This window comes from Sciurus vulgaris (genome assembly GCF_902686455.1).
Source record: "Sciurus vulgaris genome assembly, chromosome: 16".
Lineage (NCBI taxonomy): Eukaryota > Metazoa > Chordata > Mammalia > Rodentia > Sciuridae > Sciurus > Sciurus vulgaris.
In genome coordinates this window covers 20,395,982-20,460,945 of record NC_136477.1, presented here as the reverse complement: position 1 = coordinate 20,460,945, position 64,964 = coordinate 20,395,982, and the positions used below count along the sequence as shown (strand labels likewise).

Sequence of the window (64,964 nt, the reverse complement as noted above, 5' to 3'; positions counted from 1 at the left end):
TCATAAGGGCCTTGGCCTAAGGCCAGGCAGGACCCAGGGCAGTCACCCAGGCTGAAGACCAAAACTAAGATGGGTCACACTTTAATTTTATTAAAGGAAATATTTTAAAACGAGGATGCTAAGTAGTGTGTTTATTACTCTTTTTTTAAACTTTGTTCATAAAAGAAACATTTCTTCTACATATAAACATTTATGATATAATAACATTGGACCAGTGTCTATTCATACCAACCTGAATCTGTGAAAACTGGAGAGAAGACTCTTCAGCTAGAAGAAGAGGCAAAGGAAAAACTGAAAGAGCGAGGCTGGGAGCCCCAGTTTTTCTCTGACCCTCCTCTTCACTCTCCCATGACAATGGGTGAGGGATCAACCAAATGACCAAGTGAAGCAATGGCATGTGACTGTGTTGGGCCTGTGTCTTCCTCCTCTGGTGTGCACGAGCCCTGTGGGTTCCACAGTCTTGTGACACTCTGACTTTGGAAATTTTGGTTCCCATTTCTTGTTATTCAGGGTAGTAGAGATTTGCAGGAAATTCAGAACCCTCCATCTATACAGAGGATGCTGGGACCCTGCCCAGATACCCTCTTGACCACTGCACCTCCCGCCATGGTTGCTGTGCACAGAGCTGCTGGGACTCACAACTGTGCCCTCACTGGCCACCAGCCACCTTCCCAGCCAGACCCTTCCCAGGAGATGACTGGGGAGAAAAATGGCTGGTGTGTGCAGAGGCCTGGTCACTCTCCAAAAGCCAGGGCAACCCTGGAGGGCCATTTCAGTTCCAGGGCTCCTCCTGAGGGCAGAGGACTCAGTTTTACCACCTTGAGGCCACTCTTCCCTGTGCCTGACCCTCATGCCACCCCAGACAGGTATGTCTGCCGGAAGTCCTGCCCAGCAAGTTCCCATACACACCTGTCCCTCTCAGAGCCAGGGATTCCCAAGAACCCAATCCAAAATAATCTATTCTTTGTTTCAGTTTTCTTTTACACCAAAAATCAGTCACAGATGTCAAAAAGCAGTAAAATGTCACCACCTTGAGTTCTATAATGTTCCCTTCCCTTGTCCCATCTCTAAGAGACAAGCAAATGGTCCCTCAAAAATCTAAAAAGAAAAGTCATTAGGAGGAAAGAGGCCCCCACGCCTGACCTGGCTAAAACCCATTCAAGCTTCCAGCCAGGATGATACCCACCCTGGGAAACCAGGTGCCCTGTTGGCTGAACCCATGACTCCTGCATGCTTCCCCAACTTTGCTCATGTCTCCATGAGATAGAACCAGCTATGTTCCTGACCACATCCCCCCAGGACGCAATGCACCTGGGAGATGTGTCCTTCAGGATCCTAGCAGACCCAAGTGGCATATGCAAGCAGGTCAACTGAGGAAAGCTTAATGAGAGGACATCTTACAAAGATGTGGATGGGGTACAGGGAACCGCAGTGCAGGTGGGATACCCAGGGCTAATGAGAGCAAGTCGCTAGTCCCACTGTGAGCCTGGAAGAGGCAAGAGGAGGACCCTTCTGAAACTCTTCCCTTAAGTTCAGGGACACATCAGCTTCTGAGAGCACACCAGGAGGGAGTCAGGGGCCAAGTCCCCTGACTTCCCCTTCTGCCTAAATCTCCTCACTGACCAAGCCCAACTAAACAACTAAAGACAGAGGAACCTGTCCTCAACAAGGCGAGTGTCCCTGGACATAGAGCAGGGTGGACAAGAGTGGAGGGTGGATACAGAAGGACAAAAGAAAGATTAAAAGACAGGAAGCACTAAATACCTGTGACATGAATCAATTATTTTCTCCAACAAATAGTCATGGAAACATTGTTCATGGATATTTACCATTTTGGTCACTGTCTGATGTGGACAAACCAAAGACCACACACATGTTTTTTTTAAAAAAGGACTACTAAATATAACAGCAACCTCGAGACAGAGAGCAAAGTCTTGGACTCTGTGAGAAAGAAGCTGAAACTGACAGATGCCGGCACACAGCTAGCACTTGGGAAAAGGTGAACTGCAAGGAACTCATCACATGCAGAGGAAGACAACCAGGAAGCTGGTCCCTTCTTGTCTAGTCTCTAAGTGGTCAGGGGAAAACTTCCTCTGAGAATCAAAGCCTGACCCTTGTGCAAATATGAGGTTCAAATTTATAACATCGAGACTTTGGGATGCAGCAAAAGCAGTCCTGAGAGGGAAATTTATAGCAATAAACACCTTCATCAGAACAGAAGAGAGACTTCAAATAAACAATCTAATATACCTCAAGGAACTTTCTAGAAAAAGACCAACAAAGTAAGACCAAGCTTGGCAGAAGACGGAAATAGCAAAGAGCAAAGGAGAAATTAACAAAAGAGAGAAAAGATCAGCAAAACTAAAGGTTGGGTTTTTGAAAGATAAACAAAATTGGCAAAATTTTAGCTAAACAAACCTTTGTCTAACAAATAAAAAAGAGGGAGAAGACTCAAATGCTATTTTTAAAATATTTTAGATGTTGATAGATCTTTATTTTATTCATTTATTTATATGTGGTGCCGAGAATCAAACCCAGTGCCTCACACATGCTAGGCAAGACTCTACCACTGAGCAACAACTCCAGTCCCTCAATGACATTAGAAATGAAAGGGGATGAATCATATCTCAGAAATATGAGAGACTGCTATGAACAGCTATACACACACAAAAAAAATTATACAACCTAAAAGAAATGGATAAATCCCTAGGAGCATGCAATCTACCAAGACTGAATCAGGGAGAAATAGAAAGTCTGGACAGACCAGTAACAAGTAAAAAGATTGAATTAATAACAAAAAGTCACATCAAAGGAAATCCCAGGACCCGATGACCTCACTGTTATATTTAACAAAACATTTAAAGAACTCATACCAATCCTTTTCAAACTCTTCCAAAATATTGAAGGGGATGGAATACTTCCAAACTCATTTTACGAGACCAACATTACCCTGATATCAAAGTCAGACCAGGACATTATAAGAAAACTACAGGTCAATATCCCTGATAAATATAGATGCAAAAATCCTCAGTCAACTGAATTCAACAACACATTAAATATGTCATTCACTATAAAGCAGAATTTATCCCAGGGATAAAAGAATGGTTCACAGATGTGAATCAATGTGATAAACCACATTAGCAAAAATAAGACCCAAAACCACATGGTGGGACGGTCTTCTTCCTGTTTTTAACTTTTTTTATTTGTTCTAATTCATTATATACCACAGCAGAATGCATTTAGACACATTGTACACAAATGGAGCGTAACTTCTCATTCTTCTGGCTGCACATGGAGCCAAGTCACACGTGTACTCATACATGTATATAGGGTAATAATGTCTGTCTCAATCTGCCATCCTTCCCATCCCTACCCACCCCACCCATCCCCTCACTCCCCTCTGTATGATCCAAAGTTCCTTCATTCTTCCCTACCCACCCCCGACTATGGATTGGCACCCACTTATCAGAGAAAACATTCATCCATTTTTGAGATTGGCTTATTTCATTTAGCATGATATTCTTTAGTTCCATCCATCTACCTGCAAATGCCATAATTTCATTCTTCCTTAAGCCTGAGTAATATTCCACTGTGTATATTTGTGTGTGTGTTGAAGGGCATCTCGGTTGGTTCCATAGTTCAGCTATTGTGAATTGAGCTGCTGTAAACATTGATGTGTCTACATCACTGTAATATGCTGATTTTAAGTCCTTTGGGTAAAAATGGAGGAGTGGAATAGCTGGATCAAATGATGGTTCCATTCCAAGTTTTCTGAGGCATCTCCATACTGCTCTCTAGAGTGGTTGCACCAATCTGCAGTGCCACCAGCAATGTATGCATGCACCTTTTTCCCCACATCCTCTCCAACACTTATTATTGCTTGTATTCTTGATAATTGCCATTCTGACTGGAGTGAGATGAAATCTTAAGAGTAGTTTTGATTTGCATTTCTCTAATTACTAGAGATGATGAACTTTTTTATGTGTTTGTTGATCAATTGTATTTCTTCTGTAAAGTGTCTATTTGGTTCCTTAGCTCATTTATTGATTAGGTTATTTGCTTTTTGGTGTTAAGTTTTTGAGTTCTTTATATCTTCTGGAGATTAGAGCTCTATCTGAGGTGCGTGTGTAAAGATTTTCTCCCATTCTGTAGGTTCTTTCTTAATGTTATTGATTGTTTTCTTTGCTGAGAAGTTTTTTGGCTTGAATCCATCCCATTTATTGATTCTTAATTTTATTTCTTGCACTTTAGGAGTCTTGTTAAGGAAGTGAAGTCCTAAGCCAACATGATGAATATTTGGGCCGACTTTTTCTTCGAGGCATAGGGTCTCTGCTCTAGTGCCAAAGTCTTTGATCCAATTCGAGTTGATTTTTGTGCAAGGTGAGAGATAGAGGTTTAATTTCATTTTGTTACATATGAGTTTCCAGTTTTCCTAGCACCATTTGTCCAATAGGCTATCTTTTCTCCAACGTATGTTTTGGGCCCTTTGTCTAGTACGAGATTACTATATTTATGTGGGTGGGACACTGTCTTCTGATGGAGGAACAGTGACACAGAACTAGCTAATTCACAATAAGCGGGGAGGCTAGGGAAGAATAGAGTTACTTTATGTTAGGTAGAGGAGAGTGAAGGGAGGGGACGGGTATGGGGGAAGGAATGAGAGTGGAGTGAAGCAGACATCACTTCAGGTCCATGTGTGACTGCATGACCGATGTGATCCTGCAATATGTATAATCAGAAAAATGAAAGATTACACTCTATGAATGACCTAAAAAAGATGTATAAATGCATTCTACTGTCATGTGCAACTAAACAGAACAAATACAATGAAAAAAATTAAAATAAATAAATAAGCAAATAAAAATGGGGGGGGGGGTGTTGGGAAATGGCATTGGGAAAACTGGAAAACCACATGACGAATGAAATTAGACCTTTCTGTCATGCCACATACAAAAGTCAACTCAAATGGACTAAGGTCTTCAACATCAGACCTGAAACTCTAAGGCTAAACAGGGGCACAGCTCCCCACCTTAGTCTGGCAATGACCTCTAAAACTCCAAAAGCACAGGTAACAAAAGCAAAAACAGACAAACGTGATGGTACCACACTGAAAAGCTTCTGCCTCACTAGGGGGACGGTGAACAGAGGGAAGGACTCATGGGTTGGGAGTGAAGATGGGCACATCACACACTAGATAAGGGACTCAGATCCAGAATATGAGGAACTCAAGCAACTCAACAGTAGAAAACAACGAACCTAATTCAAAAATGGGCAAAGGACCAGAGCAACTGTTTTCTCAAAAGAAGATGTAAATGGCCCATCGATACAGGAATAACTGTTCAATATCTCTAATCATCAGGGAAATGCAAGTTAACACCAGAGTGAGACATGACCTCGCCCCTGTTAGCTCTTAACAAGTGATAGCAAGTGTTGGCAAGGAGATGGTGAGAATGTAAATTAGAACAGCCACATTAGAAAATAGTATGGCGGGTCCTCAGAAAACCAAAAATAGCTTGACCCTATGCCCCAGAAATCCCTCTTCAAATCAGTACATTAAGAGGTAGCTGAGCTCCTCTGCTCAATACCACACAGCATTAACAAAGGAGGGAATTCTGTCACACACAACAGGGATGGGACTACAGGACACCAGGATAAGCGGGGACAGGGAGCCAGGCACAGAAATACAAACACTGTATGATCTCACTTCCCGGTGGCATCTGAAAAAGTCAATCTCATACTGAACAGTCGAAAAATGCCTACCAGGGCCTGAGCAGGGGGGAAGGTGGGGAAAGGGAAGAAGATCAAATGGTACAAAATCTCAGAGAGGCTGGACCAGGAAGTTGGAATGATCCGCTGCGCTGCATGTTCATCACATAACATATTGCATATTTCAGAATTGCTCAAAGAATACACTTTTAAGATCCTCGCCACAAAAAAGTGTTAAGTTGGTGAGGCGAAGGATATGTTAATTAGTTCGATTGTTTCTATAATGTTAACACAGATCTCAGCATCACGTGGTACCTCATAAACCTACACAATTATTGTTCGTCCATTAAAAATAAGTAAAGAGAAGAAAAAAGCGGGGTGGTGCTTCATGATTCAGGCTGGGAAACGCTGCTCCTTCTCCTTCTTCAGGGAGCATCAGAATACCCATCAGCATAGTGAGAGCTTTGAGAAGTCCTGTAATAAAGAAATGTGCTTAATTTGTTTAAAACAGTTATTTTTAAAACATATCTCAGGCAAGTCCCCTGCACACATCTTTTAGCATACTGCAGAATAAATTCAATTTGCATCGCAAAAAAATCTGTTTTAGGGGATAGTTAAAAATTTCTCTCCCCATAAGTACATATAAAATCTGTATTTCCAGGGTCGAATATTGATATTATTCTATTTTAGAAGCATCATCTCCCTTTTGCTGCCCTCCCAGGAATCCCAGCTACTACGAGATTTAAATACCAAGGTGGAATTTTAGGCATCAGCCAGAATGTGGGAGAAAATCTGAAGGCAGGATGAGTTATACTCAGAATTCCTAAAATTGAAACTCATGGGCATTTACTCCTTCAATCTAATACTCAATAACCACTAATCCAGTAGAAAATTAGTGGTCTCCTAAAAGTAGTCTTCACACATTTTCAATTCAAAAAGCAAAGATATTGGGGCTGGGGTTGTGGCTCAGTGTAGAGCACTTGCCTAGCACACTTGAGGCACTGGGTTCGAGCCTCAGCACCACATAAAAATAAAATAAAAAAACAAAGGTACTGTGTCCACCTACAACTAAAAAAAAAAAAAAATCAGCTGGGCCCGGTGGCACATACCTCTAATCCCAGAGGTTTGGGAGGCTAAGGCAGGAGGATTGGGGGTTCAAAGCCAGCCTCATCAAAAGCGAGGTGCTAAGCAACTCAGTGAGACCCTGTCTCTAAATAAAATACAAAAAATGAGTCGGGGCATGGCTCAGTGGTTGAGTGCCCCTGAGTTCAATCCTTAGTATCAAAAAAAAAAAAAAAAAAAGCAAAAGCAAAGATATTTTAAAATTATAATAGCTGTTGTTTGGAAATATCCCTATCATAGATTCTTTCCCCAATACTTTCCTAATTTTCTGCAATGTTGTAATATTTGCTAATGAAAATTAAATAGAGATCATCTGAGAGGACTGATATCAGAAGAAGCCGTTGTAAGGAATAGATTAAATTATCAGAATTTTAAACAATTCATTTCTCATATCCATTTCTCAGTGTCAAGCTAGATCTCTGGAAAATAACATTCTGCTAGCATTAGTCACCCTAGCCTTCTCCCATCCTGCTATTGAACTGAATTTAATATTATATGTGTCAATTAAACAGACAGAAAACACACCAGTAATTTGAACAATGGACATTAAATGTAATGAGCGGATAAATCACTAAAAGAGTAAGGAGAACCCTAAGGAACAAGGAGTTGCAGATGTAGGGAGCAGCCACCACCTCTAGGCAGAGGTGGGGCACATAGGAAGGAAGAGCTTGGAAGATGCTGTCCCTCCCCAGGTTGATGCAGACCTTGTTGGAGAGGGTACAGCTGTGAGCCACTGTGTGATCAAGAAATTTGCTGAGGTGCTGCAGGTTGGTGCTGGTAAGCAGGAAACTGCCTGAAGGGTTCCAGTGAGATTCACAAGAAAGTGGGCACTCTGGGTTCCCAGCCTGCCTCTGTCAAGAAAGCTATTCTCAGAGGCCAGCGAAACTCAGTAGAAGACTATCCACTAGGTGCCAGTGAAATTCAACAGCAAGTCACCTCTTGTGGTGTATTCGTCTGTTTTGTGTTGCTATAACAAAAAACCTAAAGTCAGATACTCTGTGAAGAAAAGAGTTTAATACAGCTCACAGTTTTGGAGTTCAAGGTCATGACATCAGTGTGGGAGAGGGAGAGAGCACATGGCTGGACAGGAAGCCAGAAATCTGGGAGAGGCCAATCTTGTTCTTTTACATCAACTCACTTTTACCTCTTAAAAGTTCCACCACCACTTAACATCACCACTCTGAGGACGGAGCTTCCAACACATGAACCCTTAGGAAACACACTCCAACTATATCCAAATCACAGCATGTGGTGTCTGCAAAATTCACTGTAGGGTGGGTACCACCGGGTCTCCACACAGCACAGGCAAATCATCTTGAGGGGCAAAAATAAAACAGAAACAAATCCTGGAGTCAGAAACTGAAGACCCTGCCTCTTCCTGTAACCTTCCCATGTCTCGTGAGCAGCAGGCAAAGGAGATGAGCTCACAGGGTCCGGCTCTGTAATCACAGCAAGACCAAGATGGGGAGCTGCAAAGCAGCACATTGACAACTCGTGGGTCTTATCCTCTGCTTTTTAAATTTATTTATTGGGGGTCAATACGATATGGAGAACATTTCTGCCTCTTCCATAAGATTATTCCTAAGATTATCACCCAGTGTGTTTTCAGCTTCCCTGCTGTAAGAACTCGGTAGCAAGAAAGGATGAGGTAACAAACTGTAACCATTGGGTCTGATGGTCCCATGCCCACCTTCTCAGCAAGGCTGCCTGGACTACCCAACCACCAGCCCTTCTCATTCTCCTTCCTCGCATCCTCTTCCCAGGGCGCTTCTTTCCTACCAACCTACGATTGACTTACTTCTTTGGTTTTTGTCTGTTGAGCGCATGCCAGTGAAGGTCGGGATTTGGGGCTGTGATCTTCACTGATGGATCTCCAGCACCTAGAACAGAGCTGGCACCTGCAAGACCCTCTTAAATATTTGTTGCACGAATGGGTGAAATTCAAGAAGCCGGGAGCCAGAGTATGAAGGGATGGATTCTTAGGCCAAAACTGGGATTGAAGGCCATGATAAGGAGGAACCCAGACCCTCGAGGATAAGGTCTGTGAGTCACAGGCCAAAGCCACAGAATGTGCTGGAGTTTCATCAGCAAGGATGGCTGCTATGCCTGGGTGACCTCCCCTGCAAAGGCCACACACATGTGGAAGGTTTGGTCCACAGCCTGTGGTTCTATGGCAAAGTGGAAGAACTTTTAAGAGGCGGAGCTGAGTGGAAGGGAACCTGTCTCTCTTTTTCACTTTCCAGCTATCTCAGTCTTGTTTTCCTACCAGGATGAGCTACCTCACCACAGCCCCAAAGGCCCCAGGGGCAAGTGACCATGGACTGAAACCTCTAAATCCGTAAGCCAACTTTTCTCGTTTTTAAGTTGATTATCTCGGGTATTTTGTCACAGTGACAGAGAACTGACTAACACAATAGCTTGATTTGGTTCCAGATATTGGAATGATAAATGGAACTGTCCTTGTGCCTTCGCTTTAGATCTCTGAGCTTCTCCTTCCTACCAATTTAGAAGAAGCTTCAGGAATCCCAGGGCTTGAGTGTGAGTAAGCAGAACGCTGGGAATCAAGCCAAAACAAAACAATACTGAAAGTGAAAGCCATACTAATTGGGAAGTTAGGGTGGGAAAGTTTGGAAAATTTCAAATCTCATGTGATTCTGTGACATGTAGTGTATGAAGTGCCTGCCTGCTGTTTTTTCCCCGTCCACCATCTAATGAGCAATGTGTATACTCATGGGGTTGTTCAAGTTTCAAGTCTGACTTGACTCGCCCTCCCCTGCCTGTGACTGACCTCTGAGCCACCCTCACCTAGCCACCCACCTTCCAGGGTCCTGGTGTGGTTGGAAGTCACCTGCCGCAGGAGGCAGTGAGACCCCAGAAGGAGGGAATCCTCCTACCCTAGAGCCACAGCCACCACCAGCCGGAGGTCAGAGGTTCCCAGGTCCTGGCGACACCACTCACTCACTGGGAATGTCTCACAGCCAGTTTTCCTGCTGCTCCAACCTGTGTCTGCTGTGCCATCAGTATGCTTGACGCTTGATGTCCCATCACACATCTGTCTGGGCTCCATTTTTTGGTTTTTTTGGTTTTTTGTTTGTTTGTTTTTGGTGATAATATTTTCTCATGTTCTTGAAAATAATAATTACATTAATGATGATATTAAATAATGAGAGACAGTATTATGTACAAAAAAGAGGGAGGGAAAGAAAAACTTGCCAAGGAGTCAGAAGATCAGAATTTGTTGCTAACCTGTGCACTTAATTTTACTGTTTAAAATACGAGGCACTGAGTGGGAGACATAGCTCAGTTGGTAGAGTGCTTGCCTCGCACACACAAGGCCCTGGGTTCCAGGACCACACACAAAAAAAGTACCATGTACTTTTGTGTGTGTGTGTGTGTAGAGATGTGTACTTTATTTTTTATTAGTTCTAATTAGTTTATACATGACAGTAGAATGCACTTTGATACATCATATATAATGGAATATAATTTCTCATTCTTCTGGTCGTACATGATGTGGACTCCCACCGTCATATAGTTCTATATGTACATGGGGTAATAATGTCGATTCACTCTCCTATCCTTCCTACCCCCAGACCCCTCCCCTCCCTGTACTCCCTCTACCTAATCTAAGGTAACTCTATTCTTCCCTCGCCCCCTGCCCTGCTCTTTTTATGCTTATCTTTCTCTTAACCTGTTCCTATTTTGAAGGTACACTGTCCTGTACCACTGCTACTTCAGATGCATCTTTAGTGATATAAAGGATGTCACTGAACCAGAGACATCAATGCCAGGCTTACAGGTAGGACTGTTTCCCAAATCAGGTGGATCCCAGGTACCAAGAGTCATTGACCCAACAGAAGTGCATCCACATTTTTTCAGTTCTTGCAAGTTCCTCTTCTCAGCTCGCCCGCCTTCCATGCCATCCCCTGGCCCCTCCCACCACTCCAGGTCTGGCCCTTCGCTCCGTTTCCTTCCTCTTTCCTTTCTCCACCCGCAGCCTCAGTCTGAGGTGACGCTCATCCTCCTCACCGTCTTTCCCACCTAACTTGAAGTCACCTCCATGACCTCACATGGGATTTTCCTCCGCTGGGTTCTTCACAGAGCAGGGTCAGCTGCCCCAGATGACCCAGCACTGAGGGCTTCCGGTGCTTGCGGCACTCCTTGACGTCCTGGACACAAATGCCCAGGCAGCCCTGCACTTACAGGCTCTGACACCCCATCTCTGTCCCCAACCTCCTTCCCAACTGACTTCACTCTGTGGTTTCCATTTTCCCTCTTAGACCCTCAGCCAAAGCACACGGTGCCTCTCAAAAACAGCAAGAAAGATCCCAATGCACCCCACTGGTGGTGGCTCTCAGGGCAGGTTTGGCACTGATGTGGGGAGTGGACGCCTGCCAGAAGGGACAAGATGCTGTCTTGGAGGGTCAGGACCCTCAGGTCTCCACTCCTGGTGACTAAAGACATGCTCTTCCTCTGGTAGCTGCCACCTATTCAGAGTGCTAACATCAGAAGCCAGAGGGGTCTCGGTGCTTCTCAGCACCCTGACGTCACTGGCCAACTATCACTGGAAGCAGCAGTAGCTTAGTTCCCTTATCTACCGCTGCAGAAGGACAGCTGTCTAAAGGCCGCGGGGAAATCAAAGGCGGGGTGCAGGGGAAGAGGGGAGGAGGAAACAAGTTCCCAGTTCCTTTCAGAGGCTCTTAAGAGACACCCCAGGCCCGGGGAACATTCAATTGCTGCTGAACTCAGCTGCTCCCTGAGATCTGGGACTGAAGGGGCAGAGCCACCAAGGGAATAACAGCCTCTCCTCTTGCCCCTGAAGGTCACAACCAGCCTGCTCAGAAGGAAGCAGTCTTCCCTCTGCCCCAGGAATTCCCACGGCTCCCCGGATGGTGGGTCAAGAGCCGGCGCCCCTCCCCCCAGGAACTCAGTCAAGTGGTAAGTCATCTAAGTCCCCTCCATGGGGATGCGCAGGATGGTTTCACTTTTGCAAACATTTGTTTACCTCCTTCGAGAGAAATACATCTCAGCCTGCCACAGGAAGCTGTTTCAGGGGTGAGCAAACGTTTGGAACACATAGAAATTAAGACCTATGCCAATTAGGCAATTTCTTGCCATTAAGCTACCGTCTTGGGTTCTCTTTAATCGTGTGTTTTCTTAGCTATTGTTTCCAAGTAGGCTAGCCTTCTTGCTACCAGAAGAAATTAAGTGAAGATGATGTCATGCCTACTTTAATGCCCAGTGGCACCTAGCACACCACTAAGTACTTAAGGGACAGACGAGAACAGTCGCTGCCCCCGGGAGGTGGGCACGTGTTAAAGAAGTTTTTCATTCAGTCTTCTGGGTCGTAGACCTTCTCTGGCTAGAATAAAGCATCAGCAAGGGGATAGCGCGGCTGTGTGGGTGCCAGTCCTGGTTGTGGTTTCCTCTGGAATAATACAGAGGAAATAACCTCTCATTTCTCCACAGGGCTGCCTGAAAATGGATAATTACACAGCGGCCCCGGAGGATGACGAGTATGACGTCCTCATCGAGGGGGATCTGAAGAACGACGAGGTGGAAACATGTGACAGATTCGTGGCCCAGGTGCTCTCCGCCCAGCAAGTGCTGCAGCTCAGCTGCACCCTGTTTGTGGCCGGTCTCCTGGAAAATGCCTTGGTTGTGTTTGTCCTGGTCAAATATAAAGGACTGAAACAGGTGGAGAAGATCTATTTTCTGAACCTGGCCATTTCCAGTCTGGGTGTCTTGCTGTCCCTGCCCTTCTGGGCTCACACTGCTCTGCAGGGCGGAAGCGTGGATGATGCCCTGTGTCGGGTTTTCGCTGGACTCCGCTCGGCGAGTGTGTTCAGTGAGGCACTTTTCAACACCCTCCTGATGGTGCAAAGGTACGTGGTGACTTTCCACGTGAGATGTCCTGCCTCCAAGACAGTGCCGGGCACAGTGATGACAAGTGTCCTGATGTGGGTAGTGGCCATTCTGGTCACTTTGCCTGAATGTGTGTTTTATGAACCTCAGACAGAATTCCAGAAATACAAGTGGTGCTCCTTGAGCAGATCTTACTTTCTGCCAGCTGATGAGACCTTCTGGAAGCACTTTCTGACCCTGAAGATGAACATCTTGGTGCTCGTTTTCCCACTTTTTGTTTTTATATTTTGCTACGTGCGAATGGGAAGACCGCGAAGGTTCAGGGAGAGTCCGTCTGAGCTTTCTAGGCTGGCATTTGCTGTGACAGCCGTCTTCCTTCTGATGTGGGCGCCCTACAACATCGCGCTCTTCCTGTCTGCTTTCAAAGAACACCTCTCCCTACGTGACTGCAAGAGCAGCTACAAACTGGACACCAGCGTCCAGGTCACAGAGATCGTGGCCATCGCCCACTGCTGCGTCACCCCTCTTCTCTATGTGTTTCTGGACAGGGCATTTCGGAGATACCTCTGCAGCCTGTTCCCTTGGTGTAAGGACACCTCGCTTCAACCCAGCGAGGGGTCTGCCCCAGGTACACCAAGGCAAGATCAAGACTATTGCACTGAAATGTGAACCAGCTAACACCAACAGTGGAACAAATAAATGTGAACTTTCACTCTGCATTGTTTCGTGCAAATATTTTTTACACATCTGTATATTAAATAGAATACAGGAGAAAAGGGGTGGGTGAAGGAACCTTTCCTAAGCCTTGGATCTGTGCAGGCACTGTCCCGGCTCTTTCTGAACGTGCACTCCATCACTCGACTCCCTCACTCCCTTCTGGGTGGATGGGATTCATCTCGTTTCTCTGAGAAGGAAATCGAGGCTCAGAAATTTTTCTAAGTTTACACAATTGGAGAGCATCAGGGATGAGACACAAACCCAGGTTTCATTTGCCTCAGAGCCTATGTGCTTTATCCAAACAGGCCAAACTACCAAAAATCATCCAACAAAATGCATGAAATAAATCCTAGCTTTTAAAAACCAATTTGGGCACATTCCAAAATTTTTCAGGCACTTTTTCTTGCAGACGATTAGAAGGACTGGTTAGCTGGAGGTTACGGAGAGCAAGGTAGAGTGACCTGTTCTGTGGGAGTTCTCCAAGATCCCTTGGCTATTCGGCACCCCAACGCCCCCAGGTCTCCCAAACCCATGCGCCTTCAGGGTTCCAAATATTTCATCTAACTTTTTCGTAAAGGCAAGGGAAGCTTAAGGAAATGTAATAACAGTAAGTGCAAACTTGTGTTTAGAAAGGTCTAGCAAAATGAATGCTTTGACCTTTTAATTATAACCCACACCTCAGCCCTCACCAGCCCCTGTCTACAAAAGGTCCCACTTCCTTTTTACAGCTGAATTATAGAGCACAGGACAGGCCCCCACCTGCCACATCAGCAGGAAACTAGCTCTTCACACAGGGTTCCCTCCCCCAGGACCCTGAGTCCTGTAAGTGTGGCTCAACCTTGAGCATTTAGCTTGGAAGGCAGGATCCTTCCTGACCGATGTTCAGAGCCAGATTCCACACTCACTGGTCTCTTGCTAATCCCACCCCTGGTCCTTGAGGCCTGGGCAATGGCTGGGTCTGGCAGACAAGGGACCTGGGACAGGGCCTCATCCTGAAGATCCAGCATCCTCCTTGCGCGCTGGAGGCACATGACACTTGCTGAAGACATCGCCTGGTCGCCTGCTCCTGCTGCGATCGGCAGCAGCAGCCCACACAGCTCCCTTCTGGCAACAGGTCGTAGGTTCATACTGTGGAACCTCAGTGGAAAGCAGCAGATCCACATCCCTCCTTCACAGGAGACTCCTGCCTTCCAAGCACAATTGGTGGGTACAAATAGGAATCTCTAAACCATCGAAAGGCCAAATCTCTGGCCAACCAAAAAGCATTCTTTATTTTGTCTCAAAACAGTGAATGGATATTTACTTTGTATTGATACTGTAAGGTGAAGAAAATTTTATTTTCCAAGCATCAGAATTCTTTGTGTGTCACCCCTTAACTGAAGATCCCCCTATTTGCATTAGGTGAAGTATTTGAAAAGCCTATTGGGATAGTGGATGAGACTCTCAAGTGCCATACTTAGGTAATAATAAGTGGCCCCAGACTCATTCTATGGCAGTGGTCCCAGGCAGGAGCACACATCACAACCCCTGTGTTGAAGCATGGATTGCTGGGCCCCAGCTCCAAGTGTCTGATCCATTAGGTCTGAGAATGTACATTGACGATAAATTTCCAAGGGATGTGGATACTGCTGGTCTTGGTACCTCACTGAGAACCACTGATCTAGCGAAAACTCAGCTAAGGGGTTTGGTTTTGTCCCAAATATAGTATGGAACTTAGAGCTAAGGGCAAATTGTTTGGGAACATAATGGGGAATGAGGAGGCATTGGTGGGGACTACCATGGAGGGAGGGAGGAAAGACATGGCTGTCAGTTGCAGAGAAATTAGGGAAAGAAACAAAATGACTTATGTCAATTATTTCGGTTTTGCTCAGCCCACCAGCAAACGCCCTCTCTGGTACCTTGCATCACTCACTGAGGCTTTACAGCCATGTGTACCTTTTCATGGCTGTGATGGAGTACAGGTATGGTCGCCTCAAGATGAGCTGGCATTGGGCTGGGGAGCTGGGGCTGTGGTTCAGTGCTAAAGCTCTTGCCTAGCATGTATGAAGCCCTGGGTTCCATCCACAGCACTATGAAGGAAAAAGAAAAAGATGAGCTGGAGTGAGCACAGGTAACAGGTGTCACTGGGAGACGTCACCCAGGGTCCTTCCCAGAACAAAGGACCCTCCATTGCAAAAGTGAAAGTTAGTTGCCATGATAAAAGAAAAAAAAAAGAAAAGAAAAAGAAAGAAGGAAACCAATGGTGACATTCAAAATGGCACCAAATATTTCAAGAAGAACGTAGAGAAATTGGAACTCTCATTTACTACTGGTACAAATGTACAATGGTACAAGCACTTTAGAAAAATCTGGAAGGTTCTTAAAAAGTTAAACCATTCCACTAATGAATATTTGCCCAAGAGAAATGAAAACAAGTAGCCATACGTAGAACTGTTCATGAATGTTCATGACAGCTGCATTTAAACAGTCCAAACATCCACCAACAAACATCAGTAAGCAGTAGCGTATCTTTGTGATGTACTCTGCACCAGTAAGGAAGAATAAGCTAACGACTCGTACAACAACATGCATGAAATCTCAAAATGCCAAGTGAAGGAAGCCACCTATCTTTTTAAAGAGTTTTATTTTATGATTCCATTTGTATATGATTTTTAAAAATTCAAGCTAATCCATAGTGACCCCAAGTCAGCATTTGCCGAGGATGTTGGGGATACTGGGAGAGGAGAGGGATTGATTAGAAGGGAGTACAAGGAAATCTGGGGGATGGTGGATATGTTTGCCATCTGGGTTGTGCTGAGGGTCTCATGGCACACATATAGGTAAAAAACTAACCAAATGTACTGTGAATACATGGCTTACGTCTATGTACTGTAATATGGTTATTTTCAAAAAGCCTCTGGACCCTCCAGTCATGCCATTAAATTGTTGCGAGTTGTCTTGGAGTATCTGCCGAGGAGATCCAGGGCCTGGGTTTTTTGTTTGTTTGTTTGTTTGTTTTGTTTTGTTTTGTTTTTAACATTCTCAAGTCGTGCTGCTATGTGACACAGAGGATGCTCACGGACACCACCCTCCCACCTCTGCCACTGACCAGGGAGGGGCAATAACAAGGGAGACCCCCACAGGGAGCTGGTCTCCTCCCAGATGGCCTTAAATGAAGAACAAAAAAAGTCAAGAGAGAGAATGGGGAAGAAAGTACCCCAGCAGATATGAAAAGAGGGTTGGAAAAGTTCCGGATGAGAAGACAGCTAAGAAAGACAGAAATTCACAGATTTCAAGAAGTAGGCCTGGACTCTCATGGACTTCTCCTATTATACGTAGGAGAGAAATCTCAGAGGAAGTGACCTCACCTTCTGATACTTACAGACACAGTAACAAACTCAAAGAGCCAACATCTGAATGTTCAGAACGACAACTTGGAGCCCATAGAGAGTAAAGGTCTGAGGACTGGACGGTGGCCTCAGGTGAGACGCAACTGATGAGAAGCGAGGAGAGCGAGGCTTGAGCCAGAGACGGTGGCCTAACACTCACACGGTGTCTTTGGAGCATTAATGATCTGACTAGGCCTCCTCCCCTCTGTCAGTTCCCTAAAGATAAAAATAGCACAGGCTTTCCCACTTTGCCACAAACCCTGCCTCAAAAACCTAACCAACAGTGAAGAGGAGATGGCCAGTACAGTCAAGAAAACTCACAGGGCCTCGGTTTTGCCTGTGAATCATTTTCTAGTGCCAAAAAACAAAATCTTATTAGATCAAGGTAATTCTGGTTAGGGACATTTAAGAGAAAGACTGACACCTCCTGAACCATCCCCCAGTGTTATGGTTTGGATATGAAGTGTCCCCCAAAAGCTCACATGTGAGACAATGCAGGAAGGCTTAGAGGAAGAATGATGGGGTTGTAAGGGTCTTAACCCAATCAGTGAATTGATCTCTGATGGGATTAATTGAAGTGGTAGGGTGTGGCTGGAGGAGGTGGGAATTGGGGCGTGGCCATGGGTAGATATTTTGCATCTGGAGAGTGGAGTCTCTCTCTGCTTCCGGATCATGTGTTGAGAGCCGCTTCCCTCTGCCACCTTCTCCACCATGATGTTCAGTCTCACCTCCAGCCCTGAGGAATGGAACCAGCCTTCTAAGGACTAAAATCTCTGAAACTGTGAGCCCTCAAATAAATTTTTCCTTCTCTATAATTGTGCTGGTTGAGACTTGTAGTTACAGCAGCAAAATAGCTGACTAAAAGACCTAGTCATCTCAATTTGTTGTATTTGCAGATACAATTGGAACCAATTAAAAACTGGGAAACACAACAGATAGAGTGAATGGGAAAACAATACCATTCAAAGTTGTAAACTACTTTGGGATGTCCAGTTATATTCAGTTTTAGTTAAGTAACAAGTAATTTTTTAGTGTAAGTACATCCTATGAACAACAATTAGCATACTTACTGTTCATCTAAACTCCAAATTTAATTGTAATTTAAGTTTGCTTTGCTAAATCTGACAAACCTTATCCCAAGACATATGCTTATTTTTTTTAAATAAACCTTTTTTGCCAGTCTGGACTTCAGCAAAGATAAATGACCCTTGATTTCCTTTAAGAGGCGGTTAAGAAGTGCCACCACAAGACAGGTGACAGCCTGCCAAGACTTCCCTCTTCTCATTTTCCTAAACTGCCACAGGGTGATTGTCACACTGAGGAATCCCAGCCCCTTCAGAGTTTGGAGACCGGACCCTTAACCTTGACCCTCACATGGTGAGATCCAGAGTCCCTAGGCAAGTTTGAAATACAGGTTGTTTTTCACCTACATTTGTCTTGTTTTGATTCTGAAGACTTCTTTCTTGCTTACATCTTGCATGTACTGGAGGTTAGCTCAGGTCTGTCTTGCAGTGGGCCCAGAGGTCTCTGAGCCCCTCCTAAGTTATTTCCCTAGTTCCAGATTCATAGTTAAAACACAGACACTCAGCAACTTGCAGAATCCCCATATTGGTTCTCTGACCCACGGTGAGGACCAAGCAGAAAACTTTGGAACTGTCTCTACCTGCTGAGGTGCTAAACAGAAAACATACAGCACAGCTGGAGGAACTGCAGCAGAAACAACACGACCAGGAAGAAGCAGACTGGAGAATCTAAACGGTATGATCCCCCTTACATCAAAGTCAAAAACAAAGTCGTCATCGGTGTGAGAAGTCGAGATAGTGGTTACTTGTGGGAGAGAGGGGACAGGATTGGAAAACATATGAGAAGGGCTTCTGCTTATCATGTAGGTTTCTTGACCTAGTTCTAAAAAAACACATAAAGATATTCTAGGACTACTGGGGAAATAGGAGCATGAGCAGGAAATCAGATGGCATGGAATTTGCATTTTCAAGCATGACAGTGAGATTTTGGTGATGCCCTTATTCTTAGAGGAGGCATGCTGAAGAATTTAGACGTGAAATGCTGTCCTAGTCAGTTCAAGCATCTACAGTAAAACTTCCATAGGCTCAATGGTTCAAGCAACACTTACTTATCATAGTTCTGGAACCTGGCAAGTCCAAGATCAAGGTAGCAGGAGATCTGGTGCTGTCAAAGGGCCACTTCCACCTGCAGACAGCTGTCTTTCCCCCACCCCACCCCCCACTCCCACTTCCATGGCTGAGGGAGAGCAAGCAAACCTTCTCCTGTCTTTCTTCTCATAAGAGCACTAATCCCATCATGAGGAAGAGACCTCCTGACCTAGTCACCCCCTGCATGGCCCCGTCTCTAAATATCATCACTTTGGGGGGTAGGATTTCAGCACATGAATTTAGGGCAGCCACAAACCTGTGGTCCATAACAAATGTCATGGTGGTTAAAACTTACATTCAGATCATTCCGTCACACACACACACACACACACACACACACACACACACACACACACACACACACACATTCTACATATAAAGGAAGAGCAGAAGAAAAGAGGAAAATAAGTCAAAATGCTAACAGTTGTCAAATCCAGATGGACGATATACGGATATCCATTGAATCCTTCTTTGACCTATTTGGCATAAATGGAAATTTCTAAGACACACAGATGAAGGAGAAACTGGCTTTGATACTGTCTAAATAAGAACAAGAGAAAAGGCTGGAGTCCTAGTCCATTAGGCTGCCATAATAGAACGTCATGGACTGGGCAGCTTAGGAACAACAGAACTGTATCTCTCACAGTTCAAGAGGCTGGGAACCCAAGATCAAGGTTCAGGCAGGTCTGGTCTCTGGTGAGAGCCTACCTCTGTTGCATAGATGGCTGTCTTTTTCTCTGTAAGCTCACGTGGTAGAAGGAGAGAGAGAGAGCTCTCTGGGGCCTCTTTTCTGAGGTCATTAATCCTGACCCTGAGGGCTCCACTCTCATGACCTAATCACCTCCCATAGACCAGATCTTCTAAGAGCATCACATTAAGGATTAGGTCTCAACATATGAATCGGGGAGGACATAAACGTCCTGTCCATAGCAGCTGTCCACAGGACACATGTTGAAAGACTCTTCTTCCCCAGTCTCTAATAATTGAGGTCAAACTCAATCTGTAGTGGAGCTGTAGACAGAACAGACCTAAGACCCGCATTTTACCCACGAAGCAGTGAACCCAGAGAAGATAGGGAACAGCTGTTCAGCCATACATAGCAGGGCTGTGTGGGGCACCGTATGTCCCACTGCCCAGGCCACTTCTTTTGCCCACTCAGGACAGGCCTGATTATTTCTGAAAACAATGGTCAAATAAATGATTCTAAATGCCCTTCATAGGTGAAAACTAATTCCCTGAGAAAAACCAGGCATCACCTCAGGCTGGGACTCCACTTTCCCCAGACCTAAGAGCACAACGTCCCTCCTGGAGTGACGTGACAAGAGGTTTGCGGCAACATGGAGTGATTGACATTTCCCTCAAAAGTGAACCCACACTGCTGGGCAGGAGGCCACAGGCTCGTAGGCTAGTCCTTCTGCACCAGAGCACCTGGCAGTGGCCCTACAGCTGGTACAGGTGGCAGCTCCGGAGCTCCTGCAGCTCAGAGGGCACCACTGCACCCACGCACACCAGCACAGTGGGCAGCGGGATGGGACCTGGACAACAGAGGTGTTGCTGCAGAGGAGCCTTTGCAGGCCCAGAAGACACAGTGCAGTAGGGGCCAGGGTCGCCACTGTCGTGCTTGTAGAACATCTCTAGGAATGGACCTGGCACATCAGGGAGTCTAGCCCACCTCAGACAGTGGAAGGAAGGAGACAGATGACCAATGTTTAAATACTAGAAAAGAGGTCATCAAACTACTGCCCAGGGGCCAAGTCTAGCCTGCTACCCATTTGTAGCCCATGATCAAAGAATGACTTTTACATGTTTAAACAGGAAAACAATCAAATAATAGTATTTCATGTCACAAAAATCATATGAAATTCTATTTTCAGGGCCCATAAATAGTTTTCCTGGAGTACAGCCATGTTCATTTACATATGTATGGCCAGTGGCTGCTAGGAGTTATGACAGACTGTATGCGCCACACTCCTGGCTTCCTGCTGCTGCTTGGTGCATTACCAACCATGGCAACAGCACTCTCAGGGCGACACATGACTTCATTCCACAAGACTTCATTTTATGTTTGTAACCAGTGTGTGTCTATCAAGTGAAAACAAGAAAAAAGAGAAGTAGACTTTGAATGCCACACTATCATGACAGTATGACGCACAGATTGTTACCAAATTACATGACAAAGCATCGAATTTATTACGTGGGATGGTTCAAATGGGTTCCCCAAAGTTCACGTGTTGGAAACTAAATGTTAAGAGATGGAACTTGGAAGAGGTAATTAGGCTTCCTAAGGTGAAATTCATTCCTTAATCATGAATGGATTAATGCTACTATCACAGGAGTGGGTTAGTTATCTCAGGAGTAGATTTCTGATAAAGCAAGATGAGCTCCTTGCTTTCTTGGGCCATCTTGCCCTGCCACCTCTGCCATGAGGTGACACAGCACAAAGGCTCTCACCAGATACCCGTTAACTTGACCTTGGACTTTCCATCTCCAGAACTGTGAACAATAAATGTATTTTCTTTTTAAATTACCCAGTCTCTGAAATTCTACTATTGCAACACAAAACGGTCCCAAGATGTGATGCCAGAAGAACATGATGTGTGTTGTCATGTCTGCACTAAGCACTCAACACACGATTGCCAATTCACAGGGGAAAAAGTCAGAAGAATTAGAAATATTAAAGTGGAATAGCTCATCACAACAGAAATTCTTCACTCAAACAGAAACTGAAAATGATTTTCTGAAGGGCTCATTTGTTAGGCAAGCGAGGAAAGCCATATACTTAGGATTAGTTAATTAAATCATAGTTGATTGCAGCAGTCAGAAAACAATTAAACTTTAGATTATGTACAGGGAAATGACCAGGGGTATGAAAAATGGTGGAATGAGACAGACATCATTACCCTATGTACATGTATGATTTTACGAGTGGTATGAATCCACATCGTGCACAACAATAGAAATGAAAAGATGTACCCCATTTGTGTACAATGAATCAAAATGCAGTCTGTAAAAATAAAAAAAAATTTTTAAATGATGAGCAATTAAAAAATTAATCTTAAAAAAGTAACTGCACTCATCTGCCTTCTAGAATACCAAATGGTTGGAAATTAGATTTTTCTGAAGACTTGATTATGTTTTGTAATAAATTTAGCATAAAATCACAAGGCAGAACAGCACTTACATATGAAACATACTGCTGTAAATTTGATAACAAATGTTGGAATCATAAGAATGTTTATCTGCCTTATGTGCTTCCCAGGCTGTCAAGTTAACATAAGAAATGAGATACCCCTTTGCATATATGTTTGCATTCTATTTATTATCTAAGCTCAGACTACAGTGCCAGTGTTTTTTAGACCTCAATGCAAGGACAAAGGAGATTTCCATATTTCAAAATCAACTAAACTGTGAAGTTGAAGCACTTCAAGTGGAAGTGACCTCAAGTCTAATGATGTGTCATAATAGAAAGAAACAGAAAAGAAGCTCATAGAATTCCATAAATATTTTTCAGGTAATAAATATTGCATTAGTTTTCCATTGCTGTGACAAATACATCTGATAAACAACTTATAAAAAAGAAAAAAATTATTTTGGCTCATGAGTTCTGAGATTTCAGTCTCTGGTCACTTGGACCTATTGCTTTGGGCCTGTGACAGAACAGCACATCATGGCAGGAGTACATGGCAGAGGAGGATGCTCACTTCATCGCAGCTGGGAAGTGAAACAGAGAGAGACAGGAGGGGGCCAGGGCCTCAAAATCCCCTTGAAGGGCACGCCTCAGTGACCTAACATGCTTCCACTAGGCTCCACCTCTTGAAGTTTCCACTACCTCCCAATAGTGCCACCAGCTGGCAGCCAAGTGTTTAACACTTGGTAGCCAGGTCTTCAGGGGACATTTAAGATCCAAACCACAGATAAAAATGCATAATAAGAAATCATGTTTGCAGATTTATATCAGTATTTGACAGCACCTATGTGAAAAAACATTTTCAAAGATGAAATATGTAAAATCTCACCACTTATCAGTATTAACACAGGAGCATTTGCAACTAATGGTAATAATGGAGAATACTAGCAGTGGGATTGTGGCTCTGTGGTCGAGCTCTTGCCTGGCATGTGTGAGACACTGGATTGGATTCTCAGCGCCACGTAAAAATAAATAAATAAAAATAAAGGTATCGTGCCCATCTACAACTAAAACTTTTAAAAATAATAATAATGGAGAATACTAACTTTGAAGCCCTAACTAAGCAAAATGTTTAGAACCCTCCCAAGTTCCAGTCTTCTCATTAGTAAATCTGTAATACCCTGCCCCAAAAAAAGAAAGAAAAAGAAAAAAACATGTGGTTGAGTCCATACTAACCACCCCGCCCCCAAGAGGCAGGCTGTGCCTCACTTTGCCCATAGTCCTATCTTCCTTCTTTCACGGTAACTGTCCCAAAATCAACACTCATTTTCTCAATCCTACGCACGCATGAAAAGTTTTCAGAATTGCTACACTCGGATCACCTTCAAACAGAACTTGGTTGCACTTCTTGTTTTTCCTAGACTGAGGGCATCTAGTTACATTACCATGCTCCAAGGCTCCAGGGACTACCTTTTCCCGGTTTTTGTAATGGTTATGTTACGCTGTGTTTCAGTTCATTTGTTTTTACTCGAATTTTTACTTTTGGCATATTATCTCACCATTTTTGGATACTGTTATAAAACATTATCCTGCTTCCAAAATGTGGTGCCACGTAAAAAGGTGAATTCAGGTAAGTGGCCTCCCTCTTCTCCGCTTCCACTTGTCCCCTGGAGCCCTTCATGTCACTTTATTTCTTTTTTTTTTTTTTTAATTTATTTTTATTGTAAACAAATGGGATACATCTTGTTTCTGTTTGTACATGGAGTAACAGCATACCATTTGCGTAATCATACATTCACATAGGGTAATGATGTTTGATTCATTCTGTTATTTTTTCCTTCCCCCCCACCCCTCCTACCCCTCTTTTCCCTCTATACAGTCCCTCCTTCCTCCATTCTTGCCCCCCTCCCACCCCCCATTATGTGTCATCATCCACTTATCAGTGAGAACATTCGTCCTTTGGTTTTTTGAGATTGGCTTATCTCAGCATGATATTCTCCAATTTCATCCATTTGCCTGCAAATGCCATAATTTTATTATTCTTTATAGCTGAGTAATATTCCATTGTATATATATACCACAGTTTCTTTATCCATTCATCAATTGAAGGGCATCTAGGTTGGTTCCACAGTCTGGCTATTGTGAATTGAGCAGCTATGAACATTGATACATGTCACTTTATTTCATTGTTGTCTCATTTATCATTTTCTGCAAAAGTAGGGACATACTCTTCATAGAAATTTTCATATTGAATGTACTACTCTTGAATTTGTGTTAATAAACAATGTATCTTAGAGATCTACCTGTGTTCTTACATGTGGATGGTCTTCATGTTTTTTATTAATTTTTTAATTTGTTCTAATTAGTTGTACATGACAGTAGAATGCATTTATACATTTTGATAGATCATACATAAATGGAGTGAAATTCCTCATTTTTCTGAAAATGTTGACATTTTCAACAGTACATATTGTAACTGTTGCATCATATTCCTTAGTACAGAAAATGAACTTTCTTAGATATACTTATCATGCAACTCTGAAAGTTTTTCCATGATAAAACTGGAATTGATGGCTACAAGAATTTTCTCAAAAAAAATCAGAATTATGCAGCATGATATGAATTTTTTTTTAAAAATGTTATCTGACGTGTTGATGGGCATGGCTAGATGGTCTTGCTAAATGCATGTAAATATACCATTCTACCAATACTACATAACTCTAGCTGTTCTATCACATCATTCCATATCAATATATGAATATCATTAATAATTTAATTTTAAATTGTGATAACTTGTCTGTGAAAAATGATTGCCTAATTACTAGTGAATCCAATATCTTTTGAAAAAGATGATCTAATCAGCATTCCCTGTTCTGATGGAATATTTCACATTTGCATTTTATACAAACGCTTTCTACATAATCCTCGATGGAGTGTCTGATCAGTTTCTACTGCTTTTCATACATTTGATGCCAGACTAAGAAATAGGGAGGGATTGACATGGAACGAGCTAGGGATGCATGGAGCGCAACCGAAATTACTCCAAAAACCTCCTATCAATTTCTACACCCCTCCTCAGCTCCTCGTTTCTCCTGGTTGTTAATGAGTTAAGTCCAGTAATTTTTATGGATATAAGAAATAAAGATTGCTTTCAACGAAAAATGGTAAATTGGATTTCATGATCACATTGGTAAAAAGAGTTCATGACACAGGAGAAGGGGTATACAAACCCTTGGGTGGGGAAACATCCATTGGAATTGTTTGAAATTCATGGAATTTTTTATTCGGTAGGTATTGGATTACTCTGAATCCACAGGGTCCTTTGTGTTGTAGAATTCACAGGACCACAGGGAAAGAGTAACACACAACAGAAAACGAGGCAAAGAAGCTAGGAGAGGAACCGACTTTAGAGAAAGGTCAGGGACTTAGCAACCCCAATAGACAGATCAAAAATGAGAGTGGGTGTGGCCACACCAGGCGGAGAGGTGCAACCTGGAGTTGGGGGGCTCCCTGGGCCGTGGAGACTGACTCTATCACAGTGAGCACGAGCGAGCAGAGCAGGAAAGGAAAGTCCAGAAGAGAGGGTGTCCTGGCACAGAGATGGGCTCCCAGGAGGACCAGGCCAGCAAAGGTCAGCAGCAGAGGGCCCAGGGGAAGACAGCTGAAGTCCCCTCACCTGACCGTGGAAAGACATGGTGTCTTTTTCCTGAACCACTTCAGAACGGTGTATAGGTTAGAGGCAAATCGCAGGTGGGGAGAGAGAATGAAAAGGAGGAAGTGAAGAAGGTCAGCTTGGACCATGCTTTGAAGAGCTTGGGGGTGCTGGAACAAGAGAGCAGAAAGCTAGTAACTAGAGGTTAGCCAGAGGGCAGAGGCCAATAAAGCCAAGGGGTAGAAGTCTTCACACATTTCCTATTTGATCCAAATTTACATATTTACTATACCAGATGATATTTACTTTAAATACCAAATAGTCACAAATCTTTCTTATATCCATTTTCTTTCGCCCATCCTTGGATTCTTAGAGCCTCTATTTTTGCCTTACCTTGAAAACATACTCGCACACACACACATTCATGTATGCACACATATGCTAAGGCATACACATACACACGTGTGCACACGACCTGGACACACACATGCCCATGAGTCTGCAGGCACACAGATTCCCAGGCACACCAGTGCAGAGACAACTATGTGAATAAATCAGATCTCCCTGGGAAAAAGAGTCACTTGGCCTGTCCCCAGATTCCAGACCACTGGGCATGGTGCCCAAAACTACAAGAGAAAGAAAAGTCACTTGAAGGGAAAGGGCCACCCATGTAGGTATCTGGTCAGGGACATGGTTTCAGAACAATATTCTAGAAAAAAAATGGATGATGCTTTACAAAGAGAGAAAACCAAAAACATTTCTAATTTTATTTCTTCCTAAGAATGACAACAGGGAATTGTGAAAGCATTTGGTTTGGCAAACCTCATCCCCTCAGTCAGGAAAGGACAAGGATCTGCACACAAAGGGCTGGGGCTGAGGACCCTGAAGAGCTGCAGATTCCTTGGGGAGGCTGGTCTGTCTTCTTGGGGTTTACTTCCTGAGGAAAGCACAGGCTTCCAGGAGCTCTGTGGGATACAACACAGCAGGAGATTCAGAAACAGATGTTTTAAATAAATTCTTTAAGTTAGTAACCCAAGAAGGTCACTGGAACAGCTTCCTCCGCTTTCTCCTGTCACCATCAATCAGTGTGGGCCTCTCCCACATTTCGCCCACCTCTTCTCCTAGCAACGGCAGTGTCCAGAGAACACGGGCATGTCTAGCCCTCAACAGCCAGGACATTCCCCTGCTCTGACCTGACACTGCCACACCCTCCCCACTGTCTCCAAGTGAATAGGCTGTCACACTCTCAGGTTCAAAAGACATTAGTGGTCCTCTAAGTTCCAAAAAGTGAGCCATTTATGCAAATCTGTTTGCAACTGTGTTCTGCAACCATCTGCAAATTCTGCCTAAGCTCCCACTTTGCATGAGTCACAGTGCTAAGAATTGCCCACAAAGACAGTAGGGACAGACAGCAGCCCCCAAGGGCACACAGTCTGCACAATCCTCTGCTGCCTGCACACAAGAATCATCCTACAGATGTAGTTATCAAAGGATAGTCCTCCTCTGCATCAAATGACCTGAGATGTGGCTCAGTACTGCACAGGATTTCTCACCTTGATACCATTGAATTGACATTTGGAGCCTGGTAATAATGCCTTGATGTGGGGGCTGTCCTGTGCATTGTTTAGTGGCATCCTTGGGCTCTACCCATCTGATAACAGCAACATCTCCTAAACTGTAGTAATCAAAAATGTCTCCAGGCATTGCCAAATGTCCCCTTGCTGGCAAATTTGTCCTGAACTGAGAACAACTGATAAAGGAACTCTTGCGCCTAGGTTGTCCCTGTACCACAGCACCCCCAAAGCCTCTGTCTCTCTGGGTGAGAGACCAGGAATAGAAATCTGTTCAATCACTGTGCACGGGGATGCTGGAACTTGAGAATCACCATTGGAAGCCTTACAACACTCTGGGATATCTTCTAAATATTCTTAAAGGATTCAATGATTGGTACATTTCCCTGACTGATAGGTTTTCCTACATTTGACTCTTTTGAGAATTTGTTTTCCTACAATGCATTTGACCTCAGATCTTGACCTTTACCAGTAATGGTTTCTCAGTGATGCTCTCCAGGGTCCACTTACCAGAGGTTGAGCACCGCCGCAGATTAGCAACAGCTGTGACGTACTGCTGTCCCAAATACTTCTCATATGTTGTTCTGCCATGAAGTTTAGCCAGACACTCAGTGTTGTCATTGAACAGAAGGTTTTTGGTTTCAGACTGGAACAGGCAGAACTCTCCTGGGCACCTACTGCCATTTCTTCCAAACTGAGCCTGTGTCAAAAGGTCAGACAGTGAGTGGCCTAGGGAAACAGGAGGATGTATGGAGAAGGAAGGTCAAGAGTTTTTCTTCCATCCTGGACCAGCCCTGAAAAAACATGGGCAAAAGTAGCCAGGTTCTAGAGTCCTTCCACTGCCTTGGCTTCTCCTCCCCTGCCCACGCTTCTGGGCACAGACCCACCCTGGGCCATGCCCAGGCCTCGTGCCACTTCTGATCTCACCTGCTGCCACCTTTCCTCCCTTCTAAATCTGTGTCCTCTTTCCATAGACCTTTTGGCAGGTGACTAGATGACAGCTGAGGACTTTGGAGATCTGCCCTCCACAAACTGATCACCTAGAACATTCTAACAGGTCAGCTTTCTCAGAGAGTCAGTCTTTCCAGTCACTGCCCAGGCAGTTGCCCCAGGCTCAGCCTCCCTCAGCTGCACACAGCCCCTTCGCCATACCCAGGGTTGTTGCCTTTAAAGCACACCTGGAGATGTGATGTTGTGATATAAAAACAGAAGTTCTATTACAGAATCTTAGATTTTCGGGTCTCCTTCAAATCACATTCACACTGATGGCCCTAAATCTATGGAGAAAGCTCTGGGTTTGTGTTCTCAGGGACCTTGTCCAGAACATTATTCAGTAGCCCAGCTTTGGGAAACTGTCAGAGTTAACCACTGTCCATTGAGAATAGTGGGAAGAAGATTCCTTCGTTTGCCCAAGACAATAGAAGGGAAAAGGACAGTAACTGTCTCTGTGCCACACAGGGAATGGAACCCAGAAGAGCAGAGACTCAGGCAGAAGTCAAGTTGGTCCCAGAAAGCTCAGAGTCAGAAGCCTCTGTGGTTCTCATTGAGACTCTAGGTAGTGGAGCAAATGCTGCTCCCTCCACGGTCAAGTAGAGGGGTTCAGAAGGCTTGTGCAGGCTGAGGCACCCGGTTCAGGAATTGCCCAACCTAACAGGAGCCCACACAGTAAAGAAAGAGCCAGAGGCCCTGGTGGTCCATACCTGTTGATCCAGCAGCACCTGTTCAAGTCGTGCCACCTTATCTTTCCTAGAGACCACGGCATGATTTGGGGCCACGGCCAGGTGGCAGCTCCTAGCCTCAGTCACAGGCTTCCGGGTGCCGTCGAGGCACAGGAGCTCAAAATCATTCAGCTTCAAGTCCCTAGCCCATGCCTCGGGGTTCTTTCCTGGCAAGAGAGAAAAGGTAGTATCCGTCACAGCTGCCCTGCATGGGCAAGGGGTCATGCTGGGTGGGTGTGACCATACCACTGACCTCTGATAAATACAGGGGCTGCCGAGCTGCGAAGGAAAGAGAACAAAGCTTTGTCCTGGGCAGCTACTCAAACTTCTGACACACCCACCATTAGCACTGTGTCACATAGTGGGATACTATTCAACAATAAAAAGAGGCAAAGGTCACACATGGATGGGTCTCAAAACCGTGAAGCTAAGTGAGAGAAGCCATCACAAAGACCACGAGTCCCGATTCCATTTGCATGAGAAGGCAGATCCACCAGTGCGGAAGAAGCGGGGAGGGGCAATGCCAACAGGTGTAGGGGGTTCTTTATGGGGCTGTTCTTTGCACTGTTGTTGCCTGTACAACTCTTTGTGCTGGATACCACTGAATTGCACGCTTCTAATGAGAGGAATTTAGAATATGTAAGTTGTGTCTCAATAAAGATGTTAAAAGTTTTTCAGTTGTCTTTAAAGAAAACCCTCCACTTAGGCCATATTTTCCAGTGAATTCTGGAAAAAAAAAAAAAAAAAACAGATTGAGTATTTTTTTTTCTTTTATTATTCAAAATATCTGGGATCAGAAATGCTTTGGATTTGGGATTTTTTTTTTTTTTTTTTTTTTTTTTTTGCAATATTTGCTTATGCAGAATGGGAAACCTTGGGAATAGAACCCAAGCCAAAGCACAAATTTCATTTATGTTTCATATACCCATGATGCATGTGAACTGAAGATAATTTTACACAGTGTTTCTAAGTGTGCCTGAATTTTGACTGTGACCTATCACATGAGGTCAGGTGGTATCATGTCAGTCTTCAAAAAACTTCCCATTTTGGGGCATTTTGGTTTTTTTAATTAGATGTCTCAACTTATAGCTGATTTATGTTCAAGAGAAATATTTCCTTTCCTTTCTTTTTCAAATGCTTTTAGGGTAACCAGAGAAAGGATTGGAATTTCTAGGACTTATCCACTATGTTTCATCAATTCCAATGAAAGATAGTACCAGGGATCTTGGAATTAAGTTTGACCTCAGTCTGGTCCCTGAAGATCACTTTGATTGACGGCCATCGATTCTAAATGTGATTGCGGGTGTGTCTGTGGGTGCACATGCAGGCTCGTGCTCAGACCCTGCATGCCTCTCCTGCCCTCCCCGCTTAAGAAAACACCTCATCATCCTCTTAGATCCCCGTATTTGATGTTGACATCCTCTGAGTCCACAGGTTGACCCCTAATCCCTTTCCAGGAGACAAAAGGACAGGAGGAGAAGGGAGAAGCCACTGACTGCAGGGCTCACTGAAGGATGGAGGAGGAAGGTGGAGGCTGTTCCTTCTCATGGAACAAAATAGCAAGCCAATTGCCAAAGCTGAGGTGTGGGAGGCGGAGCAGGGACGAAGGAGGGTCACGCTGTTTAGAAGCAGCAAACAGCTGAGAAGACTTAGATCTGGTCATTTTTTTTTTTCCAACTGGAGATCAGAAGAGCGATTACTCAACCACCGGCTGGAGAATTACCTCTCTCACCTGCATCCACCTGTAATTTTTGTCCTCATTCTCTCCCAAGGAGCTTCCAGAACAAAGGCTCACTCACATGGGGCTGAATAAGGCCTCTACTTCCTTTTTTATTTATTTTTTAATTTATTTTGTTTCATGTATTTATGTGTGTTTCATACCAGGGATTGAATTCAGGGGTGTCTAACCATTGAGCAACATCTCCAGACCTTTTTATATTTTATTTAGAGGCAGGTCCACACTAAGTTTCTGAGACTGACTTTGAACTTGTGATCCTGCTGCCTCAGCCTCTGAAGCAACTGGGATTACAGGCATGCATCATTGTCCCCATCTCTACTTTTTTTTTTTAAAGAGAAATATTATTTGCATATATTTTGTTTTTTAAACCCATATTATCTGCACTCTTAGGCATGTGTGATCTGGTGCAGGCAAATGGTGAGCTGCTTCAGTTTAGACAAAGCCAAGGAGGTCTTTGCTACTGAGCATGGTGTGTGTGTGTGTGTATGTGTGTGTGTGTGTGTGAATTCAGTTTCACAATTGCCGTGTCACCTAAGGATGGGATCATGTTGCCAACTAAAATAAAGATTTTTTAATTCTTTCAGTCAGTCTGGGAAATGCTATAATGCCCCCTCAGCTGCAAAACTAAACACTAGGGTGTGTTGTGATGGCAAAGACTCTGTTTTGAAAGAGGAAGGGAAATATCTTCACCTACCATCAGTGTTCTGCAAGACAGTGACATCTTTCAAAAATGCAACATCTCCTGCCCCCTCAGCCAGGCACCTGAGAAGTTTCAGAAAATAAATACATTATAAGAAAAGAGAAACAGAGTTTTCATAAATATTTGTAATATGCATTTCAAAAACTGCAACGTGAAAGTAAACATGTAAAAGATGAGAATTTTCCAGGAACTTGTGGTTTAAGATGGCAGATGGGACACATCTGTGTTCTCTCCCTTCATCTAAAGTCCCAATGAAATGACATTGATGAGATTTTTTTAAAGCCCTAAACCCATTTAAAAAAGAGAGAGAGAGAGAAAGAGAAGATAATAAACTTCAGAAGTCAGACAGCAAATGGCTGAGCAGTTATTGACTTAACAGAGCCAAGAAAGCTGTAATGTAAGTTGGAAGTGGTAGAAACTCAGAAGAAAGCTGATGTACACTGCGGAATTCCAGAGGGCTTGGCAGTTGGTGCTTTAGACTTCAGAGAGTGGCTGGGAGGGGAAGGCACCCTCACATCCCATGCATCGCCTCCTTCACCCTGGCCAAGGAGTAAGGGTTTGTCCACGGGGGAGGCTGAACCTCAACAGTACTACCGTCTAGAGAATCAAACAGCTGAAGGCAGACACACAACACTGCAAACAAAGTGAAATGAAAAATCTATGTACTGGGAGATTAAGTCACAGCCCTTTTCCTCCATTCAGTTTCCAGAAGGCTGGTTGTCAGGGCTGTTCTCCCCAAGAAGCAGGCAGTAAAGTTCTTTCTCTGGGGAATCTGATCGACTCAAGAAAAATAACCATAGAACCTGATCATTGGTTGCTCACAATGAAATGACACAAACCAATTACCTACAGTAAGGCCCAGTACTTGCCAAGATTGGCAACTGATAGGAGCTACCAGCTGCATAGCTTTATTCTTTTTTTCCTTTTTCCACTCTTAATATGGACAGTCAGAGGCCATCAGATATTTGAAGGAAGACCACAAAAAGTGGATATCAAAACAACTACACTCCAAGGATACAGAAACAACATAGGGAGATAATAAAGCCTTTAAAAACTATAATTACTATTATTAAAGATATGAAAAAAAGAATTCATAAAACAAGAATAGGAAGTTCTAAAAAGGAATAGTCAGAATATAAAGAGTTCTTAGAAAGTAAAAAAGAATAACCATCATAAAAATTCTTTTAAACAATATAAGACTAAACTGAGCCGATATCCCAGAAGCTAGACGATAAAGAAAAGATAATAAAAATAAATAATAAGAAAATAAAATGACAATTCAAAAAAATTAAAGTTTAAAGAGAAAATAGAAGGATGGAAATTGTCAAAGACATAACAGTTCCCCCATACTAAATATTTTGAGTTTCAAGATGAAATGGTCAACCAAGAACCCAATAAATTAGGAATAGACTCACATAATTCTTAAGTTTTGAAAAACTTGTCATATAAAGTAGCTCAAAACATTTTCAAGAAGAAAGTCATATACAAAGAACCAGTAATCGAAAATGACACCTCATTTCTCAACAGCAACTCTAGAAATTATAAGACAATGTATTAGTGGTTTTAAATTTTTGGATTTGCTCTATTTTCCATTGTTTGTTCTTCCTATGCTACATTCCGGATAATTTTTTTTACATATATCTTCCATCTTACTAACTTCCTTTTTAACTATTTCCTGCTAAACTAATGGATCACATTGTTCATTTTTTTTCTTTCATATTTATTTGTGTATTTTTTCCTTTATAGAAGTTCTACTTATTCCTTTTTTAAAATACTTTTTCTGTTGAATTTTGTATCAGGCAGTCTTTTTTCTTTTATGTGTTCAGTTAATACTATTATGGTAATTTTTTTACTGTGTACTGCTCATTGCCATTAAAAGAGTATTTTTGAGTAGTCTTTAAGAACTAACATGAGGATTCTATCTTCCTTACAGGTTCCTAGAGAGACAATCAATCTGGAACCACTTTTAAAAATACATATTTATGAGTTAATTTCAGAACCATCCTAGGAGGCAAAAGTTTAATTGCAAATCCATGCAAAATTTGGTTCATGGCTTAAATTTCTCAGGGATAGAGTTCCTCAATGTTCTTCTCAATTTCCAGGCAACTTAGAATCCACTGAGAGTGGACAAGGAAGCTACTTCTGGTTCTCTCACCTTAAGGATGTAGGTAATTTCTTAGGGTCAAGTACATCAGAATAAGGATAAAAGTGGCTCCACTTCACTCTCTGAATTCCTTTTTGCCTCCTTAGATTTTAGTCTGATAATTCCTTATTATTTTGTCAATTATTCAGTGCTTTTAAGAATTTGTGTGTCTGAATATATGTGTATATGCTTGATCCAGCACTTTTGCCTGTTTTTAAGAGGAAAGTTTGGTGAAAATAACCTAGGGCTGCCATTTCTCAAACATAGAAATCTTGTTAAAATTCCTAGGGAAAAAGTTTTTCAACCTGAATCTAGCTACCCAAATTAGAAATCATTTCAAAAGTAGAATAAAGATGTCAGACATGTAAATACTCAAAAAATAGCAATTCCTATTCACCCATGGTCAAGAAGCTGCCGGTGGGTGTGCTCTGTTCCAACAAGACCAAGAGAGGTAACACTATGACCTCCAGGAAACGGGACATCTTACAAGAAACAAGACAGAGGGAAATCCCAGGTGATGGCCAAGGGGATTCATAGGACTACCATGTAAAGGTGACCTAGAGAACACCTGATCCAGATTGTGGCAGGAAGGTGAGGTCTGCAGGAGCAACATTTCCAAGTTCATGATGAAAGCAAGACAGCATCCATTGTGTGTACACCTTATGCCTGGGTAGGAGATTACATTACTGGCAGAGAATTTGAATGAGTGAATAAAGAAAGCTCAGAAAAATTAAGCAAATAAGACAGTGAACATTATGAACTCCACAGTAAACAAAAACTTTGCATAATAAGGGAAATACAATCTTACCCTATGTCATATTTGATATGATAATAATGCTTGCATAGTCCTATTAATGTAAGCACTGAATAGGACACAACCTTATTGGATGCTAACAGAGATGAAGATGTGGGTTGGGAGAGGGACAGGGGCCAGTATGAGAGACTAGAAAAAAAGAACCATCTGTAATAGGGTATTAATTATAAATGCAAGGGCAAATAAAACCTCTGATTCTAGCTTTCAATTACTTTGTTGTAAATTCTTCCCCTTCTAGATTCTAGATATAATTTGAAAAGACAAAGCAGGTTCTTCTAGTACACACGGGAATATTAAAACACAGATGATTCCAGTGGAATAAGACTTGGCTGAAGGTCCAGAAAAAGAAAACAGGATCACATGACTCGCTGCAGTCTTCTCAGACATGTGTTTATTTAGTATTTTCTGAGTGGAATCCCATTACGACTTTTCCATTTGCAAAACCTTAGTACCTTAAAGATATTTTGTACATTCAGAAAACATTTTTTGTTTGTTTGAATTTTACAAGTCAGAATGTGGCTTTCATGATCATCGATCCCTACAGCAAAGGCTACTGCATGCATATCAAAAGCTATCATTTGACCGATCTTCCTCAGACCCATGATGCCATCTGGTGGTGACATATACACCAAGAGAATGGAGAAAGAGGCCAGGGGAAAAGCCTCTTTACACCCTTCCAATCAATAAAAAGCACCACAATGAAGCAGTGAAACTATAAACGTGTTGTGATATTAAGGTTGTTATGCATCACCCTACGCTTACAACTTGTGCATTCTGGAAGCTTATCTTTTGGTGGGTTTTTCACCTCACTAATATTGCAATACTTCTTTCTTTTTGTCATTTCTAAGGCCAAAGTCACTAGTGACCTTGGAGAGGAGAGAGGGTGGTGGCCATGGAAAGAGAATTGTCCCTTACAACACTGAATTGTAGGAAGCACTTGAAGACACACACTCAACCTGTTTGATTTTGAGACTGAGGATGCTGAGGTCTGCTGCAGCTGACTTTGGCTCAGAGCACAGGACGGAGCAGAGCAGAGCTGAGATCAGACAGCCCTGGTCCAACCTCCACTCTTGGAGGTTCCGGGTGTGATGGAGGGAGCCCTCACTAGTGCTACCATTTGCTGACCCACAGGGTGGCTCCTGGCTCTGCTGTGACAGGCCACACCTGGACCTTTAGAACTGCAGTGACAACATGTTGCAGGATGAGAGACCAGAGCTTTTTGGTAGAGCTCAGTCACAGACTTACCTGAAAGCCCCGGTGTAGCCATAGTATCTCTCCTTGCTGTTGGGCACACACTTATTCTCACCGTTCTCATCCCCGATACACAGAGCACAAAGATTGGATGTAGATTCAGACCCTGGGGCACAGCTTTGACTGAAGTATTCACCTGAACAGAAGAAACAAGGGAAGTCAGTTCTTCCAGCCTGAATCAACAGTCTTTACCTAACAGGTGACACAGCTTGGCTTCAGTTCAGCAGGTGACCCAGGACACATAGAACACATTCACTGTCACGAGGGTGACATGTTACCACCAACCAAGGGCCCACCAGAAATCAGAAAATCTCCAGACTATAGGACTGATGGGAAACCTGACTGAGGCTGAAGGAGAAAGTCATGACTGCAGAGGGTCTAAGCATCACACTCTTGAGCTGGGGACTCAGCTAATGACCATGCAGGTGATCTGCAGCAGAGCCTGCTGACTACCTACTCCAGAATCTGGTTTTTCCTTTTTGTCAACAATGGAAACCCTGCTTTTCTCCTGAGCTCTGGATCCTTTGCTATAAAGACTAGAATTATCAGGTGCCCTGTGGCTGGTATGCCTATGTGGCAAGGTACAAGTCAGTGACACTTGAGTAAGAGTGTTGGGTGCCCGCTCCTTGGAAACATCCTAAAAAGACAGTGGAAACCACATATGGCAGAGTAGCCAGATGTCTGAAGCCAGGTTGCTGACCCTATGTGTCACTGCACTAGCTCTGGACAACCCACCTCTGGGCTTCATGTATGAGAGACATAAACTTCTGTCTTGGTTAGGTCTCTGCTATTAGGAGGGGAGGGTTCTGTTCCTTACAGCTGAACCTAATCTGAATTACTCCATGATGTGATTTAACCCAAGGAATGAGGAAACAAAGGTGACAAGCCCTGATCTATTAAGCAAGTGTCACCCATTATCAGATGCCTGCAGCCCCTAGCACTGGAAGAGTCACATCATGTGTCAGCCTCAGGAAAAGCTGGGAGCTTCCCACCACATCCTAGCTGCTGTCCTACGGCACAGAGGCCACCATGGAGGCTGGCATGAGCAGCCATGGCACGCATTTCTGGGGAGGGGCAGAGGCACATGAAGCTGCCCCCATCAGGACCAAAGACCCAGTAATAACACCACCAGGCCCCCCTCTAGGAGACACCTACACAAGAGGTGAGCCACAGGGACAATGGGCCACTCATCTCCACATCACCATGTCCACAGCAGATAGGTCATGGCTTATGCCACCCAAGGAGCATGTGGGATGTGGGGGGCAGAGAAGACCCCAAAAGCAGGTTGAACCCGGCCCTGGAGGTCTTGCAGGGTGGAGTAGGAAGTCAGTTCTGTTTAGAAACAGAAATCGCCTTTTGTGAGGCAGACAGTTGTCTTCCCACTAGATGGAAAGCCAGGGTCTATGAGGAATTTAGACCTGGGGCTCCAAGAGGTAAAAAAAAAAAAAAGAAATCATACTTCTCATAACCTACGTACATTCTTAGGGCGCAGAGAAAAAAAACAGGTACCGCAGTCTTTTATCTTGGTGGGGTAGATGGCACCTGTAAAGAGGTGCATGGGGAACCTCCCTGCGTGTCCATGACTCTAGGAGGTGGCCACAGGGAGAACTCGATTCTACCAAAACAGACCAGCGGGCCTCGGTCGGCCTGCGAGTCCCCTGCTGGAGGCCGCCTTCCCTGAGGTTCCACAGCACCAGGTGCCTACCAGGCCCTTCAAGATGGCCCTCCCAGGACACCCTCAGGGCACCTTACCAAATTTGCAGGAGCCTGTCTGGTTGAAGAGCAGCCCCATGGGGATGTTCCAGCCTGCGGTCCTGTCCACGGCAGTGTGGCAGGACTTCCTGCCTTTCAGGGAGTTCCAGCTGATGTCAGCGTCTGATTTCCTGACCGCGGCCACGGCGAGATACCCTGGCACAACAGACGAGCACCTCTTAACCTCCAGGAGGCCTGGAGTGTGCATTCTAGAGCAGCTCTCTGCAACCCAGGCCAACACAGGTCATGAGGCATCACTGGGTAATGAATCCCCCAAATAAGTGGCATTGTTAGGTGACCCAAATAAGCTTATGACACTGCAAGGGGAAGACCAATCTGCGCTCTGAAATGACATAGTAAAAAAAAAACCTGATCCTTTAAGTGACTGCAGGGTGCTGAGCTCAGCCAGCCACAAGAAGTCCCTGAGTTACAAACCTTCACATGTGGGTCACTAAGGCAATAAACCCTGGACAGCAAGAGTAGCCCCAACAATGCATAAATCACAATCTGCTGCACACATCATGCGGGAACAGTGACTGCCACCAGATTAACTGTTATATAGATGGAGGAGAGTTATATCTCCCTGTGCTGAGTCCAAACCAGCCCTGCACAGTGAGGGAGTCCAGGAGGGCATCGTCCTCTCCTGTGAGAGTGCACCTCACCTGCCAATGACAAGAGTTGAGGCTTCCAAAGCTGAGCAAGCACCAGCTCTGGTGGGCAGGTAGGGCTGGTGCACAGAGCACCAGATTTGCACAAGAGACCCTGGTTCAAAGCCAGGATCTGCCATGGAATAACCTCCAGCTGTTGAGCGAAGTGTCCTAATGAAATAGATTGAACTGAACAAGCAAAGGAAAGATGATGTGTCCTGTTAATTCTCTGGCCACTCAGGATTCTTTGGGCCACTCCTTTCTCATTGATGAGAAGGGAAAGTAACACTGCTCCTTCCCTATAATCAGGTACCATAAGGGACTATATGAAAATTATCCCCTGGAGCGAAGTTATCCACTGCCGTGAAGGGTAATCTAAACATTAATTATAATTATTCCTGTGTGAATTATTTGTATCTCTGAATAATGATTTCTATGGCCATATCTCTTTTTATGAATTTCATCAAAATCCTGCCACATCCCCTCCAGCAACAAGGACTTGCTCTTGACCCTGAAAGTGACTGATTCCAACTCACCTTCTGCCGGTCTGTTTACACAATCATTGCTTTCTTGGGATGCTGAAAGAACAAGGATGAACGAATCATTTAAACACTCAGATTTATTGAGAAGTCACACACTTTTAAATTCCCTTTTAAATCCCACAGAATCAAATAAAAAAAAAAAAAAAAAAACTGTCCCAGCATTTCCATGCAGCAGAAGTAAATATTGGCTTCCACTGAAAGATACAGATGCTGGTGTTTATAGAGCATGAGTCACAATGGCCACCGATTGGAAGTTACTTCGATGCTATCCACGTTGACATGGACAAATAATTCTGGGCAGAGTCACACAGTAGAATACTATGCAACAGTGAGAACAAAGAATCTATCACTGCACACTCACAAGGATGAATATCACAAACACTGGGCAGGAGACCCCTGCCACACTCTCTGTGCAACCATAGGCAGCTCTGAGTGACGCTGTTTTAAAATCAGAAGAATGGCTACCTAGAAGGGGTAAGGGGCCTGGTGGCGGCAGGACACACAGGTTTCTGAAACTTGTTGTTTCACATGGGTGCCAGTGCAGGGGGGCTGGGGGCAGGGGTCAGAAGGTGTATGCTTCTGTGCACTTTTCTGTATGTGCACAATACTTTACTAAAAAGTTTTTTTTTGTTTTTTTTTTTTTTTAATAAGAAGAGGAAACCAATATGGGCTTTGCCAATTCACAGTGCAATAAGCTTTTTGGGTAACACGACCCCTTTTGTTTATTCTTTCTCCGTTTCTTCTGTTTGAATGTAGCTGTCCATCTGGACTTCTCCTCTGGATTCAGTGAGGGGGGTTCCCTCCTCCCCACTCCCACCCCACAACCAAGAGGGGCCACTAACTTACGGTGGTTCTCTGCCAGGACAGGCACCAAACCACACTTGCCAGCAGTGTAGACAAATCCTCCATCCAGACTCATGGCGTCAGCTTCTCCTTTCTGCAGAGGCAAAGCAGATGGCCAGCAGTGAGGCTGAGTCCCAGGTTGCCATCTGCAGCTCTGCGGGATGGCCTTAGGCTAGGTGTCCCAGTGAAACAGGTTGTTTGAACTGAACAGCCAAAGGAACCATCATGGGCACTGTTCTCTACCAGCCCCCAGGTGACTTCATGCTGGTAATTCAATTGGAAAAACCAGGACGTGCTGCAGGGACCCTCTGTCCTCTGAGCAAAACCCTTCCTATATCCGGGTACTCCTGGGACACCATCCTAGACTAGCCTCACTCATGGGGATACAGATGGGAACAGTCAGGTTCCTCTGGTCCCAGCTCTTTAACACACACACTCAAAGTGCTACACATAGCCAGGTGCAATGGCACATGCCTGTAGTTCCAGCATCTCCAGAGGCTGAGGCAAGAGGATCGCAAATTCAAGGCCAGCCTCAGCAACTTAGTGAGACCCTAAGTGACTTAGCGAGACCCTGTCTCAAAATAAAAATTAAAATGGGCTGGGGATGCAGCTCAGTGGTCAAGCACCCCAGTATCAAAAATAAAAATAAAAAATAAGTAAAGTGCAACACAGAAAGAAGAACAGAAATTATTCAATTGCCCCATAAAAGAACAGAAATTATTCAATTGGCTCACCATCAGAATGGACAAGACCACGCTCTACACCAAAACAGATTCACCAAGATTGTAAAGTTCTCTCTCTGGCTCAGTAATAATATTTTTTTACACCTCTATTGCAATGATTGGAGATGTGGATGAAGATTTCTATTCAAGAATTCTCATACAGCCACAATGTTCATAGTTGCTCAATTCACAATAGCCAGATTGTGGAACCAACCTAGATGCCCTTCAGTTGATGAATGGATAAAGAAACTGTGATATATATATATATGTAAAAATATATATATACACACAATGGAATATTACTCAGTCTTAAAAAATAATAAAATTATGGCATTTGCAGGCAAATGGATGAAATTGGAGAATATCATGCTAAGTGAGATAAGCCAATCTCAAAAAACCAAAGGACGAATGTTCTCTCTGATAAGCAGATGATGACACATAATGGGGGGTGGGAGGAGGGCAAGAATGGAGGAAGGAGGGACTGTATAGAGGGAAAAGAGGGGTGAGAGGGGTGGGAGGGGTGGGGGGAAAGAGAAAAAATAACAGAATGAATCAAAAACTATTACCCTAGGTAAATGTATGATTACACAAATGGTATGCCTCTACTTCATGTACAGAGAAACAAGATGTATCCCATTTGTTTACAATAAAAATAAATTTTAAAAAAAAGAATTCTCATCACAGCATTATTGATAATAGCAAAGTAAAAGGACTCAAAGGGATAGGGTCATGACAAAACTGAGCCCAGATAAAAGATACTCTGAAATCACTGTTTAAGTTCTGGAGAGTAAGGATTCGTGTGGGAAAACACCCGTGATCTGTTGTTTAGTGAAAAGACCTCAAAAACTACATCACTGCTTCAATCCAGGATCACCAGGTACGTGTCCCTAAAACCCAGAGAAATCCCAGATGGAGAAATATCAAAACTTCAGTTGTAGCTATCTGGATATGAGACCACAGTTTTGTTGTTGTTGTTTGTGTGTGTGTGTGTGTGTGTGTGTGTTTGTGAGTGCATGTGTTTCTACATCCCATCTTTCCATACTTTCCAAATTACCCACAATAATCCAAAATTGCTCTTATAATGAGCAGGGTGGAACCCGCACAAAAACTGCTTTTTTAAACCTACAAACGTAGCCCTAGCCCCGCGGGTGTGGCCCGGAGCGCCCTCCCTGGGCGTCCCCTCCCTGAAGTGCCCTTGCCGTGGCCTCTGGGGCACCCGCTTTACTGGAAGCAGATGCCCACGGCCCGGGTCCTCTCAGCGCGCCCTGTGACCAGGCCACCTACCAGGATCAGGGCGATGCAGTCCTCTGTGGTGGGAGCCGAGGCACAGGTCACGCTGCCGGCGCTCAGCTCGCTCCACCTGGCACACTTGCGCTGCTCCTCGCTGCCCACCGCACACCACACCACCTGCTGCTGCCGGGCTGCCACCTCTGCCTCACCTGTCGGGAGGTATGAGAGCCTGTGAGCAGAGCCCCCAGCCCTGCCAGGGACACCCGCACCACCTGCACCCCAGCTCCACCCTCGACAGAGCGGGGCTCCTGCTCAGACCCTCCTGGGACGGGAGCGCCTCCTCCTGGGCAGGCGTGAGGCCCGGCTCTCATCTCCCCAGTCCGGCTCCAGGCCCTGAGGAGCTCACTGCGTTTCTGTCTCCATTCCCTTGGAGTGTCCCTGGCTTCTAATCCATCCATCGCTCTAGGGTAATGATATGCCTGATCTCAATCTCAATCTCTCTCTCTCTCTCTCTCTCTCTCTCTCTCTCTCTCTCTCTCTCTCTCTCTCTCTCTCTCTCTCTCTCTCTCTCTCTGAAACTCAGAGGGCCGGGTCCATCCCAAGAGGTGGCCTAGGGGACCTCTAGCCCCTGACTTCCCCTAAGGACCACGGTCCCATCATGAACTACATACAGTACAGCCTTCTGGTTTTCCCAGGCTCCCACCACTAACCCCCAGTGGGGGAAGAGCCATGGCTGGGCTCCCCCACAGCAGTATCCCCAGCCAAGTTCAGGGTCCCACCGGGCCTCTGGAGTCATGCCACAGGGGCCCTGTCTCTCTTGGTTCCTATTTCTCACTTCATAGAAGGCAGACTGATTTTCCTGTTGGGCTGGGGATTCTGAGGTACACAGGGGCATATGGGAGCATTAACCCAGTGGCCAGGACTTTCTTTAGGAGATACACCTCAAAATTGCTCTGACTTGTTGGGCAGGAGACAGCCACACCTTCGTCAAAGCTGCCAAGATGAAGACCCCACAGTGGCTGGGAGAGGAAGGGCCTGGTCACTCTACCCACAAGGCCACAGCCACCCTCAGGGCCCACACCAGCCACCCGCAGGGCCCAGCCTGGTGCTTGCTCACTTTCCCTCAGGTTCTTGATGGCAGTGAAGTAGTTGGAGCCCAGGTACAGCCCAGCATCTATTTTTGGTGGGACCCTCGAGAATCCCAGGGCAGTGTCCTTGAACATCAGATCCTTTTGCCCAGGCGGGGAGCTAAAGAGCTGGAAGCCCGATGACTTGTTTTTTCCAAACTTTTCCTAATTAAGAAGAAATAGAATTACGGTGTTAGCCATAAGTAAGAAGGGAATAACTGAAGGTGGAAAATGAGTCTGGAACTCTGGGATGAGTCTAAGAGTGGGGACCTCAACTGACACCCTCCTGCAGAGGGATGAGCTATCCCAGAGGCACAGGAGCAGCTGCAGCTTGCTAGGTCCTGGGAACTTGCATTGCCCTCCCTGCCTCTGCTGCAGCCCGCGATGCTGTCACTCGGTCATGCTGAGGAGGTTGCATGGTTTGCTCTGTCCAAGGCAGAGGCTGGACCAGCAATCCCATGAGTCGGTGAACCGAGGCCACAGAAGGGCTTCGAGAGTAGCAGCAGTGAGGGAAGGAAGCTTCCTCCCCACCCCAAACCCAAGCAGGTGGGGAGGACTGCAGGTGGGGCCACCTGTGCCTGGCGGAGGAACTCCCAGATGAGGTCCTCCCTGCCGTCCAAGCTTCGGGCCACAATAGCATGAGAAGGAACTCGGGCCAGGTGGCACTCCTTGTACTGGTCCACTGGCCTCCGGGTGTTGTCTGGACACAGCAGCTCATACTTGTCCCTTTCGGCCTTGTCTGGCAAGTCCTCTGATGGGGGAAGGGGAGAAATAGAAAGGAGCCCCGGTGAGCCAACTCTTCACGACCAGGAGCCCTCGTCCAGTAGAAGAGAAGAGACAGAATTACTCCAGAACGCCTGAAAGGTAGAGTCCCCAGGGGGCGGAAAGGCCAGGGGAGGTGCAATCCTCCCACTGGACCACACTGGCTCACTGGCGGCCCTCGGGTTGCCTGTGGCTGCTGCCTGGCCAGAGACAGAACAGATCCCAGCTGGGGTGGGCAGCTGGGCCTGGGGACAAGAGACAGGCCCAGGGGGAGCTGCCTTGCTAGCATCACTGCAAAAAGTAAAAGTGACCAAAAACTCTTCAGGCAGAAAGTGCAGCTGAGTCACTCTCCCCACCGGGGTTATTCACAGAAGGGAAAAGAATGCTTTTAGGAGTTTAGCCAGAGTTTGGAACTGTTCATCTACATCCTCTATAAGCTGCTTCAGAATATGCAGTGACAGAAACCTGCCCAAGTCATTTCATGAGATTCATGCAACCTCGACATCAGTGTCAGAGAAAGAAGGAAAGGAGGGGAGAATTACAGACCTAGTGGTGAAAATAAATGTGAAAATCCCAATATGTATAATCAGAAAAATGAGAGACTACACTCCACTTATGTATGAGCTATCAAAATGTAATAAATGCATTCTAATGTCATGTACAACTAGTTAGAACAAATGAAATAAGATAAAATTTTTTAAAATCCCAAATAACACGTTAGCTGATTTAATCTAACAGTTTTTAAAACACTAACAGATCAGGATCAACATCTATCAATTGATTCTGTGGACAAAAGAGTGACCAAGGTCATTCCCCACAGTGACTAAAGGACAACTATGAGGTCATTTCAATCTTAATAGATGCAAAAAAGTACAAGTGGGCTCAACATCTACCCATGATTCAGTTTCAGGAAATTAGTAATTTAAAGAGCTTAGTAAAGTTTTGGATTTGACAAATATCTTTAATCAAAATACATACAGCAAAATTATACTAAATAATGAAAATTGCTGGGCATTCTGGTGCATGCTTGTAATCCCAGTGATTTGGGAGGCTGAGGCAGGAGGCTTGCAAGTTCAAGGCCAGACTCAGCAATTTATTGAGACCCTGAGCAACTTAGTGAGACCCTGTCTCTAAATAAAATATAAAATGGGTTGGGCATGTGACTCAGTGAAGCACACCTAGGTTCAATCTCCAGTACCAAACAAAGAAGGAGTAGAAAAAGGAGAGGAAGAAGAAAATTTAGGGCAAGAGAGTTTAGAAGGAGTTACAAGATCAACCTACAAAAACTCAAGTGTAACTAGTAATAACCAAACAGAAAATAACGTGAAACATTTTATTACCAACTGGTAATTAGACTGAAAACTGTATGACACAGTGAGAAAACATTTACACTCTATCAAAGGATAGAGAAAGAGGTGTGATCAGATGGGGGGATTTGACATCATCATGGATCAGACACCTCAGCATTACAGATAAGCCCATTTTTCATGGATCAACTTAAATTCTATATAATCCCAATCAAAATCAAAGTATAAATTTTTTAAGAAACTCATACATAACTCTGAAATTTTAACTAAGAAAAATTGAAAAGGAGTAGCAAGATGATGGGGGAGTCCCTCTCTCGACCAGACAGTGAGACCCTTCTGTAAACCAGGGAAATAGGAACATGTAAACAAACCCATAAACGAAATAGCTCAGAGACAGAACCACATGGGTATATGCAAACTTAATGTGGAATTGGCGCCTCATGCAGGGAAAAACTGAAATTTTTTATTGTTGTTGCTATAATCATTTCATTTATAAAGAGGGAAAAGCTAAGCTAAATCATGCCTGATTTCCTAGGTAATGTCTGTAGACAAACGTATGTGCATAGGGCTGGGGAATCTTTAATGTTATTATGAGAAATTTTTGTGATTTTCAGGGTGAAGATGGGCATCTTTAGAAGACCCCAAAACCACAAGCCAACATGGCAAAACTGATGGATTTGAGCCTATCAGTAAAAGATTTGCATTCCACAGAGGGCACTACAGACAGATTATTTTTTAATGCATTAACTTAAATATTTGACTTCGGAATGCAGGAACTTTCGACATTAGAATTGGGTTTTTTGGTTTTTTTGTTTGTCTGTTTTAAATTATTCATTTGTTCTTTAATTTGGCAAAATACAGTCTACTGTCATGTATATCTATGGACAGATTTTTGAAAAAAGATCTTCCTAAAATAAAAACAACACTGGTTTGATAATTAAATAGAAAGCCTCCTACACTTGAATTGAAACCATGAAGAAAGAAGACATGTAACTCAGTAGCAAGCGTCAAAGTTTATAAAATAAGAAAGGGAAGCTCAAATTACCAACAAATATGTTGAGACAACCAACTCACTGGATGTCAGAGAAGTGCAAATTAAACCAACAAAGAGATAGCTTTACAACCTTCATTCGAACAACAACAAAAAAATATATATATACATACACACACACACACACACACACACACGAAAAAACTCAAATCGAAGTTGTGGGGAAAAGAGAATATTTGCAGAGGGTTGATGAGAACACAAACCCTGAGAGACCCCCATGATGACTCAACCAGAAGGACCAGGGCGATTGTCCTGGGGAACGAGGTGGCCTGTCCCTGGTAGTCCTCAATCGAATGTGATCAGCCTGTACGTACCCAGCAATTATGCTTTACTGTGGGACAGTAGGAGCTGTGTGTGCCAGAGAGGAGGAGACACGCGCCTGTCTGTCCACACTAGGGTGACAAGAGAGGTAAAAATCTGGTGGATGTGCTCGGTGGCACGTCCCTCACCTGTTAGAACCACGTATACACCAAAACATGGATCCATCTCTAAACCCAAATGCTGAGTGGAAAACCTCAGGGGCAGCAACATTCAGTAACTCGTGTATGAACTCAGAACCCAGAGACCCAAACCAGCACTGTCTGTTTTGGAAAGCCATGTCCATCCTGGAGGACACATGTCAGACACTTCGGCAGGGGCTTCCGTGAGGGGAAAGAGAAAGAGGGGGTCACGGGAGATTGAAAGAACGCTGATCGTTTAAATAGGAAAGAACATAAAATAAGAGCTGTGTCCGTAGGGAACCTTGATATAGTGTGCCGTGAGCTGAGGAATCTAATTAACGGAACAGTCAGGGTGATGAAATAAGACAAAAGGGGGAGGAGCCATGGCTCTTACCAAACACGGTACTCTCCTTGGCAAAAGCCACATCACCAGCCCCATCTCTCAGACACCTGTGAAATGAGAAAGCACCCAAGAGTGAGCCCCAGGGGCCCCTTCCCCACCACCCCTGCCTCCCTGTGGAAGTGTAACCCTGGCCTTGGCTCCTATGGGCCTCTGCTTCTTGGGGGGCAGGACCTCCAGGTAACTTCTGAAAAAAGGCTCCAGTGCCAACTAGAGACCCCCACCTTCTACTTTGAGGGCTGAAAGCGACCCGCAGCCACCCGCAAACAACTCACTCACTTCCTTTTTCTAGGTAAAAGAGAGTTGCAAAGCTTCTACCCTTGAGGGTAAAGGCTTGGTATCCCTGGCCGGCCATGTGTTCCTTTCTCTAAGGACTGAGTATGCAAACATATCCTGGCCAGTGGGGAGCCAGGGAAGTGCCCTCTGCAGCAATGCCTGAGCCCCAGAGGATGACTGGGAAAGGGGAAGCGGGGAGTGGGGCACAGACCAGGCACAGCTCTCCCCCTCCACGCGGGGAGAGGCCAGGCAGGGCAGGATGACGTCAGCCTGGATACAGTGGACAGCCATCCTGCCCAGCTGAGAGCCTGAGAGTGGACATCTCACAGTAAGACTCCTTCAATCCCACCATGGTTAGGGGAGGGGTCGGCAGCCAGCAGGAGAACCCAGGTCAACAAAGGAGCATGTCAGATTTGGGCGGCTCTGGGAAGATGGGCAGGCCACCACTGAGGCAACTTCCTATCAGGCTGGCTAGAGGTGGGGGCCTGGCTGGGGCTGTGGGGCCAGAGAAGAGCATGCACGGGACTAGGTCAAGGTCTGCTCTGGACTCAGGTTCTCTGTCCCCGCCATGGTCCCTGCCAGCAGGCTGAGCCCTACTGGGGCCCTTGGGTCACTGAGGAGAAGAGGACAATGTCACTCACCTGAAGGCACCAGAGTAACCAAAGTACGGTTCCTGGGAGGAGGCGGCACATTTATTTGCCCCCGTCCCGGCACATTGGCTACACAGGTTGGGAAACCGTGTTCCATCGGCACCAGGAACACAGCTGCCTGAGAAAAATCTGGCCACGGCTGTCAAACAAAGAGAAGTGGACCCCTGATGAAACCAGCCCTGGCCACAGCACCCACACCTCCCAGCGTGTCCCAGGGCCCCTTCCTCCACCCTGCAGGACAGACAGCCTCCGGCATGGGGCTGGGAGCCAGAGAGACACACCTTTGCTGACAGCACACTCAGCAGCTGCCCCCCAAGAGCTGTGGGTGGCTGGGCTCCACCAGAGCATCCACCAGTGGTCAGCCTCTCTGACCTTGATTTACCCAACAGTCATCTATGTGATCCCAAAGAGGCCGGTACGTGTAACTAGATGGAGGAGACACCCCTGCCCGAGATCACCCACGAGTCCCCAGCCATCTTACCTGCCTCAAGGGGCTCAGGTGGCCCTGCCCAGTTCAAGAATGGACGAAGTGTCCCTATGGGGATGTTCCAGCCAGCGGTCCTGCCAAGGCCTGTGTGGCAAGACTTCCGGCCCTGTAACTGATTCAGCTGAAAGCCGGTGCCCTTCTTGACGATGGCCACAGCATAATAGTGGGTTCGAGGTTCTGTAGAGGGGCAGAGAATTGAAAGGTCTTATTCTAGAAACAGAGGGAGAAAAATGACCCACCCCCATAAAGCCCCTGTAGGGAGGGGGACGTGTTTCCTCCGCCGCTCTCAGCTCAGTGTCAGAAAGAACAGCCTTCATCCATCCCAAAAAGCCTAGGGAGTCTGTCCCCTGAAGTTCAATGCCAAGCAGGACCCTACTCATCCTGCTCACCTGCCCTGACTCCACAGAGCCCAAGCTAAAGCCACAGCCACCCGCAGACAACTCACTCGCTTCCGTCCCATAGACTTCCGCTGCTACAGGTCGCAGTTTGTAGGGGGCCTGCCCAGCCTCAAACACCAAACCGCCATCGAGGGTTATAGCATCTGCCTTATTTTCCTGGAAGAAAAGACAACAGACCAGCTCAGGAGAAAACCCAGCCAAAGCAGAGCAAGAGGGATCTCAGGACTTCAGAAAGTGACCGAAGGGTCTTCAGAAGGGTTGCTTTCCATCATGTCCACCTGTCCTGTGGGAGAAGGGTCCCTCTTTCTGGGTGATGAGCGCCACCCAAGCACTTTAGCTCCCAGGTTGGCTGATGCCCACTTCCTCACGTGCCTGCCCACCTGTATCACTCTCTCGTTCAAACTTGTTCACTCTAGTGCCTTCTCTAGATGCTTCATATTTATTTTTTTATATTCTCTATTGAACAGAAAATATAACTATGACAATATCTTAAGGCGATTGTAATCAGCCATGTTCTTCCCCTTGGCATGGCTCACCTATTCACGTGGCTGATATCAATAACATTTTGTGGACCACTTGGGACATCTAAAACTGAATAGCTTTTCTACTTCTGAAGAGTGTTATGGATTTTATTGGCTGTATATTTTTTAATTTTTTTTTTTTAGTTGTCAATGGACCTTTATTTTATTTCTTTATATGTGGTGCTGAGAATAGAACCCAGTGCCTCACTAGGCAAGTGCTCTACCACTGAGCCACAACCCCAGTCCAATATTTTATGATAATGTGGATGGTCCAAAATTTATTACATAATTCCCCCAATTTTAGAACTATTTCTAATTTTTGACTGACCGTGAAACTATTTTCACGGATATTTTGCCCTCTGCCTTTTTCTCTATATTGACTGTATCCCTAGGATAGTCACGGGAGGGTGGGATTCACCATGACAGCGAGCGTGTTTCTCTTTAAGGCCCTGGCTGCAGCTACCCTTCTGTCTTCCAGAAGATCCATAATGCCCATGCAACTGTGAGGACCAGGGTCACCATAGAATCACCAGCAGGACAGGATATCAGTGTACGAACTGTTATTACTCTAGAAAATCCAAGCACTAACAAATCGCCTAGGTCTGATTATTAAGGGACACGTGGTAACTAATGCTATGTTCATGTCTTTTTTCTGTAGGAAAAAAAGTTTGAATTGATTCATCATCCAGTGTGAATAGTAACCATTTGTGAGAGCCAGTACATAATCATTCATGCTGGTGCTTTCTAAGTTTTTGTTTAAATGTTTTTATTTGCTATGAATTATTTTATATATTTTAAAATGTCAGTTTCTTTCACGATTTAGGCCAATGTTTACAAGCTAAGACATTTCTATTCTCCCTGTAGTTCTGCTGGTTAATCTGTCCCCTAGAATGTCAATAATGTTTTCTTTTTAGCCATTTAACCTATCTCAACTGCATTTGGATGAATGGTATGTGATACAGATTTCAAATGGGGCTCTTATTAAAAAGGCAGATTTTGTGGCCAGTTTCACAGATATTCAGATATTAAAATCTTTATTTAAATAAAGCAAGGGGGCCCTGGTGCTGTCCATTCACAAAGTATCAAACAATAGCCTACTACATTGATCCAAAGAGATTTTTTCCCCTAAGAATTCTAATAACTCTATTTTATTTATAAAACAATTCTACACTAGGTATGTCCACTCTGCGCTGGAGACAGATATGCATGACTGTAGCATACAGCTGGCAACAGAGCACATCGGTTGAATGAGTGAGTCACAATCATTTCAGCTTAGAAATCACCATATCTCAACAAACAAGAGGAATCAGAAACCATGCACAATTCAGGATATCCTTTTCTCTCTCTGAATCTGTCTGGGGAAAATGTCTTTCTGATGCCCAGTGCCCTGGCAGGCCCTTGTCCCAGCAAAGTGACGTGGCACTTATGTATGACCTTGACAGGTTTATTTCTCAAGAGCTTAAAGGTAATGATCCTTCTGGAGGTTTTACCCTTCACAGTAACCTTGACTTTTGCCTGTGTTACAAACACTGCTTTTGCTTCAGTGTTGAATAGCTATTAACCATGTATGTTGAGACTTCAGGGGCCCCACATGTGGCCTCTTGACACCAGTTTCTTCTCATAGGCTCCTATTAACCAAAACTGCCCCCAACCTACAGGTGACTGATAACAAAGCAGGAGCAGGACAAGCACATTTCCTATTCCATTCCATTTCTTGCCCCCGCTGTTCCCTCCCTCCAGGTTGGTCCCTCCCAACCCACAGCACTGACTCACAGCAATGGCCTGGATACACTGAAGGTAGGAGTTCTTCTTGATACAGGAGACAGGGGGCCCACCCACTTTTCTCATATTCCTCTGCAACTTGAAGCATTTTGTTGCCTCGGGTTGTGAAATGGTACACCATCGAACGTTGTTCTTCCTAGGAGCAGCCAGACATACTCCTGAGGGAAAGAGGCCAAGGCATTAGGGCTCCACCAACGTCCATGGAGGTGACCGCGTCATCCTCTGATGGAGTCTTCCAGACCCTGAGTCTCAGCTGCTCCACATCCCTTTGCATTCCATGGCTAGGTCCAGCTGTTTTCCTCGAGACATCTGGCTGGACTAACAGGAACCCTGGCCTGGTCAGAGATCTGCGATTCTCAATAAATTAAAGGCAACAGAGCCTCAGGTTCTTTTCCTTCCTATGACTTTGACATGTTTGCTATCCCTGAAAAAACGATCACAATCCATCCCTCAAATCAGTTTATGAAATCTTTCTAGCTGCTTTGTCCCATTTGAACCTGGGAGGTGGGCAGGAAAGAGACCATCACTCGAGTTTGACAGATATATAAACTGGTTCTTAAGGAAGCTGACTGTGGTGTCTAAAAGCATCTCCCCAGAAGATGCTAGGGAACAAGTGAAAGACACCTGAATCTATCAGCAACCACAGTGAATGTTGGCTCAACAAGCAGGGTCACATGGGTCACCATGCCTGAGTGGCTGCCATTTGCCTCTATGCAAAAAGACTGACTCTCCTTCAAGATCACCTTGGTGCTATATCCTGCAGTTAGGGAGAAGGTTAGATCAGGCTAGCTTACCTGGTTGCCTGATAAAAGATATCTATGAAAACCCTACAAGGAACACGATGCTAAAATGGTGAAAGGCCTAGTCACAGCAATAAGGCAAGAAAAAGAAATGCAAGTCATCAAGACTAAAAAGGTAAAAGTAAAACAGTTTTTATTTGGAGATGACATGAGCCTCTATGTACAAAAATCCAAAAGAATATACAAAATACTATTATATTCTAATAAGTACAGAAAGGTCAAGGGGTAACAGACTAATCTACAAAAATCAATCACATTTTGCATCCAAGCTTTGAAAAATCTAAAAATAAAATTAAGAACATAGGCTGGGCACGGTGACACACACGTATAATCCCAGTGGCTCAGGAGGCTGAGGCAGGAGGATTGCAAGTTCAAAACTAGCCTCAGAAACTTAGCAAGGCCCTAAGAAACTCAGCGAGACCCTGTCTCTAAATAAAATACAAAATAGGGCTGGGGATGTGGTTCAGTGGTTAAGTGCCCCTGGGTTCAATCTCCAGTACAAAAAAAAAAAAAATTAAAAATATAGTTTTATTTATAATAACATCAAAAAATCAAATACTTAATGGATAAAAGATATGAACAGATCTTTCAGCAAAAAAGATATATGAATGGCTAATAAGACATGAAAAGATGTTCAACATTATTGGTCATTAGGAAAATACAAAATTTTAAATGTAATATTTCACACTTACTGGACTGGTTATAATGCCTAAGATGACTATAGCACATGTTGGTAAGACTGTGGAGAAATGGAAACCTTCAGGCATTGCTAAAAGTGAAAAATGGTGTAGCCAGCCACTATGGAAAACAGGTTGGTTGGCAGTTTCTCAAAATGTTAATCATGGAGTCACTATATGACCCTACGATTGCACTTGTAGACATATACCCAAAAGGAAAGAAAAAAAAAAAAGAAGAAAGAAAGTCCACATAAAGACTCATACATTAGTATTCATAGCAGCATTATTTAGAATAGCAAAAACATGCCGTGCGTGATGGCTCACACTTGTAATCCCAGTGACTCAGGAGGCTGAGGCAGGAGGATAGTGAGCTCAAGACCAGCCTTAGCAACTTAGTGAGAATCTGTCTCAAAATAAGAAAGGATCCAGCTTGGATCCACCCCACCAGAATCCTGCCAGCCTGGACACCCACCCCCAGGAGCAGAGCAGGAATCCCATCTTCAAGGATGAGGAGGATTTCAATGGCACTTTGGAGTGCAGGCCACCATCCCATTGATTACAAGATTTAAACTACAGACCTCTCTGTAGGGACCAAAAGAACCAAAAATCCAAATAAAAATGGAGCCCAGTGGTGCAACAGAGTCAGAGTCCTGGACCATACCCAGTGACCAAGTCTAAGAAAGCAAGTCCTCCTTCCTGCCCAGCCCCTCTCAAGGCAGCCCTTGCACAGGAAGGAGCATAAGGGGAAGAGGATAGTTTGGTCCTGGCCAGACCCAGTCTGTCTGAGAAGAGAGGGATAACCAATATTCACAGGCAGGTCTTTGGAGAAAGAGTCCAGGAGGACAGGGACGCGGGATGAGCTCATGCTCCCTGGGTTTGGGGGTGTTCCATCACCATTGCTCTCTAACCACCACAACCCGCTTCCTATCCAGGAAGCTCCAGCCCCAAGTTGATGCCCTAAGACAGGAGAAGCCAGCACTGAGCTGGGAGGCAGGACCCCTGGGCTTCCACTCCACCCTACCCACTGCCTAGGTCCTGATGCCTGGCACAGCCCTTTCTGCTGCTGCTGCCTCAGACTCTCCCCTCTGGCACTGCAAGAAGCTCCCCACTAAGTACCCCCTAAAGTGCCTCAGGAACTACTCCAATACCTGGCAGACAACATATGTTTAGAGCCTTCTCTTTGGTCCCTTCTGTTGAGCCACTTGCATTCTGGGTACATTTCAAAGGGGAAATAAGTCATTCCCCTCTCACACAAGAGATTCATGAGGAGGGGTGTGCACTCCTTTCCCCCCTCTGCCAAGGGACGTTGCATACACTTGAGCCTAGCACTGGTACCCTGCCTCCTCCTCATAACCCTGGGAAAAGATGGTTAAGTCATTTTCTAAATGAAGAAACTAAGGCTCAGAGAGGCTCTGTCTTGCCAGGGTCACACAGGCCTTGCTAGTATCTAAACTCAGGTGTCCTGTGTGTCTTAAGCAAATCGCTGGCCCTCTCTGAGCCTCACTTTCCTCCTGTATAAAACATGTGCAATAGTACAATGGGTGCACACAAGAAGACAATGTTCCCGGAAGCCTCTGGGATCTCTGCGCAGACCTATGCATACCCCATCCCGATTTCCAGGGGCAGGTAAGAGAACAGAGGCAATCGCACAACCCCAAGCCTAGGAGTACCAGTCATCCTTGTGCCTCTGCTCTCCACCACTCCTCCAAATCCATCCCCGAAATATTGGTCATCCTTTTCTTCCTTAAGGCAGACTGGGCCTGTCCAGGACCAAACTGCCCCAGGCGGGGACAGGCGGGACCCATCCCACAAGTCCCCAGCCTTCCTGGCTGCGGGCGCAAGGACCCGCGCGCCCATCGCCAAAGCGCACAGCGTCTTGGAGGCCTATCGTCCCCGCAGTGCGCGCCCCAGCACTCACCAAGGGCCGCGAGGAACAGCAGGGCGAGGAAGAGGACCCTCATGTCTGCGGACCTGAGCAGACTTGGAGAACCAAGGCTCTGCCTTCCGCGCCCTCCCCGTGCCCCTTTATCCAGGCTTGGTGACCTCACCGGGGCCCCGCCCTGTTGCCCAATAGGCTTCTCCTTTCCTCCCCACCAGGTAACTTGTTCCCAGAGGCGTCGGGCTCCAAAAAGCCCTCGGGGGCAGGTAGGACCGGAACCTGGGCGACTCCGCACAGCCGGAGGAGACCCAGCCCACTCCTACGGCGCGTCGCCCTGGTTCGCCGGCCTGTGGCGATGTTCCTTCTCTCCCACTACAAGCCCTGGGGAGTCGCAGCTCTTGTGCCTTTCGCTTGTTCTGGTCTCAGTGTCTTCTGGAGGGCGGGACGCAGCAAGGGGGCTTTTATTTGCGGAGCTCCTTGAGACCCCTGTCTGACTGAGACACCTGTGAGAGTGTCCAAAGTAACTGGGACCCAGTTAGCTCGCAGGTGGCTTCGCTTCCGCCCTGGCTCCGCAGTGAGCTGCGGCTGCTGAAGAGGACTGCCCAGAGCCCCAAGTCAGCAGTAGCCCGGGGAAAGCTGACAGGGACAATACAGACTGCCCCGAGGGGACGCAGGTTTCCCCGGGATCCCTCTCAACTCTCAGGAAACAGAGCAAGGAACCCCAGAGGAGAATGCCCACCACCCACTGCTGGCTTCCCTGTCACCTCATTTGCCAATGAGGACCGTGCCCCATGGCTTGACTCTCTTTCCTCCTCCTCCTCTTCTCCTTCCCTTCTTTCTTTTCAGGCTCATATTCTCTCCGTGTGTCTGTCCTTTCTTTGCCTCTTTCTTCTTTGCTTCCTTCCTTTTTATGCACTCACTACTGGTATGAGAGGTGAGATGGGCACCTCAATCTCATTTTTATCAATGTCATATTTGGGGTGAAGCCATTTTTAAATTCAAAAGCTAGAATGCCACTTGTAAATGCACTTGAGTGGGCACAAGAGCTCAGGGCACAAAGGCATGTCATTAATTAGAAGAAAACTAAATATGCCTTCTGGGAAGCATCACCTAAAGTGGAGTGCTCATGGGTGAAGTGGAACACTTGGGGGCCTCCTCAAGAACACGGCAACCCTGTATGTACGGAGGTGAACTTAGCCCAGGAATTAACAAGTAAAGAAACTAGCCCTGAGGGAAGTCACAGGTCACTGGAGCAACTCTCTAGGTGGCTCAGTCTGGCCAATATGTGACTCTGAAATTTGCTTGTCCTGAAAGACAGGTCTTGACTCCGCTTACTTCTTGGTAGTGGAAGTGTTTCCTGAAACAGGAGGGTCATATTGCAGGAAGCTGGAGCTGCCATAGGTAGGCATGCAGCAGGCACTTAGCCCTGGAGAAACAGACCCAGCCTGAGTTTAAAGGCCATCAAGGGGGTGTGGGGCTTCTCCATCCCTGGATGTGGATCCCACCAAGGCACAAAGATACAGTCTGATTGGAGGTCCTGCTTGCCTAGCACAAGAATGGGGTCTGGAGTTTGATGCTAGAACTACCTGCTGGATTTGGAGGTGACAGATCAGGATCTCTCATTTGGAAACAAGATATTGCAACATTAAAAGTTTCTTTCATCAATAATTGCAATAAGCCATTTCAAAAAATGATGGAGAAATGCAAAATTGACTAATTCTCAGGAGTGCTAAAGCATCTTTGTACCTGAATTAGCAACTAGGCCTTGCCTTTTCATGATTATAAAAGAATTAAGAAACATTACAACCCAGGTCTTTCTCTGAGTGCAAATTAGGGGAAAAAAAAAAAAAAAAAAAAAAAAGATGGGTTGGGAGCTCAGAGGTCCCTAGACTCTCTTATGTATGTTACAGTGTTGGTGAGAACTGGAACCACAATCAAGAGTCTGAGCTGAGGGGGTTCCTGGAGGCAGGACCAGTCAAGCAACAAGGCAGTCTGTTTCCTCTTGGATCTACTGTGCCAGTCCCAGGGCAGGGATGCTCTCCTCTAGACTCAGGACTGAGCAGCCTCCAGCCTCAGGAAGCTGATCAGAAGATGCATGTGCAGAGAGACAAATGAAGTTCTGCTGGCCTGTTATCCACTCTGATCCAATCATCCATTCATTCATTCATGCCACAAGAGACACAGAAAAGAGGGGTCTGCCATTGCCCTCAGGAGGTGGAGGTGTGTGCAGCATAAACCAAACCAGGTGGGATCCCAGAGGAGGAACAAGTGGCCCCCATCACGAGAACTCCAGAAGAGTTTGAGGAATAAAATCTGACCTGAGTACCTGAAGGGCAGGTAGGATTCCTACAGGTAGAGTATTCCAGATAGAAGAGACAACCAGATGAAGGCTTGGGAACATGAGCCCAGTTATCAATTATCTGAGGGACTACAAAATGTCGCTCTGGACTTTCAGTCAGAAAATCTGTCATAAACAAAATCCTCCCCCTCTACCCTGAGCTCAACACCATGTGTCCACCTGCCCCTGGACAGAGACGTTTTACAGGTCCCTTGGATGCTTAACACATCTAAAATGCAACTCCTATGTTCCCTTCAGCCTGGTTTCTCTCATATTTCTTACTTCTTCCTACCAAACCCACCAAACAAAGATCTGCAAAGGCTTCCTCAAAAATCTTTGCCCAGCTGGACGCCATAGTGCACACCTGTCATCCCAGCAGCTCAGGAAGCTGAGGCAGAAGGATTGAGAGCTCAAGGCCAGCCTCAGCAACTTAGCAAAGCCCTAAGAAACTCAGCGAGACCCTGTCTTTAAATAAAATATTAAAAAGGGCTGGGGATGTGGCTTGGTGATTAAGCAGTCCTGGGTTCAATCCCTGTTACCATAAAAAAAAAAAAAAAAAAAATTTCCACCATCTAGCTCCATGCATGCAGTAGATGGTTGATGATCACTACCAGTCAAAGGAATGAATGAATGAGGAGGAGGAACAGGCTTAGAGGGGGACAAAAGATTGTGTTGTGTACAGCCTGAGAAACAACAAAGGGCAGGACTGGTTAAGCCAAGCCACCCCAGAACCTGAGTACATGGCCTTATTCATGGATTCATAAATTCAACCTGGGTCTGTGGGGTACCTTCCATGTGCCAGGAGCTGGGCCAGATTTGAACAGCCTGAAGGCAGGTAGAGTGCAGGTTACCAAATGCTGATGCAGTGGGATGAATATCTGGGATTTCTTGGTGGCTTGAGCCAGGATACCCTGAAATCAGTCATGGTGAATGTATTCACACCATGGAAATTAGCAACTGGTAGAGAACAGGATTTTTCCCATGAGAGCAGCTCGTCAGCATAACATTCCCTGAGTTCATCATCATTTGGTGGCACGTGGTGCCCATGTTAAGTGTGGGTAAGTTCATATGTACCTGGCTCTGCCATCCCTAGCAGAGAGAGAAAATAGTCCTCAGCATTTGGATGGTTCTTTTAACTCCAGACGGCTGTCAGGAACCATTTCACATGACGAACTGCAGCTTGCGGTTCCCATTCTAAAGACAGAGGTCTGAAAACTGCCTGTAGTTACATACTGAATGAGACACAAAGGCAGAATTGACATCCCTGAGTGTTCCACTAAGCCCTCAGCCAGGGGCTTTTTATTCCAGAGGGACTGGTAACCAACAGCTCAGGATGCAGAGACCAAGACGACGACCCAGGAATAGACTCTGCTCTGTGAGTCCTAACAGGAAAGAAACCAGCAAGGACTGTACCCCTTCAGGGGGCCAGACACATCCAACCCCTTCCACAAATCTCTGCTGCTCTCGGTCCTTGTGCAAGCACTTCTCAGACGAGTGGATGTAGGCAACATGGCCTGTCCAAGGTCACACGGCTAGTGAATGACAGATGGAGAAATCCATCCAGTGACTCCTTGGGGCACTTGGTGCCTTGGCATTGATCATTCCTTTGCGAGTCATCTGAACAGCAGAGAATGGGCAAGAAGGAGAAAGAGATGGGTGGAGAGCTCCCTGTTCCTTATCAACCCTAAGTCCTCAAGAGATTCCGTCACAGAGACGATGATTCGCAGAAGACACCCCAGCCCGTGGCCCTGCATCGTCAGTCCCTTGGGTAGAGCCAAAGGCCCTGGGGTGTATAGACATGTCTATGTGGAGGACGGAGGGGTGGAGAACTGCCATCGGGGGAAGCTGAAGGGCAACAGGCAGGAAAACAGTGGTTTGTTAACCAACAGGTCTCATTGCCAAATGTCACCCAGTTTATAGACAAAGAGCTTCTGTCTTCTTGGCTCAGCCCTCTTGTTCCTCTTCCTCTTCCTCTGCTTGCCCACTCCTCTTCATAATCAGGACCCTCTGCCCTCTGGGGTCCCTGTTCACAGGGACCAACCTTCCTGGGCTGATTTAAAAAAAAAAAAACAAAAACCTGCCAAGCACTCCCCAGTGGTGGAAACATCTCAGGTTTCCCATCCCTTCCCCAGTGCTAAGCTTTCAATTCTCCTGGCTAGGGTAGCACCCCATGTCCCTGGCAGAAATCTGAACTACATGAGTGCATAATCACCACATCTATTGGGATGAAGAATGTGCAGTGGGTCAGGTCCAGGGGAGTCTTCTGGGAAGGAAGTCAGCAGCCAAGGGCAGCTTGGAGGGCATCAGTAGCTGGCCTAGGGCCAGTCATGAAAATTTCTTCCCAGAAGGAATGAAGTCCTGGCCCAGGGAAAGCCCCAGCCAGGGCCCATTTCCTGACCCTCCCTCCGGGCTGCATTCTGGCCAGGGAGCAGGGTTTCTCCTCCAGTGAGCTGGAGGCCTCTGGGCCTGCTTTTCACACCCTGTGAGGACAAGGTCAGGAGGACCCTTCACTAAGGAGGCTGGGATGGACACAGAAAAGCCAGGAGCATCGGGTTTCCTTCCGCATGGGTGAAGCCCTGCTTCTCCAGGTGGAGCGTGGCCCACCCTCCGAGGCCTCACTCTTCCTCTCCCCACCTTCCTCTGTTCACCTGATAGCCCAGCGGGTGCAGAGGCTGGGAAGAGACACCATGAGAAATACAGCGGCAGGATTGGATCCTGGGTTTGAACCAGGCCTCCCCTAAACAACCCCCTGGGCCCAGGCCAGTCTTTCCACCCACTAAGCATCAGTTTCCCCGTGTATAAAATTGAGACACAATGGTACTTGCCTCACCAAGCCAGGTGGAGTTAAAACCCGACACTGAGATGTTTATGCAGCGGTCAGCTCAGGCAAATTCTACCTGATATTGCAGACACTGATGGGTCCCTGTCATGTGCCAAAACAGAGCACACAGCTGCCCCAGGCACCCAGTTTTTCTAGTGTGTTCAGAGTCTTATCTGGTCTTATCCGTATCTCTACCTCTAATCCCTGCCTCCCCTTCTCTCTTGGCTTCCTTCTCCATCTCTAGCCTCCTGTCTCACCCCCATCCCTCTTAAATACATGTGCCTACAGGTATGGTGGATGCCTTTCCCTAGAGGGCTGAACCTCCTCTTTCATGGTGCTTATTGCTTAACTCTGACCCTACACTCACCCCCAACTCCAAGCTCCAGAGGAGAAAGACCATAGCCAACTCACCTCTGCATCCCCAGGGTCCCCAAAAAGGCCTGTCCCTGGTGGAGGTGGGAGGTAATTAACTGAAGCTTGTTGACCAGCTCAGCATGAAAGACAGTGGGTGAGAGGCTGAGAACCTGCTCAAATCCTGCAACTGTAACTGATGGGAGTCTTCTCACCCTGGCAGAAGTAGAGAGAAGCTCCCTGTGGGAGTAGCTAAAACACCAAGTTCCAGAAGAGTAGGGGAAACTGGATCCATCTTTCCTTTTCCCCAATCTGAGTCTTGCAGAGAGGTCTAGCAGGCAAGACCCTCTCATCTTCCTCCTGACCTTGGGAAGAATCAGGACCAGCAGAGTTAAACAGGACCCCAGACTTCATCTAATGGAACGAAGACATCCCCTTTCCTTGATCCCCTGAGCAAACCCTAATCCTCAACAAAGTCATCCCCAAGAGAGTTATTAACTTCCAGAAAAGTCAATTTTGGGAAAGACTTGAATTTTAGCCACCTGGTGAGCCTCTTGTGAAGAGAGCTGACCTCCCCAGAGCTTGTGTTGTCAGGAGAGATTAGGGGTAAGCTGGGCTCTGAACCAATAATGTGGTTGCCAAATGTTACCCCATTTGTAAAGAGAACTCAGCAATCAAAGAGCTTCTCTCTGCTTGCACAGTCCTTCCTGACCCTTCTGCACAACTCCCTCCTCCCTCTCTGGATCTCATCTTCCTCCCCAGGCCTCCTTCTCAGTTGGGCAGGGCTGGGCCACCCTCAGGCTGTCTGTGTCCCTACCAATCCCTTATCTCTCGGTCACTGGGTGCCATCTGGCCCCCAAGTGCCATCAGTTCTTCCTTCATCCTGCCTCTGGTACCCATCTGTTCCTTTCCTTTCCCTGGTCACAAGATGGCCCTGGGTTCCTGCCTCAGTTTCTGACCACTCTTCCTGCCTCTTGCTTCCCCCACTGCAGTAGATCCCTGAGGAATCCTTCAAAACCACTGAACCAACAGGGATTCCAAGGCAGCTTTCCTTATTCCTCCTCTCTTCTCCCTATGACCTGTCTCTGAGGACTCTCCTCCTCTGTCCTCTTCTGGAGTAATCCCCACTCTGTGCTGAAAACTCTTCTACTCTGCTCCTCTCTGGAGAGGGGGACTCGACAGTGAAAGGGACAGTTCAACCAGGAAGCCCCACCAGTCCCTTAAACTAGCGCATCCACCGTCTGGCTCTGGATCAAGGTGGAGAAGGCACATCTCTCCTATTCCTTCTGCTAAATACAGATCTTGGATACATAGATATATTGTTTAAAAACAACAGATTGGGAGACTGAGGCAGAAGGATCACAAGTTCAAAACCAGCCTCAGCAACTTTGAGAGGCCCTAAATAACTTAGTGAGACCCAATCTCAAAATGAAAGAGGACTGGAGGTGTAGCTTAGTGGTGGAAGGTTCCTGGATTCAATCCCCAGTACTGCAAATAAATAGATATATATATAATGTAATGTCTTACAATTCTGAAGATCAGAGTTTCAAAAGCAGTTTCAGTGGACTGACGCACACAAGACTGTGATCCTTCTATAAACTCTAGGGTGAACCCATTTCTTTGCCTTTCTTAGTGTCTAGAGGGGGACCAGTGTTCCTTGAATCTTGGCCTGTGTCATTCCCAGTTCTGTTTCCATGATCACATCTCTGTCCCCCACTCTGACCCTCCTGCCTCCCTCTTATAAGGACCTTTGTGATTATACCGGGGACACCTAGGTAATCCAGGATCATCTCCCCATCTGAACATCTTTAACTTAATCACATTTGCAAATTCTCTTTTGTCATGTAAAGTAATATATTTATAGGCTGCAGAATGAGGGTTATCTTTGAGGTCTATTATGCATCATAACATGTTAGTAGATTGTGATAAATCATGTCTGTACAAAATAAAACCTAGAATAATCTACCCTCAAAATCACTACAGATAAATCAAAATTCAATTCTAAAAAGTGGGTGAGTAACCCATAGGACAGCAGGAAAAAGGAAATGGTGAAATGTAAAAATAGGACAAAAATAACACTAACGTGTCAACTGTTACATAAAAAGTAAGTAGTCAAAATGCTCCAATTCAAAGATTGGGATTGGAAGAGTATATTTAAAAACACAAGCCTGCTATAAGCTACCTAAAAGAAACTCAATAAAATATGTAATAACATAGAGGGAGAGTGAAAAGATAGAAAAATATTGAGCATATAAATATTAATTTAAAAGAAAGCAGGAGTGACTATATTAATATCAGAGAAAGTTAAATTCATAGAAAGAAAATCATAAAAGGTAGAGAGGAGCTAGGGGTGGCAGCTCACCCCTGTAATGCCAGTGGCTCAGGAGGCTGAGGCAGGAGATTGAGAGTTCAAAGCCAGCCTCAGCAACTTAGTAAGCCCCTAAGCAACTCAGTAAGAGAAATAAAAAAAAAGGGTTGGCGGAGGGGTGGGGATGTGGCTCAGTGGTTAAGTACCCCTGGGTTCAATCCCCGTTGTCAAGAGGAAAAATAGGTAGAGATAAATGTTGCATAATGATAAGAGAGTCAGTGCTCCAAGAAATCCCAGTAATACAAAACAAGTATGCATCAAAAGTCAGAATTGCAAAATATACAAAGAAAACCTTGATAGATTGAAATTGCAACCTATTAAGATTCAAAATTATCCTAGAAACCTTCAAACCCCTCTATAAAAAATTGATAGAACAAGGAGACAGAAAGTCAACAAAAGTGGAGAATTCAGTATCACTAATCAATAGGATCTAATCAACATTTGTAGAATATCCATCCAGCAACAGTACACATTCAGGTTCCCACAGGACATATGCCAAGGTAGACCACATCTTGGAATATAAAACATCTTGTAAATGTCAACAAACTTAAAAGAATTGAAATCAGACAAAATGTATTATCTGATCATAATTATGTCAATCCATAAATTAATAGCAAACAGATGACAGGGAAATTTCTAAACATTGAGAAACAAAAAAAATCACATGGGATTGGGTTGTACCTCAGTGGTAGAGTGCTTGCCTGGCATGTGTGAGGCACTGAGTTCGATCCTCAACACTGCATAAAAATAAGTGAATAAAATAAAGGTCCATCAACAACCAAAAAACATTTTTTTAATCACACTTTCAAAAAAAATCGATGGGTCAAGAGGAAGTCTCAAAGAAAAATATTTTAAATACATTGAACATAATAAAAACAGCATATCAAAATCTGTGGGATGCTGTTAAAGCAGTACTTACAGGAAAATTTATAGCACTGAAATGCCATAATTTTATATTAAAGAAAGATGAGCTTTATATCAATAATCTAAACTGTCACCTCAAGAGGTCAGAAGAAGAAGAGCAAAATAAGCCCTGAGCATGCAAAAGAAAAACAACAACAAGGAGCAGAAATCAGCAGAAAAACAACAATAAGGAGCAGAAATTGAAAATGTGAGGAAGAATCAATTAAATCTTTACTTATCTTTAAATAGATAAGTAAAATTTGCAAAATTCTATCATGGCTGAAAAATGAGAAAGGAGAAAAATTGCTAATATCAGGAATGAAATAAGAGTCATCACTATAGATCCTTAAGACAATGAAAGGACAGTTCAAGGACTACTACAAATGTCTCAACACACAGAAATTGAATAACTTATATGGAAAAGAATAAGAACAACTCACCCAAGTGAAACAAATTATTTGAGTAGCCTTAAGTCTAACTACTAAATAAATTAAAATCATAATTTTAAAACTCCCCCAAAAAGAAATCTCCAGACTCAGATGATCTCACAAACATTTTTTAAAAAATCATTACTATCAAAACTACACTAAGATTCCATCTCACCCCAATTAGAATGGCGATTATCAAGAATACAAGCAACAATAGGTGTTGGCGAGGATGTGGGGAAAAAGGTACACTCATACATTGCTGGTGGGGCTGCAAATTAGTGCAGCCACTCTGGAAAGCAGTGTGGAGATTCCTTAGAAAACTTGGAATGGAACCACCATTTGACCCAGTTATCCCACTCCTCAGCCTGTACCCAAAGGACTTAAAATCAGCATACTACAGAGATACAGCCACATCAATGTTCATAGCTGCTCAATTCACAATAGCCAGACTGTGGCACCAACCTAGATGTCCTTCAATTGATGAATGGAAAATAAAATTATGGCATTTGCAGGCAAATGGATGAAATTGGAGAATATCATGTTAAGTGAGATAAGCCAATCTCAAAAATCCAAAAGACGAATGATCTCACTGATAAGTGGATGATGACACATAAAGGTGGGTGGGAGGGGGGCAAGAATGGAGGAAGGAGGGACTGTATAGAGGGAAAAGAGGGGTAGGAGGGATGAGGGGAAGGAAAAAATAACAGAATAAATCAAACACCATTACCCTATGTAAGTGTATGATTATACAAATGGTATGCTGTTACTCCAAGTACAAACAGAAACAACATGTATCCCATTTATTTACAATAAAAATAAATTTAAAAAAAAAGAATCATTACTAATTTCACACCATCTCTCCAAAAATTAAAAAAAGAAATATCATCCAACTTATTTTATGAGGCTCCTGTGTTACAAAAAGAAAGAAAACACCCCATTATTCTTTGGGGAAACCCCCAAAGGATGTCAGTCACTTACTTCTGATCTCCCTCTACACACCACACACACACAACACACACACACACACACACACACACACAACCCTCTCCTCATCTCCTCTCTGCTCCTACTGACCTTGCTACCCTGTAACCACATGACCATTAGAGATCATCTAAACTCATGCTAGCCAAGCAATCTTTTTTAGCTTTTTTAAAAAATACCTCTCGCCTAGAAAAATGTAAAAACATAAATGCACAACTGAATAAATTATTTCCTAGAGAACACTCATGTAGCCAACACCCAGGTTAAGAAAGAAAACATGGCCTACATCCAGGAGCCCCCTTAGACCTCACCCAAACCCCACACCCTTCTCCACTCCCCACTGCCAAGAGAGCTACTGCCCTAATTTCTAACACTACTGTTTAGTTTTGCCTAGATTGAATTTTATATAAAAGGAATCATACAATATGTGTCATCTCATATCTGATTTCTTTCATTTGAAATTATGTTTATGAGATCATTCTTTTTCAATTTTCTAATTTGATTTCACTTTGTAATAATTGCTTCTGTTAGGGGTTGGGGTTGGGGTTCAGTGGTAGAGCACTTGCCTTGCAAGTGTGAGGCACTGGGTTTGCTTCTCGGCACCACATATAAATAAATTAATTAAACAAAGGTCCATCAGCAACTAAAAATAAAAATTTTTTTAAAAAGTTTCATTCCTTTAAAAAAATTGCTACTGTTAGAAAACAGTAATAATTACTGCTGTTTTTTATATTATCCTCAGGTCTAGCATCCTTGTTCAATTCACCTGTAAAGTCTAATTACTTGGGAACTTCCACGAACACAATAATAAGAGCTCT

General features: G+C 44.9%; 2 protein-coding genes across 2 annotated transcripts; one reads left to right on the top strand and one right to left on the bottom strand.

Moving 5' to 3' along the window:
- The first annotated feature begins 12,262 nt into the window (after nt 1–12,262).
- CCRL2 (C-C motif chemokine receptor like 2) lies at nt 12,263–13,427 on the top strand. The gene has a single exon (XM_079114250.1). The coding sequence runs from the start codon at nt 12,310–12,312 to the stop codon at nt 13,360–13,362; it is 1,053 nt and encodes a 350-aa protein (XP_078970376.1). The 5' UTR covers nt 12,263–12,309; the 3' UTR covers nt 13,363–13,427.
- Nucleotides 13,428–26,471: 13,044 nt separating this feature from the next.
- On the bottom strand, nt 26,472–54,151 carry LTF (lactotransferrin). The gene is made up of 17 exons (XM_079116236.1): nt 53,996–54,151; nt 50,592–50,758; nt 48,345–48,453; nt 47,894–48,076; nt 47,404–47,551; nt 46,481–46,536; nt 43,099–43,277; nt 42,517–42,691; nt 41,454–41,608; nt 39,451–39,541; nt 38,599–38,640; nt 37,416–37,571; nt 35,658–35,799; nt 31,450–31,517; nt 29,000–29,184; nt 27,810–27,999; nt 26,472–26,693 (listed from the first exon to the last, which is right to left on the bottom strand). The coding sequence occupies exons 1-17, from the start codon at nt 54,036–54,038 to the stop codon at nt 26,659–26,661; spliced, it is 2,124 nt and encodes a 707-aa protein (XP_078972362.1). The 5' UTR covers nt 54,039–54,151; the 3' UTR covers nt 26,472–26,658.
- Between the last annotated feature and the right edge of the window lie 10,813 nt (nt 54,152–64,964).

Coding starts and splice junctions, on each gene's coding strand:
- CCRL2 (XM_079114250.1), top strand. CDS start 12,310: ATGGATAATTACACAGCGGCCCCGGAGGATGACGAGTATGACGTCCTC.
- LTF (XM_079116236.1), bottom strand. CDS start 54,038: ATGAGGGTCCTCTTCCTCGCCCTGCTGTTCCTCGCGGCCCTTG. Junction 47,552..47,893: donor ACCTGAGCCCCTTGAGGCAG/GTAAGATGGCTG, acceptor TTTGTTTGACAG/CCGTGGCCAGATTTTTCTCA. Junction 26,694..27,809: donor GCGGCGGTGCTCAACCTCTG/GTAAGTGGACCC, acceptor TGTATCCCACAG/AGCTCCTGGAAGCCTGTGCT.